The sequence below is a fragment of the Cornus florida genome, unplaced genomic scaffold (genome assembly GCF_030987335.1).
Source record: "Cornus florida cultivar Cherokee Brave unplaced genomic scaffold, ASM3098733v1 CherokeeBrave_3.0.0_Hap2_Chr10, whole genome shotgun sequence".
In the NCBI taxonomy this organism is placed as follows: Eukaryota; Viridiplantae; Streptophyta; class Magnoliopsida; order Cornales; family Cornaceae; genus Cornus; species Cornus florida.
In genome coordinates this window covers 36,432,333-36,504,421 of record NW_026775580.1, presented here as the reverse complement: position 1 = coordinate 36,504,421, position 72,089 = coordinate 36,432,333, and the positions used below count along the sequence as shown (strand labels likewise).

The 72,089-nt window shown below is 37.1% G+C and overlaps 2 protein-coding genes across 2 annotated transcripts; both read left to right on the top strand.

Moving 5' to 3' along the window:
• Positions 1 to 17,991: 17,991 nt before the first annotated feature.
• Positions 17,992 to 55,389, top strand: LOC132277489 (patatin-like protein 2). Its single transcript, XM_059779343.1, has 7 exons — positions 17,992 to 18,123; positions 18,330 to 18,511; positions 18,609 to 18,795; positions 18,922 to 19,083; positions 19,221 to 19,523; positions 19,652 to 19,824; positions 55,305 to 55,389. Exons 1-7 carry the CDS (start codon positions 17,992 to 17,994, stop codon positions 55,387 to 55,389), a joined length of 1,224 nt encoding a protein of 407 aa, XP_059635326.1.
• Positions 55,390 to 58,117: 2,728 nt separating this feature from the next.
• Positions 58,118 to 60,901, top strand: LOC132277488 (patatin-like protein 2). The gene is made up of 7 exons (XM_059779342.1): positions 58,118 to 58,146; positions 58,961 to 59,123; positions 59,405 to 59,586; positions 59,684 to 60,032; positions 60,132 to 60,434; positions 60,558 to 60,730; positions 60,829 to 60,901. Exons 1-7 carry the CDS (start codon positions 58,118 to 58,120, stop codon positions 60,899 to 60,901), a joined length of 1,272 nt encoding a protein of 423 aa, XP_059635325.1.
• Positions 60,902 to 72,089: the final 11,188 nt, after the last annotated feature.

Sequence of the window (72,089 nt, the reverse complement as noted above, 5' to 3'; positions counted from 1 at the left end):
TGGATGCGAACCAAAATTGCTTGTTGATTTGTATATAGGTGTAAACCAAAATTGCTTGTTGATCCGTATATTGGTGCGATCCAAAATTGCTTGTGGGTCTGTATATAGGTGCGAACCAAAATTGGGTCTCCTTCTCTAAAAAAAAAAGTTTAATCTGGGTTTGGTTATAGTGATTACGGAGAGAGTTATGAAAGTGAGTGAGTTTTAGAGAGAGAGAAGACCTAACAAAAAACCCAGAAAACCAAACTCAAGCAAAGCCCCAAACGATTCCGGTGGTCTAAAATTCATTGGCATCATCTTGTCTTCGTCCAAATAGAGAAAGAGAGCGGTACTAATAGAAAGTCCGGTGGTGGTGTTTTCCATTGTCGCCAGCGGGTTGTGTCTTCCATCATCATCGGTGGATGGGATGAGATAATGGGTGATGGTCGGGTGAGAATGGGTGATACAAGCTTGTGCGTACTCAAGTCACCCGAATCGCCTTTTGGAAAGCTGAGCGAGATAACCCTAAAATTTGTTGCAATTTTCTATTTATACCTGTTCTGAAATTGTTCCAAGTTTGAGCAATATGTTGCCCCCGCTACAGTGAAAAATGGGCCGGTCCATTTTTGGAACAATATCAAGCACCATTTTCTTATTTCAACTTTTGGCCCATATTTTGAAAGTTGCTCTGACGCTATTGAAAGCAACACAGGCCTCTCCAAACATGTTTTGGGCCTCAATAGTGGTACTGTAGCGGGCCTGGAACAAAAACACACAAAATGTTACAGATACTAAACATGCCCTAAGGGCCCGTTTAGTACACATTGTGTTCTAAGGCATTTTGTTTTAACCTAGAACAGAACAAGTGTTTTGTTATGACGTGTTCTGAGATGAGAACAAAACATGTTTGGCAACGAAAATTTGCAGAGAGATTTTTTTAACAGAAACATGGTAGAACATGTTTGGCAAGTATTTTGTTTCAAGAAATATGAGAACAATTTTTTTTTCGAATTTTTTCTTTTTTCTTTCCTGTAGCATGAGTTACACAATTGAAGCCACCATCACCAATAGATCACCATAATTGTAGCCACCATCACCAACTAGTTACAAATCACTATCTCCACAGCCTACATCAATCACCCAAACCATCCATCATTACCACCAATTCCCAAAACCCACTGCTACAACCAATTTCCACTCCTACCACCAATTCACAAAACTCACTGCCACCACCCATCACCATTTTTCCAACCACCACCCATCACCACTCTCAATTGCAAACCCAAATTTCCCACCAATCATACCCATCACACAAACAAAAGCATTCAAAACCCCAAGATTCAACACTGTTCTCTGGTCGTCTTCGCCGAAATTGGGTCACCGTCACCATTACCATCGCCGCCGGCCCTCTTTGCTTGATCATTGCTGTTGTCAGAGTTACTGGTCTTTGTCACTGACACCCGCAATTTTTGTTTGCCGAATTATTCTCTCTCTGGGGTTTCTTCAAAGATGAACTACACAGAGAGCTTCAGATCTTCAGAGATCGTCATCGATTTAAAGCCCGAGCTTATGTGTTCTTGAGTCGCCCGAATCGCCTTTTGAAAGCTGCGCGAGATAACCCTAAAATTTGAATCGCCTTTTTGGATTCTGCAATTGAATCGCCTTTTTGGTTTTTGCAATTTTCGTTCCAAGTTTGGGCAACTTGTTGCCCCCGCTACAGTGAAAAATAGGCCGGTCCATCATAAAACACCAATTTTGTGTTTCAGCTTTTTGGCCAAATTTTGGTTTTGTTTTGCTACTGTTGGCTATAAAACAAGTCCACACAAACATGAAGTGGCCCAAAAAATAATTACTAGCAGTTTTGGAACAAAACAAAACATTACAGAACACATACCAAACGAGTTCAAAGTGTTTAGACATGTGTTGTGGTGTGTTTAGTGTACGTACATGTGCATATGGTTATATAAAGGATAAAAAGGAGATATTTTCTTTTGGTGGACCGCACATGATATCAATTCAACTCATATATACCACATGGCTATTTTGTTTTTGGCCACAATCAGTTTCTCTCTCTCGCAGCTCTTCATTTTTTTTTTTCTTTAAGGTTTCAAATTTCTCTTCCATTAATTTTTCAGTCAATCGGTAGCATTTCTAGCCTTGGTTCCTGATGGAAAGTATTCCTCTCATCGTCCTCTATCACATAGTCAAAGGATTTAATTTTCGGAGGAACAATTAATATTTTACAAATTTTTGAAGTTTTTAGATATAAGGCTTCGAAGGGAGTTTTGGGACACTTCGAGTCGGATTCCGGAGCCGCGCCTTTGGACTAGTTTACTTTCCTCGTCGTCGCCTATGTTTTCACCGAATAGTTTTCCGTTCTTCCGCTATTGACCCGTGTTGACCGGTGTTGACTTTTCCGGCCGAGGATGCACCATTATGTTTTGACTTTAGTTGAATTCGTTTACTTTTTTTCTTCATAAGCATGCTTAAAATAATAAATTTCAGAATTTGACTGTTGATTATATGTTTATGTGTTTATGCGGCAAAGCATGTTCAAGATGATGTAAATTGTGTATATATATATATATATGCTTGGTTGCAAAGTTGTTTAAAGAGCACGCCTTACGTTTGAATGTCTCCTTGAGGTCATATATATATACATGATGATGATGATGAGTATGTATGGCTAAATTGATGAAGTTGAAAGCACGGATATGCAATTTCATTCATGCATGATTCTATTTATGGCATGGGCATGGTTTGGGAAAAGTGAGGTTGGAATGATTCTTTTTAAAGAAATATGTTTGGAAAGGATTGTGAGAAAAGGTTTTATAAATGGAACCAGGTTTCGCGAGCCTGGGGCTAACTTGACCTAGAGGGAGCGCGTGCCGGATTTGGACGTGAAAAAGTTTATACTAAGCCCGAAATGGTTGCCGTACTTGGAACCAGGGATAGCTATCAATCTCGCCTTGTTAAAGTCGGTTAGCAGTTTTCGATGTATGTTGTGTTGGGCCGGGACTGTGATTGGAAAGGCATTACATGTCATGGCATTTTGACATTTATGAAAATGATTGGTTATGAGATGATAGTCTTTTGAATTGAATGACGTGTATCGTGATTTTGGTAATTTCCCATGTATGATCCTGACTTTTCTTCCAGTTCTATGATTGTTGGCTCAAGGGAGTCTAAAACCGGTGTTTCAGGAATTACGTACTGAGCTATTGAGCTCACCTCTTATCTTAATATTTTCAGGAAACCGGAGGAGTATGAATGTATGACTCGCATTCACGGACTTAAACGACACTGTTATTCCACCTGTATTTGTGATCCTTCAGTGATGTTAGTAGTTCAATGTTTTATGACCCTTGGGATGATATGTATATAGTGCATTGATGTTGGAAATAACTTCTTGCCCTTAGATGACCTCAGGTTCGAGAAAGGACCCTGTTAGCGATTCGAACCCCCGAGTTTGGGTCGTTATAAATTTGGTATCAAAGCGTTAGGTTCGAATACCTTTTGGACGACGGGTAGTGGATTTTTCTTAGAGGGGTAAGAGGTTGACCTGCGTGTTTGTGTTTATATGTTTACTGTTTTATGAAGCATGCTTACTTGCTACTTGCTTATATGTTTACAGTTTTGAAAGACATATTTGTTTGCTAAATGTTCACATGCTTACGTGTTTAAATGCTAAAATATGTGTGTCACATGGCCATGTATGTGAAGTAATTATGTGATCTAATAATGTAAATGAAATATGAACGTAATTGAAAGCATGTTAATTGTGATAAAATGGTGAGTAATGAGTATAGGTTATGACATGTATGTTGTGCATGGTAATGTGATGGACAGTTGTGCAAGTATGTATTATATGGAAAGATGATGAGGATAAACTGATGTTTAATTTCATATAATGATTTAATAGACACGTTGTTTAAATGAATGTGATTGCACACAGTTGTGTCAATGTTTATGTTCCAATTATTATTATTATTATTATTATTATTATTATTATATAGGAGTATACGGTTGAGTATGGGATGGTTGCTAGTACAATATGTGAAACAAGAGTTACGCGGGGTGCGGAAACAGTTGATTTTAATTGTGATTAACTCCTTTAATGACCTAGATCTGATTATTAGGTCAACTTGCTTAATTTATGATTGATTAAATTGCATGATCGATTAAACATCCACAATCATAAATATAAATACTGAAAAGTAAAGAAGTTAAGTTTAGAAAGATTGCACCAGGGGTTTTAGCAAGGAAACCCCAGTTGATAAAATACGTCAACTGTTATGGGAAAAACCTCGTAGACTATACGGTCCAAAGTAAACCAATCCACTATATTTGAAACAAAGTATACCAAACTTTGACTCTGGCTCACACCCTATCGTTCTACACCACACCAGCCGCTGACGATCCTCTGGCTTTGCGACTCCCCATCCAACAGCAACTTGATCTCAGGCTTACACTTAATATTTGTAAAAGAGTAGCAGGTAGATCAAACAGCACTCCATGAATGCTCCAATCCTTTCAAAGTGTGATAGCGCTTACTTCTGTTCTTCAAGATCTGAACTCGATTGTAGAAGAATTAAATCCTGCTTCTCATCTGGAATATTTGAATCTTCAGTATAGCTCTGATTCTGATGAGATAGAGAACAACACCACTAAATCACTGATGAATATATGTGTATGCTCTCATAAATAAATTCAGAATAATCAAATTTGATTTTCTGAATTTTCTCTCTCTAGAAGGCTTTCTCAAAATATAGAATTGATTTTCCCTCAAGCCATCATCAACCAATGTATATGACAAGGTTTATATAGAGTTTTGAAAGTCCTAATCCCTCAGAAAATATGATAAATTTCATATATAGGACTTAGAAGGAAGCTGGGATAAAAAAGGAAACATCAGAAGAAGGAAACTGGAGACCTGATGCATCTAGGACTTCTTGAATCGGTTCATCCATCTTGAACTGGTTCAAGATGGACAGTAAGGAATCCCACGGATTCTTGAACCGATTCAGCCCTCTTGAACCGGTTCAAGATGGTCAGTCTTGAAATTTTAGCATTCTGATGTAGTTGAACCTGTTCGATAGATCTTGAACTAGTTCAAGATGGACAGAATGTAAAACCTTGTTCCGAACCTTTCAAAACCCTTCCTAAATGTTCTCACTACCTCTCAAAACTTCTTACAGCGTTGTTCTCATCATCTCGGAGTGTAGTATACCATGAACACTTGACCTTCTTCAAATCCGCATCCGATCTTTAATCTTTGAAATTTCGTACTGAAAAATTATAACTCGATCGGACTTGTTTTGATATCGAAATTAGCCAATTACAAAATATATCTTACACAGTAGAGTACATGTTACCGCATAAATGGTTGTGTGAGTTTTGACCCGAGTAGGCGAAGAGCTCGGTTGCTCCAGGGTTATTGGGTGCTAGTTCTAGCTTGTGGATTAAGCTATTCGGTGCGCGGTTATCTTAGTCCTTCCATTATTTTCATAGTGTAGTGCTTGAGGCATGACTTCCGAACGATTGCATATGGCGTAGTATAGTGTCCAGGGAAAGACGTATGAGTTTAATGAGTTAGTACATGGGTTTTGAGACTGGAAAGGTCAGGTGTACGGAGTGAGGGTTTCATGGGAAAAATGTATGACCTTAGGAGGTTAGTGGTTGTGACTTAGGTCACGGTTTGATATGAAGGTTCCTTTCGAATCGGTTTGTGAGAGGTGCGATAGGGATTGGCAGAGTTTTGAGCTTAGTTTAGGGATCATGCATATACATTTCGGGTGCACTGGTGCGTGTTAGTTATGATTGTTAAGGAGACTTGTTCGACTCTGTAAGTCCAAGGTGGTGTAGGCATTGACCGGAGTCATGCCAGTGCCGGGTGACTGACTATTAAATGTCGTTCATTCGTGGTTTTGTAATAGTACGTTTTAGATACTGGCTAGTCGAGGGCGATTCCCATTTCGGGAAGCTATGGGAGTGTGTTACGATTAATTGAGTCTCGGTGAGTTGATTGCACGGCTCGGTTGGTGAGCGAGGCTATAGGTTAGCACAGTTATCGAGAGAGTTTTAAATTGGTGGTCAGGTTTGGCGGTGTAGTTCAAGGTTACTCAATAAGGCAGGTAGTATGGGGTCATTTAAGTGCTTAGTCGTTTACGGATGAAGTGATAGATGATGGATACTGTATTACCGAATGGATTGTATTTTGGAAATTGAAAGTTGTGGACTGGGGTTGTATTTCATATTTTGTTTGGATTATCAAGAGGTGGTGCTTGTTGTTTGAGGATCCAAAGACAAAAATAGTTTATTAGAATGTTTGGGAAGAAAGTGATCTCGTAGGTTTAGCTGGTAGCCCATTTAACTTTTGTCGGCCCAAGTGTATTATGAGGAATAGTGAAAAAGAGGTAATGATGTTGAATCTAGGGCGTGACTTGTTTAGGCACGTAGATTGCCTTAGGAAGAAGGGTTCTACTCTAGTGGTAAGTAGTGGTTGTGGGAAGTATCTAGAGTGGGGCATACTCTCTTGTTGTGATGGTGTCATCCTAGGGATGCTTAAGGGGAGATCATTTGGCGGTAGCCTATTGAGTCGGTGGGATGTGAGTTTGAGTTGTCATTTGAGGATGATGGTAGTAGAGGTGTTATGGCGTGATGTTTCATACTGATGAGCAGAATATTTTAAGGTATGATTCAAGGGTGGATTAGAGAGTATAAGTTGTTTATCGTATGTTATCAGGTAGGTGATAGAGTTGTGTGCACAGTGTTCGATGGAGTGTCGCCTAGAAAGGTAAAGATGGAATGGGTGATCAAATGCCAGCATATAACACAGAGGTTGTCATTTGGGAGTGACTGGTTCCTGATGGAACGGGACGCGGTGTCCAAAAGCCTGTGATTGTTTCTAGTGTTGGTGTGCCGTGAATGTTGATGCTTTTGTCTGATGGTCGTATTGTGGGATATACCCTAATACTCGGTGAATGGGTAGTATAGATCTGACTTGTTTTGGTCAGCATAGGTTTTGCGGTGTAGCATATACGAGGTTCCGGTGTTGAAAGTGTATGACGATCCGTTAGTGGCGAGATCACTTAGATTTGAGTTTGTGGTTCCGTACGGATATCTAGTTGGTTCTTCTCCTTATGTGTAAGGAGTTTAGTTCATCTCAGGTGAGATTAGGTGTCCACAGTTGGACAATTGGTAAGCAGAGTGTAACAGGGTGTCAGGTGCATTCAGGTATGAGTCGTCAATCGCTTATGAATGCGAGGTTCGTTATTCCTTCTTTGTTCTGGTCTAAGGACGTCGTTTGTCATAAGTCTTGTTCTCCATTTAGGGGTTGTATGTGTCCGCGGGTGGACGAACCTATGTGTGGCTTGTTACACTATTAGATTTCACCAATAAAGGTTTGGTTGAATTGGTTGACTCACTCCCACGGAGGGAGGTGAAGTCTTTGGTTTTAGTAGTCTCATTCTAAGAGTGGTTTTGATCGGTGGCGTGTGAGGCACGAGTTGCTGAATTAGGACTGTATGTTTCCGATGTTTGGTACTAGTGGTGATGGCTAGGAGAGGTGTCGTGAACTGTAAGTTCAAGGATGATTAGGTGATATGATGTGATGTGAGTCATGTACTTGGGTGTTTTTATAGACATTTAAGTTGAGCAGTGTTTTGAGGACTAGTGTCAGTATCGTCTCAGGATTATATTATTTGAAATGTGAATGTATGATTCCTTTGAGGAATAATCGTAGTAATTGACTTTGGTTACGAGATTTCAGGCATGAGATGGCCTTATGAAGTATTTTAATGAGACAAGAATTGGATTGAATGATATCAATGATATCATGGAGTTAATCTCTAGTACAGGTTATTAGGAGCGGACTGGAAAGCTTTTAGGCTGGTCGATGATTGTGGTATTTGATGTCGTGTTGCTTTTGGCTCGTTACGAGTTGTATGACTGAGGCATAATTGAGATTCTTAGAGCTGGTATGTGACTGTATAATTGTTGAGGTTACGTAGAGCGATGAATTGATTAGTTAGTGGATCTCATGGTTGTTTTGTGGACTATGTGGGATTGTGTTTGAGGTTTGGACCTGAGGACAAGAACGACGTCTGCGTTGAGACCGGATCGATGATGAGAATGGTCTTACTCACCATTTCTCCTAAATCAGTCCCTTTTTAGCACGATGTCGGGTCAAAGGTTAATGATTGTTTTAATTTGTCAAGGACAATGAGAGCATGGTACTGTGTGTTGTGCCGGTGTGACAATATAGATTCAAATGATTTGTCTCGAGTTACGAGGTATGTAGGTAGGACCAAGTGTCCGATATAGGGTTGTGGTACTACCATTGATTATTGAAGATCCTATTTTGAGGATTTGTGTCCTGGGTACAGGATAATGCACTTTACTAATTTGGTGACTCATGTTTATGTAGTCGTTAGGAGATTCATTGTTTAGTCATCTTGAGGTTATTAAGTATAATGATTGCTGAATGGTGTGGTTGGTAGTCGCTTATACCGATATGTGATGGTGTAGCTACATATTGAGTAGCATGAGTAAGGTTGACAGGAATGTGTTTACTTGGAATGGGACTTAGTGATTGACGGACAAGATTCATTGTCTGGGGTTTTGTGTATCCTTTACAAGATGAGTCAAGATTGGACGTTGTCATGCTTAGTGGTTTTGTGATCATTCTTCTTTTAGGTTCCAAAGCCTTGCGTAGTAGTGTAGAGTGGATAGATGTTCGTTTTGAGTCGAGCATAGAATCCAGCGAAATTGTGTTATGATGTTGTGAGTGATGAGTACCCTTGTAGGGCAGTGAACATTGTGTTTTAGTGGCAATAGTGTGTGATCGCTTATCGACGTCTAGTGTCAAAGGCAACAAGGTTGATGAGCTCTTATTTTGCGATTTTGTGAGGTGTTTCTCAGGAAGATGTGTGGCTGTGGGCCTTTTTCTTTAAGGGGGGTAGATTTTGACGATGAAATCTTTTTAAGGAGGGTAGATTGTAATGTTACTGATTTTTCCTATTTTCTATTTTCTGGGATTTTTTAAATTTTCTGGATTATTTTATTCCTTGTCTCGTTTTGCGTACTGGACACCGTAGGGTGTGCCGGGTGAGTCCCGAGAGTTGGTTGGAACATTTCTTCGAGTTCAAGACTCTTAGAAATGCATTATATGCCATTTTGGCATTTTTCAGTTTTTCGAGCCGAGAGGTCTTGAGCAGGACCCACAACCGGTATTGTTATGCACGGGAATTATTTTTCGGGGCTGTTACTCTTTATACATTATTATTTGATGTATATTTATGTGAGTAAGTGTTTAAACATGTGTTGTGTTATGTTTAGTATACGAACATGTGTATATGGTTATATAAAGGATAAAAAGGAGATATTTCCTTTTGGTGGACCCCACATGATATCAATTCAATTCATATATACCACATTGCTTCTTCTTTTTTTCACAATCAACTTCTCTCTCTCGCAGCTCTCCCTCCCTCTCATATTTTCTTCATATTCTCTTTTCTTTAAGGCTTCAAATTTCTCTTCCATTTTTCGGCCAATCGGTCGGGTTTCCGGCCTTGGTTCCTTGATGAAAAGTGTTTCTCTCATCATCCTCTATCACATAATCTAAGGATTTAATTTTTGGAGGAGCGATAATTATTTTACGAAGTTTTGAAGTTTTTAGATCTAAGGCTTCGGAGGGGGTTTTAGGCCACTTCGAGTCGCATTTCGGAGCCGCGCCTTTGGAGCAATTTACTCTCCTCGTCGTCGGCTACGTTTCCACTAAACAGTTTTTCGTTCCACTGCCGTTGATCGGCGCTGACCGCCATTGACTAGTGTTGTCTTTTTCGGCCGGGGATGCATTTTGGCTACTTTTGAGGTAAGGATGCCTAAACCATTTTGTTTTGGCTTTAGTTGAGTTCGTTTACTTGATTTCTTGCTAAGCATGCTTAAAATGATAAATTTCGGAATTTGACTGTTGATTATGTATTTATGTGTTTATGCGGCAAAGCATATTCTATATATATGTGTGTGCTTGGTTGCAAAGTTGTTTAAAGAGTATGCCTTATGTTAGATAGTTTCCTTGAGCTCAAAGATATATATATACATGATGATGATGATGAGTATGTATGGCTAAATTGATGAAGTTGTAAGCACGTGTATGTCAATTTCATTCATGCATGATTCCATTCATGGCATGGGCATGGTTTGGGAAAAGTGAGGTTGAAATGATTCTTTTTAAAGAAATGTGTTTAGAAAGGATTACAAAAAAATGTTTTGTAAATGGAACCGGATTTCGCGAGCTCAGAGCTAACTCAACCTAGAGGAAGCGCGTGCCGGATTTGGACGTGAAAAAGTTAATACTAGGCCCAAAATGGTTGCCGGATTTGAAACTAGGGATAACTATCAATCTCACCTTGTTAAAGTCGATTAGCGGTTTTCGGCATGTCTTGTGTTAGGCTGGGACTGTGGTCGGAAAAGCATTGCATTTCATGACATTTTGACATTTATGAAAATGATTGGTTATGAGATGATAGTCTTTTGAATTAAATGACTTGTATTGTGATTTTCATAATTCCCCGTGTATAATCCCAACTTTTTCTTCCCGTTCTTTGGTTGTTGACTCAAGGAAGTCCAAAACCGATGTTTTAGGCATTACTTACTGAACTGTTGAGTTCACCCCTTAACTTAATATTTTCAGAAAACCGGAGGAATATGGATATATAACTCACATTCACGAACTTAAACGACGCTGTCATTCTAGCTGCATTTGTGATCCTTCAGTGACGTTAGTAGTTCAGAGTGTTGTGACCCTTGGGATGATATGGTGCATTGCCGTTGGAAATGACTTTTTGCCCTTTGATGACTTCGGGTTCAAATAAGAACTCGATTAGCGGTTCAAACCCGAGTCGGATTATTACAGGTTTTCAGTCAAATACCAACAACTACAACTTTTATAACGTCAATTTCAACCAGTGCAAAAGGAACCATGTCAAACTGGCACAACAATTTGTACGACTCCTGTTCAAGTACAAATCTTGGAAAGGTCTCCCATTATAGACATACACAATCGATCATTGACAACGTACGAATCTTGGAAAAGTGTTCCGAATAGACATACACACATGTAATCAAACATTGATGGCTTGGCAGTATCCAACTTTTCGCGCCAAATGTTTCCCTAACCACCTCATCTGCAGAACAGTCCCATGCAAAACTAATAAAGTGCACATTTCTTATTTATTACTACTATTTGTGAATGTGGTGTGATGTCTTTCTTAAAACAACATGTTTTTAATATCAAAAGGCAATTAATTAAAAAATAAAAAGCAAATTTTGGAATAGCCCATATGATATTATACTCATAAATTAATTCCTAACAGTCAACCAAACTTCCATTTCTCATCTTACTTTCCTATTCTTAATATCTAGCTTTTCAACAGCCTGCAATTCTTTCTGCAGAGCTTTTTGTAGTTTTGAATAAGACTACATTAAAATTACTCATAAGAAGAATTGGTTTAATTATTTTAACTGGAAATTAATTCATCTTGGTAATCTAAGAATTAACAAGCTAAGAATGATTTTTAATTTAGAATGAGAAACAAGTACAACTACCGCATGAAAAATGTCCACGACACACTTAAAACTGCAGGTGAAGAAGTTTCACTTGATCCATTTCCAACTTTTTTAGAAGATAGCATGCCGCCACTCTTATAACTGGAACCGAGATGCTCAAGCACTTCTTCCTAAGAGCAGCGTGTCTACAGATTCCACCATAGCGGCTTGCTTTTGTTTTCAGTGATGGTGCCTGATCAAGTCTACATGCTGCAAATTAACCATCCAATTTTACACTTCCGAAGAGATAAATATCTTAGAGAGCAACTCACTTCCGTAAGTTCGGATGTAAAATATTTTTCAGAAAATAATTTTTATTTTTATTTTTTTGTGTTTGGTTGCCGTAAAATATTAAAATCTAACAAAAATAACTTACTTATCAATTTTCGGCAAGTTATTGTACACACCCCACTCAATAGATGCTACCTTAACTTCGACCTAAACCTTTGTCAAACACCTAAAAGTAAAAATAAAAAATATATTTTACATCAAAAAGAAAAATATTTCATGTCGAAACAAACGGATGTGATATTTGTGGTGGTCAAAAAAATCAAATTTGTCATTCAGGAAACATCTATAGGGATGTTAAACTGTATTACAGATAGAGATATCCTGCAAAGTATGATCGAGTCCATAAATTTTTATGAAGGATAAAGCCTGTCTATTAACTTGTGGCCATTTAAAACCCTAGTTCACTGAATCCAGAATATCAAGTTGATAAAAATTAGAGTAAAGTCCACAAAGTATGCAATTCCACATCAAAATCACGAGTAAATGAAGGCAAAGGAAAGTTATGTAGCATGTATATACCATATCCCAATTATTAAGTTATCTAAAGACATAGTTGAATGGATTACCGATGTTTTCATTTGACACTACGCCGCCGTTCTCGAATGCAAATGATATGTTCGTAATTGGTAGAACTTCTCGAGGTTTTTGAATTAATTAAGTAGGCAGTACCCAGTAACCTCAATCTGCAGCAGACAAATTACACAAATTATAATTTGCCATTGAATGAGATTTGTCAGAGGACAATAAAAATTCATGAACTCCTTTGGATTATCTGACCAAAATAAATTATTCTATTTGGACCATTGTTGACTAATTATTCTTACCTACAAGTCTTACCTAAAATTCTCACATATAGTGCATATGGAAGAAACTCTCTGAATTATGAATACAAATCCAACTCTTGATTATACAAAAGTGTCAGATGTATTTCACACTTTTGTGTAATCAAAATTAGAAAGTAATTATGCTCCAAGTAAGGAGCATCCAAAAGGGAGCCCAAACAAAACAAGAAGAAGAAAACAACACATCAACAATACCATTATCTATAGCTGTTCCTGTTCCTCCATTCGAAGAGCCTCAGAAGATGAGCACTATCCACAAAGCAAGGCCAAAGCCAGTTCAAAAGATTATCAACGTACAACACTGATGATAAAACATAACATGAAAACTGATGCAAAGCTAAATCAAAAATTCGAGGAAAACCATAACACAGAACTGAAGGATTATAAGGGTAAATTGCATTGACCTCCCCTGAGGTTTCACCAACTTGTTTGCCAAATTACACTAACCTCCCCTATCAGAGTTGTCGAGTGGGACAGTGATAACAATCCTTGTGTAAATAAGTTTCTGTCCTTATAAATATATTGTAAAATATTGCAATAAGCATGTCTTTCAAAAACAATGTGAATAAAAAGAAATTAACAGCTGGGGGGAGATCAATGTATATTGTTTGTGTCTTCCTCAAAGAATTTTTTCTATTATTATTCTTTTCCCCCTGAAAGCCTTTTTCATTTGGTCACTCCATAAATATATGTGTGTGTGTGTGTGTGTACGCATCCCTAATGCTAGGGAAAGGCATGTTAGGCACCTTCATGGACGGAGCCAAGATTTTATTTCAGGAGGGGCACAATGCATTTGTTAAAAAAAAAAAAAAAAATTAATAAATATGACAAATAGGAAGTATAATTTTTTTAAATCAATAAGGCAAATAAGAAAAAAATAGTTATAAAATAATATGCTAAATAAATACTGTAAAAAGATATAGTTACAAATATAAGAATCAAAATATTAATTAATAATATTTTAATTATATACAATCACAAATGTCATTGATAAAAAGAAATAAGTTAAAAAAAAAATAGAAAATACACAATTATACATAAGTGAAAAAAGAATTTTTTTTAAAAATGAAACAAAAATTAGAAAAGGAAAAAAATATATTGTATACTTGAAAAAAAGGATATATGTAACTTTTTTTTTCAAAAGGAAATTAGAAAATTAGAAAATTTGAGGGGGGCACTATTTAAAATTACCATGTAAGTATATGTATATACCAAAAATATACACCTATGTATAGTAGGTTGGAGCAAAATGAGGGGGGCATGTTCCCCCTCTGGGCCTTAATTGGCTCCGTTCCTGCGCACCTCTAAAATTTTTTTACCTTTGCCTATTGTGATTGAGCATCATGGAGCAATATGTAAGAATATTCTGAATTAGCTTCCTTTTCCACAACTCAGTCTATATTGAAGTACAAATCTTGGAAATGTGTTCAGCATAGACCATACACAATCACTGATTGCTCGGTAACATCTAAAGTTTAGCTTGTCTTTGGCAAGTATTTTCATAACCACTTCATCTGCAGAACAGTCCCATGCAAGACTAATAATTATATTTATTATTTGTAAATGTGGTGATTGAAACTATATTTTTAAGTTTAAGTAGCCTCAATCCACAGTTCCTAATTCAGAAAAGGATACAAAAGACAATAAATAAAAAATAAAAAAGCAAATTATGGTATTATACTCATAGATCAATTCCTAACAGTCAACAAAGCATTCCATTTCTTATCTTACCTTGCCATCTTCATAACCAGATTTTCAACAGCCTATACATTGTAGTCTTAACTTCAACATATTGCTTCTTGAAACTCATTCATCAGAAAAATGGCATTCTTTTAAATGGAAATTCATCTTGGTAAATCTAAGAACTAAAAATATGAGATCACCTCAAAACTTACGGATTTTGAATCAAAAAGCACCACATGAACAAATGTCTACGACCTCCTTAGAACTGCAGGAGGTCAAAGAGGAGTCACAATTCATCTTCGTAATTTCCTGGCTTGTCATATAATTTCTTGCTTTTGTTTTCTCTCATGGTGACTCATCAAGTCTACTTGCTGCAGATTAACCTTCCAATTTAACAATTTCCAAGAGATAAATATCTTAGAGAGCAACATTAGTTGGTCATTTAGAGTATAAAATTTAGGACATATATATAGAATCAGATAGAACAGATTTCTCACTGTTAATTTTACATATGAGCAGACAGTAATCGATACAATGGAGAAACATTAAGAGCCATGCATCGAAGCATTCATTATGGATGCCATTGCTGCCTGGTAACGCAACATCCATTTTCTTTAAGATCGTGTCATTTATTTTGTTTGTTGATGATATTGTTCTATGTGGTGAGTGGTGGTCAGAAAAATCATATTTTGTCATTCATTATGGATGTTAAACTACAATAAAGACCGATATCCTGCAAAGTATGAATTCAGAAATTCTCATAAGGAAAAAGCCTGTATATTAACTTGTGACCTTTTAAAACCCCAAGTTCAATGAATCCAGAATATCATAAGCTAAGCAATTGCACACAAAAAGCTTGAGTAAATGAAGGCAAGCATAGCCCAATTATTTTAAGTTTTTGTTAGGCTCACTTCCTCAATGTGGCATGCATATCCCAATTATTAAGTTTATCTACACGCATAGTTGAATGGTTTACCAATGTTTTCATTTGACACAACGCCGCCTTTTTCAATTCACCTTTTTGAATTCACCGAATAGGCAGTACCCAGCATCCTCAACTTCTGCAACAGACAAATGACACAATTTATAATTAATATGCCATTGGATGAGGTTTATCAGAGGAAAATAAAAATTCATGAACCGCATTCGATTATCTGTACAAATTATTTATTCCATTTGGACCATTATTGCCTAATTATTCTTACCTACAATTCTCTCAAGTCTTACCTAAAATTCTCACACATAGTGCACAGGGCCCAGGGGACTGCTGCCAAAGCAGGAGACTGCTGTGGGAATGTGGAATCTTCTATTCATTTATGCTTTGATATAGGCTTGGTCAAATTTAATTTAAAGAAATTACAAGCTGCATGAATTTCGAAGCAGATGCATCGTTCATGATATCGTTGAATCTTGAAAAATAACAAGGGTAAGTTGCCTATAAATGTCCATCCTCATGAAAGTGTGTTTCTCATTGTCACAGAACTTCAGAACTCTCTCCAAGGCTATTAAAACTTCAAATTTCTTCTGCTATCCGAAACTTCAATCTCTCTGTCTCTCACCCTTTTAGTAACATGGAAGGAAAAAAGTCATTCCTGCAGCCCCCAACTTGATATCAAAGTGTGATATCAATGAATCTAGAATATCAAGTTGATATCAAAGTGTTCACACGGTTTTTGGTCTTACGCTGGTCGATGGACTTTTGCAGGCGTGCCAAAGTATTTGTATAAAACACTCAAAATTATGAATTGAACACCAGCCTATCCCTTTTCTGATGGCTAACTCCATGTAAATGTGTGAGAGAGAGAATAGTAAGAACTCCTAGCAAGGTTCTTTTTATGCCTTATTTGCAAGGACTTTTTTATAAAGGTATTAAAAGAAATAAAATACAAATTAAAGTAAATGAACTGGCTGAATTGAAATGAACTGAAAAGTAAATTGGCCGAATTGAATTAAACTTAATGTTTACAATGGAATGAACAGGCCAAATTCAAATGACAATAATCTGATCAAAGATTTGTTGTTGAATCCGTTGCATAAAACAAAGATTAAATTTGTAAATAGTATAATTAAGCATTGCAAAAGAAGAATAAGTTACTGAAACTTAGTTTCTTCGAATGAAATTTGCCATTTGGACAAAAGATTTGAAGATAAAATGACGTTGAGTCATTTGATGAATTTTTTATTCATGCTATTTTGTGGGTGGTGCTGGACAAATTGGAATAGGATTACAACTTTCCTATTTATAGAATTCTTTCTCAACTTATTTTCCTAACTCTTTGCTAGCAAATCTCTTCTTCTCCTTGATTTTCTTCTTTTCGTAATTCAAACTACGTTAAAACCCAATATATAACCCAATATATTTCTGCTTCTTTTCTCGTCTTGCTTCAATAGAAAATTCTTGCTAAAAGACCTTCCTTGATTTAGTCAATACCAGTTGCTCAAAATATTGCTGAAAAGTTGCTAATTTTTAGCAAATCCTTTCCTTAAGCTCGGCAGCCATATTTTCCTTAAATGGCCTAATAGCCATTTATAGCTTTTGAACTTATCCATGACTCATGCAACTGCCGCCTTTTTTTTTTGGAATTCCTTCTCCAATTCATTTTAGCTAAATCTCTAGTGTTTCTTTCCCAATTAAACAACCTATTTGAATTAAATCAAATATCAGTTGCCATATTTCAGCAACCACCTTGTTGATAAGGTGGCTGAATATATGTATTTCCCTAGATTTTCTCCTTTTGTTTCTCTATTGGCCGACTTCCCTAAAAACACACTAACACTTGTCGGCTTCTCACTGGTTCACGTCACCGCTGAGATGACTGCCAAGTTTTGGTGCCAACAAAGGGTAGTCTTATAAGACATATTTTAAGTTATTTTAGGCACATTTCTTCAATGTGTATCATATCCCAATTGTTAAGTCATCTACAAGCAAAGGTGAATGGTTTACCAATGTTTTCATTTGACACTACGCCGCCTTTTTCGAATGTAAATGATATGTTAACAGTTAATTAGTGGAACTTCCCCAGGTTTTTGAATTCGTTGAGTAGGAAGTACCGGCAACCTCAACTTCTGCACCAGACAAATTACACAATTTATAATTTTCCATTGGATGAGGTGTATCAGAGGGAAATAAAAATTCATGAACTCCTTTGTATTATCTAATCAATATAATTTATTCCATTTGGACCATTATTGCCTAATTATTACCTACAATTCTCTGAGTCATACCTAAAATTCTCACATATGTGACGTGGGGACCATCTTTTACTGCCAAAACAGGAGACTACCAAGACGACTACTGTTGAAATGTGAAATCTTATATTCATTTATGCTTTGAATGATACAGATTTGGTCAAATTACAGCCAAAAAAAGTACACGCTACATGAATTTTGAAGCAGCTGCATCGTTCATGACATTGTTGAATCTTGAAAAGAAAAATAAGGATAAGGAGCCTATAAATGTCCATCCTCATCAAAGAGTGTTTCTCATTGTCACAGAACTTCAAAACTCTCTCCAAGGCTATTAAAACTTCAGATTTCTTCTGCTATCCAAAACTTCAATCTCTCGGTCTCTTACCCTTTTAGTTACATGGCAGGACAAAAGCCAATCCTACAGCCTCCAACTTATGGAAACCTAATCACAGTTCTCAGCATTGATGGAGGTGGAATAAGAGGGATTATCCCAGGAACAATCCTCAGCTTTCTGGAGTCTGAGCTTCAGGTAGGGTACTATCTTCTGTACTTAAATATCAAAATATGGCATTTCCAAATGCATTTTTCAGTACATGCAAAGTCAAAAGAAATTTTTCTTTGCAGACTTCGCTCATACAAATACTCATGTCAATTTCATGCAAAGTACCTTGAATATTCATCTGAGTTAATGTTTATAATGCAAACTGATTTATATGCTTTTTTCATATGGTGCAGAAACTGGATGGTGAGGATGCAAGAATTGCAGACTACTTTGATGTGATTGCTGGGACAAGCACAGGTGGACTTGTGACTGCCATGCTTACTGCACCGAATGAAAAGAATCGTCCCTTGTTTGCGGCCAAGGATATCAAAGACTTCTACCTCGAAAGCTGCCCTAAAATCTTCCCTCAACTCTGGTAATTATTTATAACGAATTAAGTATATGCTAGTTAACTAGTTATGGTTTATTTTTTATGGTTGTTAACTAATGTGGTTGAACTTTTTGAACAACAGCTCTTCATTTCCTCGTGTAACGAAGATTATTAAAGCCCTGTCAGGACCAAAATATGATGGGAAGTACCTCCACAGCATCGTTAAGGAAAAACTAGGAAACACAAAACTACACCAGACATTGACTAATATTGCAATACCAACATTTGACATCAAGACACTCCAGCCAACAATCTTTTCCAGCTATGAGGTTAGTCCCTTTATAATTTGTTTTCACAACTTACAATTTCCATTCATTAAATCATTTATTGAAAGGCATTGTAATGGTTGGAGTTAGGAGTGTTTGCTTATTTTGTGCATTTCATGGTTTAATTAGGTGCACAACAAACCAAGCTTGGATGCCTCGCTCGCAGATATATGCATTGCAACCTCAGCAGCACCAACATACCTTCCAGCACATTACTTCGAAACTAAAGCTCCTGATGGAAAAGTGAGAGAATTTAACCTAATTGATGGTGGTGTTGCTGCAAACAATCCGGTATTTATTTATTTATTTTTTTTTTTTTTTGAAAGGTTATAATTTAATGTTTAATACAAACTTTTAAAAGAAAATTTCCTTATTTTTCCCTTTAGGTATGCGTTTAACTTCGTCTTATACTTCAAATAATATTTCAGACTCTGATAGCAATTGGTGAAGTAACAAAGCAGATCATGAGGGGAAATCCCGACTTTCTTGCTATTGAGAAAATGGACTATGGTCGTTTATTGGTTATTTCTCTCGGAACTGGCTCACCAAAAGCTGAGGAAAAATATAATGCAGATGAAGCAGCTAAGTGGGGTATGTTGGGGTGGTTAACAAGTGGTGGTTCCACCCCAATAGTTGATGTGTTTTCTCAAGCAAGTTCTGATATGGTGGATTTCCACCTTTCTGTGGTTTTTCACGCCTTGCACTCCGAGAAGAATTACCTCCGTATTCAAGTATGTGCATGTGCTAATAAACAGTGATTTAATATATATATATATATATATGTAACTGATTAATCTTCTTTTAACTCTATGTCAACCAACATTTATTATTGACTCTGTTGAACCAAATCAAATTGCAGGATAACTCACTAAACGGGATAGTATCTTCAGTTGATATAGCCACCAAGACTAACTTAGAAGATCTTGTGAAGGTTGGTGAAGGGTTGCTTAAGAAACCAGTTTCAAGGGTAAATTTGGAGAGTGGTTTTGTTATGCCTTCTGATCAAGAGACTAATGAAGAGGCTTTAAAAAGGTAGATCTTATTCTTATTGATTTTATATATAGTTTTGCTTGATTTTTCCTTTTAATAATTCTAACAAAATTCTGGTATCACAGGTTTGCAAAATTACTCTCCGAAGAGAAACATCTTCGCAATGCTAGATCCCCACATGGCCACGCCCCAAGTTATAAGTGACTTTAAGCAAAGATATAGAGTTTCTTGAGGTTGTGTTTTTCAGAAGGTTATGCAAGTTGAAGCCATTTCTCCACATTCATTCTTTTTTAACAAGGTCTGTTGGGATACATATTGTCAATGATATTTTCCTTTTTATTTTCTAGGTAAGTACATGTTGTCAATGTAGTTTTTCTATATTCTTTGAATTAATGTATTCAAGAAGTTGTAGATTCACCAAGCAATAAAAACTGTGGAGGATTTGAGACGTGTGAACTTTATTTGATTACCTTTTGAGACATATGCACTCTATCTGACATGCAACAAACTCTTTGAATTATTAATACTCAACTCTTAAATTCATTATCACGTTGTAATATGATAGCCCTATAGACCTAGAACGCTGGCTGTAGTCTCTTGATGTCGAATGTCAGTATTGCAATATTAGTCAATGTATATGGCAATTGCTACACGAACACGTAGCAATTCAAGAACATGGTTAAAGAAGTGTTCATTAAAGAAATTAGGTTAATTAAAGTAGATTACTAGCAATCAATCAAGCTTCAACCTTTCAACACAATCACGAGTAAATATGGTGTTACATATATATATATAGGGCTAAGTATATAAAACACCCCTAAGGTTTACTTTTTAAACAAATAACACCCCTTTCTTTTACTTTGGATATATAACTCCCTTAGAAATTTAAAAAAGTGTTGCAAACTAGGACTTTTCGGCAATCTACCATTAGAAAAGTACCGTTAACAAATTAACAAATTTAGGCAATCATTGATCACTTGGCGACGTCTAACTTTTTGCTCATCTTTGCCAAATATTTTCCTAACCACCTCATCTGCATGCTGAACAGTTCCATGCAAGACTAATAAAAGTTACATTATATATATATATTTTATCAGTGGATGTGGTCGATGTGAAGATTGGAACAACCAAGGGCAGATCCAGGAATTTTTAATGGGGTGGCTAATATTTCTTTGAGTGGGCTAACACTAGTAATTTTTTTTTTTGAGCTGGGCTAAAATTGGGTATAGTAAAAAAATAATAATAATAATAATTTGGGTGGGCTTGGGTGGGCTCAAGCCCACCCCTAGATCCGCAAGTGGGAACAACAATTTTTAATTATTTGTATCCTCTATCCTTGGTTCCTAATTAAAAAGAGGATGATTGAGAATGCTGACATCATTGAAGCTTCCCACATTGCAAACAAACTGCAAAAGGCAATAGATAAATAAATAAATAATGCAAATTTTGGAGTAGCCCTCATGTTATTATACTCATAAATTAATTCCTAACAGTCAACCAAGGTCTCCATTTGTCATCTTACATTCCTATTCTTAATAACTAGTTTTTCAACTGCCTGTAATTATCTTTCTGCGACATTAATTAATTCCTCATTTGTTAGAGTATGAAACCTGGGACATAATATATAACTAGAACAACATAGAGCAATTTCTTCACCGTCAGTTTTACATATGATTAGTCATTATTCGTAACAATTGAGACATATTTAAAGCCACATGGAACCATGCAAAAAGCTCTGATGGGCACATTTTATCAGCCTAAATTTATCAGCGCCTCTAAGATATATGAAGTTAACAGATTATATATGTTCTCTTGGAAGGGATGTTGTGATTGTTTGCTAATACCATTTTCTCTCCAACTTCATATGTGAAGTAGTTCAGTTGATTGTTGATTATGCTGTTGCTCACCATGCTTAAAGGTGGCTATATATATATATATATATATCTGTAATATACTTTAACATCCTTATAAATGTTTTATTTATTTATTTGGTTTAGGAACATCCCAATAAATGTTTCACAAATTGATTTTGATTCTTTTGACCACTAGCCACCTTTAAGCATGGTGAGCAACAGCATAATCAACAATCAACTGAACTACTTCACATATGAAGTTGGAGAGAAAATGGTATTAGCAAACAATCACAACATCCCTTCCAAGAGAACATATATAATCTGTTAACTTCATATATCTTAGAGGCACTGATAAATTTAGGCTGATAAAATGTGCTCTGATATATGAAGTTAACAGATTATATATGTTCTCTTGGAAGGGATGTTGTGATTGTTTGCTAATACCATTTTCTCTCCAACTTCATATGTGAAGTAGTTCAGTTGATTGTTGATTATGCTGTTGCTCACCATGCTTAAAGGTGGCTAGTGGTCAAAAGAATCAAAATCAATTTGTGAAACATTTATTGGGATGTTCCTAAACCAAATAAATAAATAAAACATTTATAAGGATGTTAAAGTATATTACAGATATATATATATATATATATATGTCCTTCAAAATACAAATGAATCCATAAATTCTCCTAAAGTTTAAAGTCTTCCTTTTAACTTGTGACCACCTAAAACCCATGTTCAATGGATTCAGAGTAGTATTATATAAATCCATAAATTATCAGAATGATAAAGTGCGTTTTTTTATTTTTTATTATTTTTACATTTTTTCCTTGAATATATATGTTTCTAACTTGCATTATATTTGAAAATTTTCAGACTTTGATTGCAATCGGTGAAGTAAAAGGCAGATCATGCAGGGAAATCCCGACTTCCTTGCTATTTCGAAAATGGACCATGTGTTAACACCTAAAATATAATATGAAGTAATCATGCCACGTGGTCAAAAATCCCAAGGTCTGAACTCTAGGTCAGCCCATGATCATCGGGGCAAAAATATTAATTTCTAATCACGGTGATCAGAATTAAGGTCAGAAATAAAGAAGAATGGAATACTTAGGCCGTTAGGACTGAGAAAAAGTATTGAGCTCATAAACAACCATGGTCATAATCAGGAATCTCAACCGAGACTCTCAGTCACTATGGTCATGATCAGAAGTCTCGGCCATTATCTCTCAGTGTCACTATGGTCATGATCAAGACTCTCAGTCACCATGGTCATGATCAAGAGTCTCAACCAAGACTCTCAGTCACTATGGTCATCATCAGGAGTCATAACCAACTATGGTCATGATTAAGAGTCTCAACCAACCAAGACTCTCAGTCAGTATGGTCATGACCAAGACTCTTAGTCAGTATGGTCATGATCAGGAGTCTCGACCATTATCTCTCAGTCATTATGACCTAAGAAAGTTTCTCAACCAACCAGGGTCGAGAGTCTCGACCAGTGATCGAGAGTATGCCTAATTGATGGATAAGCTCAGACGAGGATGGATCGAATATCTCTTCAGGCCATAGTCACTTGAAAAGTGTTTGCTGTGATTCAAATGAGGACCAACTATGAATCCCAATGTCTCAAGAACCCAACAAGTCAAGTTTGGAAACTTAAAGAAAGCTTGAAATAGAAAAATACAACCTGACCATGTCAAAGGTCCAGAGATTCAGAACTACAAATGGAAGGTTCTCACCTAAATCTGATAAAGAAAGTCAGAATTGTTAGTAATCAGATGATCCCATAGCCAATGTACAAATCAAGCCACGCATGATAGGTGTAGAGAGCTAAAAATAGTCTGAAGACCAAAATCATCAAGCATGAAAGAAGATGCACCATTTAGTCAAAAATATTATGCCAGACACATTTGTATCTGCCCATGGAGAGATGTGCAAGCCAGCCAACCTGACCAATTCAACAAGATGGTTAGGAAAAGTCGTTTTCAACTTGCAACCATTTAATATCTGGTCCAGCACCATTTCTAAAGTTCAAGCCTTTAGCATTCATATCAGTTAACACTTGGCTTTTATTTCATCAAGTTCAGTTATCACTATCAATTTAGTACTTAGTTCATCTTTCAGCATTCAATACTTTAGTTTCCATTTCAATCACGAGTTTATAATTCATTCATCATTGTAATCAATACAAAGTTCAAAAAAGAAAGGTTTGCAGATTCAGGTATTTTTATTGCTCAATTAATTTGCTTCGAATTAATATCTATCTTAAATGCTTAAAATCCTTTCTTAAAGGCAATAACAACCTTAAGGAGAGGGTAATTCCTACTCTCCAACTTTCGCCTAAATCACATTAGGTCGGTAACCCGACCTGATAGGAATAGTTTGGCAAGAAATATTCGAGTCCATCGGGACACTGACACACCCACGATTTATGTCAGCCATTCATTGGCTAGTGACCTCAAACCACTTTGTGAGCCAAACAACTTTGGCACGCCCTGTGGGACAAGTGTTTTATTTGTGAATGGTCATCGAGACTAGGTCACATACTCAAACTTCAGCTAAACAAGTTAACCCTTAAAGGGGGATTAGGAAGAAAATCAGCCTTCTCCTATAATGCAAGATGCCGGGTTTGAGCATGAGAAGGGTGATGAGCGCTGAAAAGTGCGTGTTTTAACCCCTTAAGCTTGAGCATTCTAGGACCTTTATCTATCTTATTTCCTCGTTTTATTCTAATTTCGTGTTATTAACCTTTTCAGGTGCTTATCCCAAAAATAAGTCAATTCAGCCAAATAAGAGCATTAAATAAGTTAACTCAAGCTGAATGGAGGAAAGGAGCAAAGTGGAAGCTAAATGAAGCAAAGTGTGGAAATTCAGCATGTTCGATCAATCTCAGCATTTCTTCGATCGATCGAAAGTTTATCGATGTAAACAATTCAAGATAGATCCAAGCCTTTGTCCTTATCCAAAAAGAATCCAACAAGTTTGATCGATCCAACATTTCCCAGATCGATCGAAATAATTCTATCTTATCCACACCTACCACCCCACCTACCACTTTTGTCTCGTTTCCAAAATATCCCAAAATATCTCAGAGATTTGTCTTTATTCAAAAAGGCGCGGCTAAGGATGATCGATCTCTGCAGCATTCGATAGATTTCAGCCAAGTTCGATCGATCTCAACACAATTTGATCGATTGAACTTCCTCAAGTCCGAAAAAAAGACAAATTCCAACTCATTAAAAGTTGGCTCATGGTGCAATCATTGGAGGGACCTTGATGCACGAATCCAGACCATTGGTGTGACATTTGACCTACCTATATAAGGATTGAGAGCCATTTTTAGAGCATATGTTATTCATAATTCATCATATCTCATATCTTGTAGAGGAGGCTAGAGATTAGAGAGCTTTACACATTTTTGGGGAGTTCTTCCATTCTTCTAGAGTTTCCATCAAGAAGGAGGTCATTCCTAACATGAAGATAGCCCTTGAGGGTTGGATGACTACTTCAATGAGTGGCTAGACATCTACTTGGGGCTAGAGTAGCCCCTAAGTTTGCTTCCTAGACTTAATTCTTTGTATATTTTTGGGGATTCATTTGTAACAAATGATGGAAGAACTGTCCAGTTTTGGGAGGATCCATGGTGTGATGATAGGCCTTTGGCCCTATTGTTTCCCAGGCTTTTCAGGATTGCTATTGACAAACATGCAATGGTTGCTGACTACTATCGCCTTGATGGTGGAAGGTTGTCTTGGGATGTGCGTTTCTGGTGAGCTTTTCAGGATTGGGAGCTGGATGATGCTGGGTATTTGGCTCTCCTTGACGGACAGGAAGTGGAGGGGTCTGGGGCAGATTCCTTGATTTGGGTGCCTTCTTCTCAGGGAATGTTCCAGGTCCGATCCTTTTTTGTGTGCCTTTCTGGTTTTCATGGTACCTCATTCCCATGGAAGACGATGTGGAGGTCTAAGGCGCCTCTTAGGGTGGCCTTTTTTGTGTGGACTGCAGCTTGGAGTAAGATTTTGACTTTGGACAATTTGAGGAAGCGAAGGCATATCACTGTTAATAGGTGTTGTCTTTGCAAGATTAATGGGGAGTCGGTGGATCATCTTTTGTTGCACTGTCCTGTGGCTCATGATTGTTGGAGTTTGATGTTTGGCCTGTTTGGTATTCATTGGGTCATGCCTCGGTCTTCTTGGGAGTTGTTAGATATGTGGAGGGGCCAATGGGTGGGGGCTCAGGTCAGAGTTTTTTGGAGGGTGATCCCTTTTTATTTTTGGTGGAGGCTTTGGAGAGAGCGTAATGGAAGATCTTTTGAGGGAAAGGAATCCTCCATTGGAGTGTTAAAATTTTCTATCATTTGTAATTTGTTTTGTTGGGGTCAGGGGAGAGACTACTCCTCTCTTGAGGAGATTGTTGATTTTATGAGCTCTTTGAATTCATAGGCTCCGTTTTGTCTTTCTATAGTTTGGGACACGTTCCCCTTTTAAACGCTTGTAATTCAATTTACTTATCAAAAAAAATAAATAAATAAATGTTTTAATCTTGGATTTATATATATATCTTGTGGTTTCTACTTGATGTGTATGAATTAATACTTTCAATTGATTATCTACTTCTAACCATATGTCTATGTATGCTAGAATGGATGATTCATGTGTTTTTCTCTAGATTTAGTTGAGTTTATACATATCTATGTGTATGGATGAAGTTAATCTAGAGACGGTCAAAACATAGAGCTTAATTGAACACTCTTGCAATTTATTTGATGGTTCACACTTATTTCTTGATGGATTGTACCACACCTTTAGCTTACTTAGTTTAATTTCATGTCTTTAGTATAGATGTAGTGTAGTTTCTTTAAATTCATAGATAGGTGGACAATCTACTCTTGTTCCTTGGTGTTCCATACTTATGAATGCATTAGGTGTATGTTTCTAGATAGTTGTGTATGCATAAATTGTGGTTTCATTGAATGGATTTTGGTCTCATTTGATAGGTTGTGTTCTCTATTTGATTTGCTTGATAATATATGCTTATTTGCCATCCATGCCTAATTTCAATTAACGTCACACAGACACAAGTTACAAGTCAATTTCACCATTAATATACAATTGCTAGTTTCTAGTGAAGTCAAGCTTAATAGTGAGCTCTAGTACCCCAAGTCCTTCCCTCTATATCTTTCTCTATTTTATTAATCATTGAATTTTGTTTGCTTTAATTTCATTTGCATAATAGCCTAATCAATCAATCCAACCAACCTTTGATCACTCGACCTACTAACCCTATATATTGTTTCCATTGCAAAGGCACCCACAATCCCTTGGGACGATCCCTACTCACCCTAGCTATATTTTTAGTTAGAGGTAGTAGTGGCTTTTATAAATTTAAAACTTGGCCACATTGGACACTCACACTCTTAGTTCATATCTTTGCAAACTTTTGGTGCAATGCGACGGCAACCACCAGAGGGACATCAAGCCAGCCACCAAGTGACGGCCGAAAGTGTCAGCAATATGGTGACACGATTTGAAAGTAAAGTGGAGACTTCCCAACACCAAGTTGCTTGGGAAATCAACAAAAATATGGAAACGCTGGTGGCTTCAACCCATATAACTAATACTCAGCTCCAACAACTGAATGAGATGGTTAATGCCTTAGTGACTCATATTAATAGGTAGGTTATTGTTCAGCCGCCTAGGTTAGAAAACCAAAATGATAGACAAGGGGAATAATTTCTTCCTCAACAAGTTGGTCAACTAGAAAGAGGTGCCCAACCACCTCCCGTGGTTAATGGTCCTCGACCAGTAGCACCGGTTCCACCACCAGTCCATCCAAGAGAGTCAGGAGTGATTGGTCACCAGCAACCAAGATGGAGAAATCATGACTAACCTAATGGTCAACCTCCCCATCTTCAACCTCAAGTCTTGCCACCTCAGGCTGCGAACCTAGGGGGCAAGAGGGACATAATCCTTGGCTCAATGCTTTTTTTCAAAACCAAGCCCCGCCTATGGTTATGACTAAGGAGCAATTAGTTGAGGTCATACAAGAATAATATGGACCGGCTTTGAAAAGGGCCACTTGACCTACGTTTAGGCACCCATTTCCTAATTGGATAGATCTTCCCCAGAATTTTTGGGTGCCGAACTTTGCAACCTTTTCAGGAAAAGGAAACTAATCAACTCTTAAGCATATTGGCCGTTTCACGTTAAAATGTGGGCCGCTTAGTAACAATGATTAGTATAAAATGAAGCTGTTCTTCGACACTTTCACTAAGACTGCCTTCATGTGGTATCTAAACTTGCCACAAAATTCCATCCATACTTGGCAACAAATGCAGGATGTTTTCCATTATCAGTTCTATAAAACAAAACCAGAGGTCTCTATGTCTAACCTATCTAGGATCCATCAGTTGCCAAATAAGGATATTGAGACATTTTTTGCTAGGTTTAAGAAGGCACAAAATAGGTGCCAACTCACTCTACCTGAGAAAGATTTTGTCAACTTTGCTCTTAGCGGCTTAGAATTCGAACTACAAAAAAAGTTCAAGGATACTCATTTTGGAGATTTATTCCAATTAGCCGATAGGGTCACCAAGTATGAAAAAAATCCTACGAGAGGAAAAACTCCTCTCAGGGGACCTATTAGAAGGATCCTAATTACGAAATACACATGGTTGACACAATATACGATGACCTAAAAGGTCGATGCTGTTGAAATTATATCAAAAAAGCCGTATGTTTGTAAAGCTTTAGCTAAGCCTATAGAGACCGTTAGTGGTGTTCAACCCTCATCATCTTCAGCCAAAAGGAATATCTTTGAGGTTGGCAAGCAATATGCTTTTGATATAAGCAAAGTAAAGCAGAACAAATCTTTGACCACCTTTTATCTAATAAAATTATCAAAGTCACCGGTGTGCATAAAATCCCCTCGGTTGATGAGATCAAAGGTCGAGAGTATTGCAAATATCATAACTCTTGGAATCATACAACTAACAATTGTGTTGTCTTTCATAATGTGATTCAGGCACAGATCGAGAAGGGAGGTGATGGGCGTTGACAGTGATCCATTCCTTGGTCAGCAGTAACATGGTTGAGATCTCAATGGTCAGTAAGCCACGAAGAATGATTGATTTTGAGGATAGTTTGGCCAACAGAGAAAGCAAGGCCGAAGGAAAGAAGCTAATGGTTGAGAAAACTCCAAGGTCCAAAGATGACTTGGAAAAAGAGTTAAAGGAAGCTCAACTAACACTGATCAAGCAGGGATTATACCCCAAGTGCAAGACAGACGTTGGAAGGAACTAAGAGAGATTCCATGGCAACACTCGGGGACGTCCTGGAAATTTACGTCATGGAAACAGGCCTATATCACCCTCGTCTAGGGTGCCTGTGACTAGCCAATTAACATGGCCTGACAGGAGGTCTAATGCCAAAAAACATCATAAGCAAAGGCAGGAAGTGAACCACAACAGTCATACAAGGAACCCCAAGTCATACTGTTTGGAGGCCTAAAGAGCCTAACTCAAATGTGACTTGCCAGGCTGGGACATCAGTTAACCGTCCAAGCCATAGGCAAAGGATGGTCAAGCCACCATCCACTGACAAAGGTCAATGGTCAAGGTTAAGTCATCCAAAGTTCTCTGGGGTCAGGGATATCCCGCTAGCATTCATGTCTCGTACTCAGATGAGACGTTGGCAGCGGATGAAAACTGAGTTAAGAAGAATGGAAGAAAAATACTTCGTTCCATAGCTAGAGAATGTGACTTTGGTTAGGAGAGAACCTGCTAAGCATGATTCGGAAGATGATCCGAAAGGAAAACCTAAGGAAGATAATGCAGTTGGGAAGGGAGGCGCAGAAGAGAAATGTGCATCTTCATCCATAAAAGAAGCTGATGACGAATCATACTTTGGTGATGATGAACCCAACCTGGATGCCAAGATGATGGTTCAAAAGGTATCAAGTTTGGTTCTTTTGAAGAAGTTGTAAATTGTAACATGGTTTTTACTTTACCTCATATTTTTAGGCTAAGCCTAATCAACCGTCCACCATGGAAAGGGACGTTGAAGTGATCGAGTATGAAGGTCAAGAAGTTCCAGAGATTATCGAAAATCCATCCAAGTCGATCCCTCAAGATAAGAAACAGAAAGTCACTGTAATAAGAGCTAAACCACATAGTGATGAGTTGGTGGCTATTTGGAGGAATCAGGCAGCCAGGGTAATTTTCGAGAAGCCTCCTGCAGTAATGTCCCAACATTTGAAACCACTCTACATCAGGGTTTTCCTAGAAGGGATGCTGGTGTCATGAGCATTGATAGATAATCATTTCACGATCAATATCCTTCCGATGAACACCATGAGGTTGTTGCAAAAAATGGAAGACGACTTGATTCCCACTGACTTAACAGTCAGTAATTTCACTGGGGCAGAGCTACGACCAAAGGTGTGGTCACCCTAGAGATGACAGTGGGATAATGTAAGACTATGATGGCATATTTCCTGGTCGACGCAGGGGCGGCATACAACGCCTTAATTAGGCATGACTGGTTACACCCGCATTTTTGCGTTCCTTCTACCCTCCACCAGTTCATGATGTTCTGGGATGGAGATGAGATCTAGGTCATATGGGGAGATAACAAACCTTTTAAAGCTCGGGTCCATGTGGCTAACGTTATTTTGTATGAGGAAGAAATGGGACATATGAGGCTCATTGGGTGCGACAAGTATGGCAAGCCTAAAAAGACGGCAATGCGAAAGAGTCTAACTGACGAGAGATTTATCTGAATTATTCAAGGAACTATCAAGGCCAAGTGTTATCCACGAGCCAAGGCCAATAGTAGAGATCGACAAACAAGTTGTTGATGGATCAAACCCAAAAGGACAAGGAGAAGATGCTAGCATTTAAAGCTAGCACGGCATGGCTGAGAGCATATCTCGCCGAAAAACGGGCAATGTTGTGGAGTGATATGTTGGCCAATATGGCCGAAATCATAAAAGAAGATGAGTCAGGATATTATCGAGATACTATTTAATTAGACGAGTTAAATGCAGCTCCAACCAAGTAATGTTACTCAATTTTGTATTTTTTTCATTTTTCATGAATTTTTCAATTTTTTAGGATTTTTCTTTTTTGCACCTCGTTTTGTGCACCGGACACCATGGGGTGCGCCGAGTGTTTCAAAGTGTTGATTGGGATGTTTCCTTGAGTTTAGGACTCTTGGAAATGTATAAATTGCCATTTTGGCATTTTTCTATTTTTCAGGCAGAAAGGTCCCAAGCGGGAGGCGGGACCCGCTACTGGGGTTGTTGAGCACCGGGGTTGTGTCATGAGTCCATTGCATTTCATGCATTGTTTTATTGCGCATTTTATTTTATTCTATGATTTTATGTGGTGGTGAATTGGTTATTGCATATATATATAAGTAATAATGTTAAAAGATTATATTTGGTATGTGGGACCCACTGGTATATTAAGTCATTTGTAATGACTAATGGTCATCTGACCATTCTCTCTCTCTGCGTAACTACTCTCTCTCTCTCTCTCTCTCTCTCTCTCTCTCCCCCCCCCCCCCCCCCGGCTGCATCAGTTTTTTCTTTTTCTTTTTCTTTTTCCATCTAATTCAAGCTTTGACCTCTCTTTCACCACTTCGAATTAGACTTTGCCATTGAAGGCAAAGTTGACGAATCACTATTTGGGGCATTTTCAGAAATTCACAATTGGGTGAAATTTAGGTTTTTTCTTCTAATTGAGGTAGAAGTGTTCTAACCCATAATTTCTTTAACACTTGTGAATTTTTCCCCTTAAATTTGTTTATAAGCATCTTTAATTTGATTATTTGACCTGTGGTGTTTAGGGTTTTATATGATAATGTGAATTATGCGAATAGTTCGCTCAATTACATGTTCCTTGAGTTGATGTGATGGAAATATATTCAATTTATGCCTTGATTTGTTCAATATGTTTAAATTGTTTATTTAAGCATGAGGTATGTTTACATTGTTGAGAATTCTTAATTTACATGAGATTTTATTGTTAATATTGAAATTGTGTAGCATGGAACATTTATGCATTCCGGAAAGGAAAAAGGAAAAAGTGTTTTTGAAAAGCAAAATAAATTGTATTGGGAGAAAAAGTTTTCGAAAAGTGTTTGCAAAAATCCGGACGCCTTGTGGTCTGTAGCGTTAGTGTGGTCTAGAGGGGACTAGGGAGAGACCCTAGTGTGGTTGAGGTACTTAGGCCGGATACGACGCCTTGGAGTTGCCTTATGGTCGTGGATAGTTAGCCAATCCTCCTCTCGTGACGCCTTGGAGTTGCCTTCAATCGGATTGCACTAACGATTTAGAAAGGTGAAACGGTATTTTTTCGAAAATGGGGAGCGACATTTCATGGCATGACATATTGATATGTTCTCAAATGTGACGCATTTTAGCACCTAAGCTATGGTATTTTAGTCTATTCATTTATCTTACTTTCATGTCTTAGTACTTATTTGTGTTTTTGCCTATTTCAGGTCAATAAAGTTCAAACAGGCTAATAAGAGCCATTTAGCTCAATTTTCGAGCTAAGGAGCAAAGTTTGAAAGAGTCAAGAAAATTGCACCAGAGGAACTTTGATCGATCGAAGTTCCTCCCGATTGATCGAAATTGGCTACAATCGATCGAAATGAGGCAGTGCCAGCTCAGCAAAGTGGATAAGGCCCAGAAGATATTTTTGATAACACGTCAGCTTCGATCGATCGAAGCAAGTGTTGGATCGATCGAAGTCCTCTTCGATCGATCGAACTGACTACTGGCAGTGAGCTGTTTAATTCCTGAGTGCACCGGACTCTACCTAAGTGATAGTCAAGGCATGGTGCTTAATTGACTACTCTTGTGATTTATTTGATGGTTCATACTTATTTCTTGATGGATTGTGCCACAACCTTAGTTTAATTAGCTTAATTGTAGTGTAATTGCTTTAAATTCTTAGATAGGTGGACAATCCATTCTTATTGTTTGGTGTTCCACACTTATGAATGCAAAAAGTACATTTCTCTAGATATTTATGTGTGCACTAATTGTGGTTTAATTGAATGGTTAATAGTCTCATTTGATAGTTTGTGCTACTCACTAGATTGATTAGACAATCTATACTTATTTGTCATCCATGCTTAGTTTTAAATTGGTGACACATACACTCACAAGTTACAACTTGAATTTCCCCATTAATTTACAATTGCTAGTGTTTGATGAAGTGAAGTTTAGTGGTGAACTCTAAGCCCCAAGACCTTTCTCTTTTATTACTTTCTCTACTTTCTAGATTGTTATTTAATTTCATTGCTTTAAGTGAACTATTAGTTAATTAATCAAATCAAACTATCTTTTGATCATTCAACCTACTAATCCATCATAGATTCCAAGAATGCCGCTCCTTTCCCTTGGGACGATCCTTACTCACTCTAACTACATTAATAGTTAGTAGTGGTAGTGGCATTCTATAAATTCAAACTTGGCCACATCTCACACTTCATTTCACACACCACATCTTTTGTGCAATTTGGTGCTCTCCACGACACATACCACATATCATTGGCATATATTACACACTTGGTAGTCGGATGACTTGTGTCTGTATTTGTTGATATTATTACTGTTTTACTTGCTTCCCGAGGCATAATCCCATTCACTTGTATTCTATTCCTTATGTGGGTTCACGGAATCATAAGAGGTGTGTCTTAGACACTTTCTACTGAGCGGTTGGCTCACCCCATTATTTTAATATTTTCAAGACACAGGAAAGAGGTGGCAAGTAACGATCCACCACAAGTTTAGACGGGACTGGAGATCTATATTTTGCTATCTTTTGTAATTGAACTTTAATGTTATGTAAATATAATCGTGACTACTTTATAAAACTTTAGTTTAATTTGTATAATGGTGTAAGTTATGGACTTTTAATTTTAGCTATATTTCATGGACTGTAACTTGATGTAATTAAAGTGTGTTCGTTGTAAAGGATTATAGGACTAGGTAGTGGACTGGTGTTTCTATGTTTGGATGAGATGGAGAAACAGGATTCTTTTTATATATATATATGTTGATTTTGAGAATGTTGTTTATTATTTGCATTGTGCATTGGGACATGATAGATTAGTTTTAAGGCCAACTGAGGTCATTGCATTTTATATATATTTCAGCAGGTCGTACTAGGACTTTTTCTACAGAGGTCATGCCCTTTTTTTTTATTATTTTTTTTGGGTACCGTCAACCGGTACCTTTTAGGGTCGTTACAAATTTGGTATCAGAGCAACAGTTTGAATACCAATAGGACGACAGGTAGAGGCCTACCTAGGATTGCATAGAAAGTTGAATTGCATGTTTATATGCTTATGTGTTAATGTGTTTAATTGTTTGAAAAACATGTCTAACGATTTAATTGTTTAACTGCTTATGTGATTACGTACTAAGTGTTTAAAGTTGATGTATATTATTATCATGATCATGTTCATCATTGGTTGGGTATTCCGGGAGTATGGAAAATGTTTAAGTGTCATCGTTTCATGTCAAGTCATTCGTGTGAGGACTTCGTTCTCGTGTATATTTTAGTGTCATCGTTTTTGACTCATTTCCTTTGTCTTATTGCGTCATGCCACCAAGAAGGGATCCAGGGAGAGTTCCAGCTCCAATCCCATGGAGAGGGATTAGGAGCAGGTTGAAGAGGATGTTTTGTTAAATGATTTGGTCCTACCCAGAAGGGGACAAGTGAGGAGGACTGTTGAGCCGCCTACTCAAGTGGGCGAGATGGGGTGTTCATTGGAAAGGTATGACCTTAAGAGGATGGTGTTTGTGACTTAGGTCACGGTATGGTGTGCAGGTTCTTTTCGAACCGGTTTGTGATAGGTGTGATGGATGTTGCTAGAGTCACGAGTGTAGTCTATAAGTTGTCAACGTATATTCCGGGTATTCTAGTACGGTCCACGGAAAGTGTGGTGGTTCTGACTGTTGGGGGGATTTGTTAGACTCTGTAAGTCTAGGATGGCGTGGGCACTAACTGGAGTCATGCCAGTGCTGGTGATAGACTGCTAGAGGTGGTTCATTTTGTGGTCTTGTAAGAATCTATTTTAGGGACTGGTTTGTTGAAGAGTGATTCCCATTTTGGATAGCTACAGGAGTGTGTTGCGGGTAATTGACTCTCGATGAGTTGATTGCATGGCTCGGTGGATGAGCGGGGTTATAGATTGTCACAATTGTCGAGAGAGTCTCGAGGTGGGGTATAGCAGTCAGTTTTAGCCGTGCAGTGCAGGATTGCTCGATAAGGCAGGAAGTATATGGTCATTGAAGTGTTTAGTCATTTGCGGATTAAATGATAGGTGGTAGGTACTATGTTATCAAATAGATTGTGTTTTGGAAATGGAAAGCTATAGACGGGAGTTGTATTTTAACTTATGTCTAGAGCGTCAAGAGGTGGTACTTGTTTAAGGATCAGAAGAGATAGACTGTTGATTAGAATGTTTGGGATAAGACTGATCTTATAGGTTTAGCTGGCAGCCCCATTTGACTTTTGTAGGGGCTAAGGTGTTCTGAGGAACAGTGAAGAGCAGAGGCATTGATGTTGAGCTTAGGGCGTGAAGTCTTTTTAACTAGGTGCGTATATTGTCTTGGGAAGAGTGATAGGAGTAATTGATTAAGTGTTAGTGACTAATTGTGTTGTAAATGGTTTGAGGATACAGTTAGATGTTGAGTATTATGGTTTTGTGCTCATTTTTCCTTTGGGATTTGTCGGCAGGGCATGGCATTACCGTGTGGAGATTCTTTTCTAGTGGTAAGTAGTGGCCGTTGTGGGGAGTATCGAGAGTAATGTGTATTCTCTTGTTATGATGGTATTATCTTAAAGATGTTTGAGGAAGAATCCCTTGGTAGTTACTTGATGGTCCGATGGGATGATAGGTTTGAACTGTAGTTTGGAATAAGTGGCAATACAGGTGTTCTGGTGAGATGTTTAGTGTTGATGAGCGAGACGGTTTAAGGTATGGTCCGAGGATGGATTGGGGGATTGTGAATGTTTGTTTTGTGTTGTCAGATAGGTGATGGGATTGTGCGCCATTTGAGGCGATTGTGGACAATTTCGTCTCCAGAGCCAGTAAGGGCGATGTTGCCATATAGGCACCTTTTACTTTTGACGAGTCGGTGGGTTGCTATGACTGAGGTCACGGGTCTTGTGTGCACGGTGTTCAACTAGAAAGGTAGAGATGGAATGGGTGATCTAATGTCATCGTATAGCATAGAGGTTATCATTTGGGAGTGATGTGTTCTAGATGGAACGGGACGTGAAGTCCAACGTACTTTGATCGTTCATAGTGTTAGTACTATGTGAATAATTGGTGCTCTTATCTGATTGGTTTTGGTTAGCATGAGTGTTACGGAATAGCATATGCAAGGTTCCGGTGTTGATAGTGTATGACGGTCCATTAGAGGCGAAGTCGCCAAGATTTGTGTTCATAGTTCCGTGCGGGTATCCAATTAGTTCACCCCCTTGTGCGTAAGGAGTTCATTTTATCTCGTGTGAGATTGGGTGTCCACGGTTGGACAATTGGTAAGTAGAGTGTGATAGGGTGTCGGGTGCATTTAGGTGCGAGTTGTCAGTCTCTTGTGAGAGCGGGGTTCGTTACCCTTTCCGTTTGTTCTAATCCAGACAAGGATGTCATTTGTTATAAGTCTTGTTCTCCATTTAGGAGTTGTGCGCGTCCACAGATGGATGGACCTATGTGTGGTTGTTATGCTGTTAGAGTTCATCAGTAAAGGTTTGGTTGAATGGGTCGACTCACTCCCACGGAGGGAGGTGAAGTCTTTGGTTTTGGTGGTGCTTGTTTTGAGAGTGGTCTTGACTAGTGGTGTGCGAGGCACGAGTTGCTGAATAGAGATTATGTGTTTCTGGTGTCTGGTGCTAGCAGTGATGGCTGGGGTTGTGTCGTGAACTATAAGTTCGGGGATGGTTAAATGATGTGATTTGAGTCATGTATTCGAAAGTTTTTATAGATGTCTGATTTGAGCAATGTCTTGAGGACAAGTGTCGATGTCGCCTTAGAACTACGTGATTAGAGAAAGTGAGTGTGGGATTCCGTTGAGGAATAATGGGAATGATTGACTTTAGTTTTGAGATTTCAAGCATGAGATAGTCATATTGTGTGTTTGACGAGGTAAGAATTAAATCGAATGATGTTATGAAGTTGTCAAACTGGTATGGGTGTTGTGAGAGATTGGAGAGCTTTTATATGGGTCAATGATTGTCATATTTTGTGTCGTATTGCTTTTAGCTTGTTATGGTTATGTGATTGAGGTGTGATTGGGATTTTTAGAGCAGGTATGTGACTGTATAATTGTTAAGGATTATGTGGAATGATGGATTATTAGTGAGTGGATCTCATGGTTGTTTTGTAGACTGTGTGAGATTTTTGAGGTTTAAACCTAAGGATAGGAACGACGTTTGTGTTGAGACCGGATCAATGATGAGAATAGCCTGGCCAACCATTTCTCCTAAATCAGTCCCTCTGTAGCACGATGTCAGGTCAAAAGTCAATGATTATTTCGATTTGCTAGGGACAATGAGAGCATGGTATTGTGTGTTATGTCAGCGTGACAGTGTGGATTCGGGTGGTTAGTCTTGGGTGACAAGGTGTGTTAGGTAGGACCAAGTGTCCAATAAAGGTTTGTGGTGCGACCACTTGATTATCGAGGATCTTGTTTTGAGGATTCGTGTCTTGGACACAGAATAGTGCGCTTTACTGATTTGGTGACTCATGATTGTGCAATTGTTGGAAGATTCGTTGTTTAGTCATTTTGAGGTTGTTAAGTATGATGTTTGCCGTATAGTGTGGTTGTTAGTCGATGGTGTGGATATGTGATCGTATAGCTATGTGTTAGATAGCGAGTGTTTGGTCTGACACGAATGTGTAGATTTGAGTTGAGCTTGACTGTAAGAAGAACAGGGTTCCTTGTCTGGGGTTTTGTGTGTCCTTTAAAGGATGAGTTGAGATCGGATGTTGTCATGTTCAGGGGTCTTGTAACCGTTCTTCTTTCAGGCTTCGAATGCCTTGCGTGGCAGTGTAGAGTGGACCGATATCCGTTTTGAGTTAGGTGTGGAATCCAACGGGTTTTGTGTTATTATGTTGTGAGTGATGAGTACCCTCATAGGGTGGTGAGCATTGTGTTTTAGTGGCAATGGTGTGTGATTGCTTATTAATGTCCGGTATCAAAGGCAATAAGGTTGATGAGCTTATAGTCCTGCAATTTGGTGAGGTGTTTCTCGGGAAGGTGTGTGGCTGTGGGCCTCCTTCTTTAAGGAGGGCAGATTTCGAGGACGAAATCTCTTTAAGGAGGGTAAATTGTAATGTTACTCATTTTTGTATTTTTCCATTTTCCGTGAATTTTTTTTATTTTTTAGGATTTTTCTTTTTCGCGCCTCGTTTTGCGTGCCAGACACCGTGGGGTGTACTGGGTGTGTCAGTGTTGATTAGGATGTTTTGTTAATTTCAGGACTCTTGAAAATGTATTAGTTGACATTTCGGCATTTTTCTATTTTTCGGGCCAAAAGGTCCCAGGCGGGACCCGCTGCTGGGGTTGTTCAGCACGGGGGTTGGGTCATGAGTCCATTGCATTTCATGCATTGTTTTATCGTGTATTTTATTTGATTGTATGATTTTATGTGGTGTTGAATTGGTATTGCATAAATATATATATAAGCATTAATGTTAAAAGATTATATTTGGCATGTGGGACCCACTAATAAATTTAGTCATTTGTAACGACTAATGGTTATGTGACCATTCTCTCTCTCTCTCTGCGTAATTTTTCTCTCTCTCTCCCTATGTATCAGTTCTTTTTTTTTCTTTTTCTTTTTCCATCCAATTCAAGCTTTGATCTCTCTCTCACCACTTAGAATTAGACTTTGTCACTGAAGGCAAAGTCAACGAGCACATTGAGGCCTACGTTTTGATAAAAGCAAATCACTATTTGGGGCATTTTCAGAAATTCGAAATTGGGTGCAATTTGGGGTTTTTTCTTCTAATTGAGGTAGGGGTGTTCTAACCCACAATTTCTTTAACCCTTGTGAATTTTCCCCCTTAAATTTGCTTATAAGCATGTTTAATTTGATTATTTGACCTATGGTGTTTAGGGTTTTATATGATAATGTGAATTATGTAAATAGTTGGCTCAATTACATGTTCTTTAGTTGATGTGATGAAAATATATTCAATTAATGCCTTGATTTGTTCAATATGTTTAAATTGTTTATTGAAGCATGAGGTATGTGTATATTGTTGAGAATTATTGATTTACATGAGATTTCATTGTTAATATTGAAATTGTGTAGTATAGAACATTCATGCATTCCATTGGGAAAGGAAAAAAGGAAAAGTGTTTTTGAAAAGCAAAAGAAATTGTTTTGGGGAAAAAAGTTTTCGAAAAGTGTTTGCGAAAGCCCGGATGCCTAGGAGTCACCTAGTGGTCCGCGATGTTAGTGTGGTCTAGAGGGGACTAAGGAGAGACCCTAGCATGGTTAAGCTACCTAGGCCGGATACGACGCCTTGGAGTTGCCTTGTGGTCGTGAATAGTTAGCCAATCCTCTTCTCGTAATGGTTTGGAGTCGCCTTGGGTTGGATTGCACTAACGGTTTGGAAAGGTGAAACGGTATTGTTTCGAAAATGGGGAGCAACATTCCATTTCATGGCATATCATTGGCATATATTGCACACTTGGTAGTCAGATGACTTGTGTATGTATTTGTTGATATTATTACTGTTTTACTTGCTTCCCGAGACACGATCCCGTTCACTTATATTCTATTCCTTATGTGGATTCACAGGATCATAAGAGGTATGTCTTAGACACTTCCTACTGAGCGGTTGGCTCACCCCATTATTTTAATATTTTCAAGACACGAGAAAGAGGTGGTGGACAACGATCCACCACAATTTTAGACGGGATTGGAGATCTATATTTTGCTATCTTTTGTAATTGAACTTTAATGTTATGTAAATATAATCTTGACTATTTTGTAAAACTTTAGTTTAATTTATATAATGTTGTAAGTTATGGACTTTTAATTTTAGCTATATTTCATGGACTGTAACTTGATGTAATTAAAGTGTGTTCCTTGTAAAGGATTATGGAACTAGGTAGTGGACTGGTGTTTCTATGTTTGGATGAAATGGAGGAACGGGACTCTTTTTATATGTATGTGTTGATTTTGGAAATGTTGTATATTATTTCCATTGTGCGTTGGGACAGGATAGATTAGTTTTAAGGTCAAGTGAGGCCATTACATTTTATATATATTTCAGCAGGTCGTAGTAGGACTTTTTCTGCAGAGGTCATGCTGAAATTTTTTTATTTATTTTTTGGTACCGTCGACCGGTATCTTTTAGGGTCGTTATAAGCCAAGCTAGAGGACCTAAAGGCAGATGTCCAGGATCCCTTGTTGGAGATTAATTTGGGATCAAAAAAAGAACCTTGGCCAACCTACATAAGTGACCTTCTAGAACCTGACTCTAATGCTGAGCTGATCTTATTGCTCAAAGAATATAAAGATTGTTTTGCTTGGAATTACACCGAAATGCCGGGATTACCAAGGTAACTTGTCGAGCATCAACTGCCTATAAAACAAGGTGTTAAACCTTTCAAGCAAGCGCCCACACGTATGTCAATAGAAGTAACCATGAAGGTGAAAGAAGAGATTGAAAGGTTGCTAAAGGCAGGACTCATCTGAACCACGAGGTATTGAGATTGGCTATCCAATATTGCTCCCGTGGTGAAAAAGAATGGGAAGATAAGGGTATGCGTAGATTTCAGGAATTTAAATTCAGCTACCCCAAAAAATGAGTATCCAATGCCAATGGCCGATCAATTGATTAATGCGGCCACCAAGAATGAAATTCTGTCATTCATGGATGGTCACTTATGATATAATCAGATATTCATAGCAGAAGATGATGTTAACAAGACGGCATTTAGATGTCCAGGATCCATAGGCACTTTCGAATGGGTAGTAATGCCCTTTGGTTTAAAGAATGTCGGGACCACCTATCAACGAGCTATGAATGCAATCTTCCATGACATGATTGGGAAATTTATGGAAGTGTACATTGATGACGTGGTGGTGAAATCAATGACAATGGCAAAGCATCTGGCAGACTTGAGGAGATTATTCGAGAGAATGAAAGCTCATGGCTTGAAGATGAACCCACTTAAATGTGTTTTTGGACTGACAGCAGGGGCAGATATATATATGTGTGTGTGTGTGTGTGTGTGTGTGTATACAATATATAAACATTGCCTATAACATCACCCACCAACTGTCAGGCATACCATCTTTAGTCAATGGCTCAAGCATCGATATCTTATCTTGACGGCTGGTTTAGGAGCTCAATGTGCCTTTACTTGCTATTGCACTGGTGTACTTGGCACTTGGTTATTATAAACAATTGGAGCGTAGCTATTTTTATTAAGAAGTCAACTGATTGCCACCTTACTGACATACCACTTTCTATAGGCAATACATCAAAGCCTATAGCTTCAAAGCTCAATGATGCTCAGCTTGGATCTCCCACGTGACTGCATATTTGGCTGTCGATCACCACTTCAACTACCTCAATCTATCACCTCACTATCATGAACTTATTTTGATGAGTTATAAACTCATTCTTTATAAACCATCTCCTCTAAACTAACTTCATAGCATATAGAAAACATTTAACTCTAGAAAGATTAGTTATCTTTCTTCTTGAATTCTCGGTTCATCTCGGAGCTTCTTGGTTCACATACTTGTTCGTGAAAACTGAAGGCCCAACAATCTTTAAGGTGGATGCAAACAAACCCATCATTAAAGAAACTGCTCCTTTGATCTTGAATAACCCTTGGTCTGTTGTTTCCTTGTTTTTTTTTATCACCCAAGAAATCCAAAAAGCTAAAGCACGAACAGAGAGTGCCACCACCATGAGAATAAGAACGTTGAAAATGACGACCACTGGTATGTGTATCTCTTTTTGGTCACTTACAGATATATGTGTATATACAAAAATATATCTATATATGCAACCATGAGTATACACATATATATTTAATCTATATTTTATAACATTGGTTAAAGCATATTCCAACACCTACCATGCACACTATCCCTTAATTAATGGGTACCAACCAATGGCATCTAAATGTTTTATCTTGACAGCTAGGCCGGGTGCTCGGCCTTGGCTTGACTTGGACACATGACCATTATAATAAAATTAGTGTGTTTATTCTCATTTGTAAGCTTTCTTACTGACATGTCCTTTATCTGATTAAACAATTATTACTTAACTGCCTGCTTACCATCACGAACCACCAAGAGATGCGTAGAGCTCACTCTTGAAACACCTATTCCTAACGAGACTTCATTGTAAAGTGGAAAGCTCTATTTCAGAATTGTGGCTTCTCACCACTTTTGGCGTTTTTCGGTAGTGAGGTCAAAACTTAGCTCCTTATTCATCCTTCTTGCTAGTTCTTCTTTCATTTTGCTCAATCCAGTGTAGTAAATGGGTGTCACAAAAATTGTGACAGTTGCTGTTGAGAATACATCATCCCCGGCAGTAACAAAGCTTCCAATCACGTTAGGGTCATTCATAAGCTTATTAAAGAGGTTATCGATACAGACATTTACAGCACTAGCGATGTGTTGGCCAGTAACCTACGCTTTGACTCTTCTCCTAGATTCGGCCTTACTTTAGCTTTCACAGATTGTCCACCAACTTCACTTCTCCCCTACTCTCCTTTAGTTAAGGAGCAACTCCCATTTCAACGCAAGTTTTCCAATCCCATGGACTTCTCCAACCTCTTCAAAAATTGCCCGAACCCTCAGAGTGACTGGACTGATTGGGGCGATCAGGTTAAACCTCACTACAAAGCACTATGGAAGGAGGTCGGCATTTATGATGCCATCCTTCTTTCAAAAAACAAATCTCTATAAATAAGGAAGCTCTTGCCTCATTGCTCTTTTTCTGGTCGAGCTCTACCAATGCCTTCCATCTTCGGTGTGGTATGATTGGTCTAACGGTGCAGGATATTTGTTTCCTTACAGGGCTTAGGCCTCATGGTAAAGAAATAAATTCACTTCTTACTATTCCTCAAGTAATCTATGACTATCCGAAGAAACCTGAGGCTTCTAAGCGTATCACAACACATGGCCTTTTTATTAAAGCCAGCAAGCATAATGGAGCTTCGGTTTCTACCGCTGAGCATATCTCTTTCTTGGTGTACTGGTTGAATAAGTTTCTATTTTGTGTCTTTTCTCTCACAATCACCAAAGACTTTACTCAAGACTTTACTCAATTGGCACTTATCCTTCATTCAGATGAGAAACTTGCCCTTGCTCCTTTCTTGCTTTCTTATCTCTATCGTAGTATCGGGAAGTATGTAACTTCCAATATTAAAACTTGTTCCGGCCCATTTTGGCTATTACAACTTTGGGAGTACGCCTATTTCCCTAAACTTTATCCGCTCTCGATTTGTCGACCACTGTTCCTGTCCCTAGCCATCCTTATACATGTCTTCAGCCAAGAAAAAGATCATTCAAGACCATGTTCTCCTTTTATAAACTTCCTGCATACCAAGCCCCTAATCTTTTCTTACCATTCTTGCCTCGACCGAGGCAACCTTTGTGGCTTTCCTATCCTCCTAACTAGGCTCCACCAGGTTGCCAAGAGAAACATGAACAAGCATGGGCTAGCTTCTTGATTGCTTGGAACATCTCTTATGGATGTTCAAAACTAGGTTATCAAAATAGCAAGTGTGGAGTTGAGTACTACAATCCCCCACAATTTGCCAGGAAATTTGGTCTCACCTAACTCGTTCCACTTCCACCTTTCCGATCTTTCAATACTTCTTTCTTGGAACGAGTAGTCTTCATCTCAGAAGAAACGGTGAAGAAAGTATTCACTCGGTTTACCCGTCTCTGTGATAAATTCTCTTTGTAACCATTCCCTAACAATCCTAATACTTCTCCATCCTTTGACTACTGGTGGGGGAACCATATTGTGGAAGTTATGGTAGAGGATTCACGTACCATAGTAGATAGGATTGCCTCCAATTTTATCAAGCCCCAAGGAGTCTCGACCAACCCAAAGCCATCAAAAGGAATCAATGTGGCTAATCCTGGTTCTCCCAGCAAGACGAAAAAAATTAAAATGTCCAAAGAAGGTACATATTCATACCTACATATATATAAATGCCAAGTTTACGCCTTAGATCATAAAGACATGTTTTCCTTTATGCAGCTATTGCCTTCCATGATCCATTAGGTGTTTTTGATCATGAGGTGGGAGCACCTAAGGCTGGCGAAGAAGATGTAATGCCCCCCAAGAGACCTAAGGTTTTCTTTATGAATTCTTCAAAGCATAATTTCTTAAAATTTTAGCTTACTTCTATATGCCAAATATATATTTGTCTTTTCAAACTCAATTGTATTTCAAATGACCAAGGTAGGGAAAGGAAAAAAAATAGTTTACCTCAATCAAGACCAACACTCCTTACTTATTGATCGACGACAAGGAGGAAGATCATGACCCCTTGATACCATCGACTTTCTCGGTCGAGACAAATCTCTCTATCAGTCGTGAGGTAACGAGACTTCAATTTTACTTCTAGCATCATTGTACCTTGTTAATTCTAATGGTATCTTTATGGGAAGGTTTCTTCACACTCGGCTAGGTCATTGTCGAGAGATAGGATCAATACTTGTGATGACATTACGAATGCCAAGTACCCTCACACCAGTGGTATCGAGTGTCAACAAGCCACGACTCAATCAAACACTGTCCTCCATCAGTTTGATGGGGCTGAGGTAATATTCAAGATACTCTTTCAATACATCTCTCGTATATCTTCATCAATGTTAGGCACTCATAAACATTCTTCTCTTGCAGGTTGCCCCGGGTACTCGACCAAGAGTTCCAAGCCTTTACCTTTGGCCACGTGACTCAGCCTTCATCAGTTGGTGTGAGTATTTACGATTTATTCTCTCATTCACGTCTTGACTTACTTTACTAATTCCTTTCCTTCGCAGGCTTGCTCAAGTTCTCAGTTCCAACCGCCCCTCCGAAATTATGGCATGATTGATGATCTTGATGCCTACTTCTCCCAAGTAGGCTAGGTTCAATCTCGATCCCTTGACGAGTGAGCCAGTTATTGTGCCTACGCCTCCTAGTCACTTGCCAGATATTAAAGAAGCAAAAAAATTACTAGTTGTCATAGTGTCCCGAGACCTCTCTTACATGCCAAGTTTGGCTGTTGATGTGACCGATGCCATGTCTGTGCTAGTAGACCATCATGACTTAAGTCAAGAACAAATAAATCATCTCCAATCTGTCCGAAGCCGATTTTCGACCCTTGTTTCTGATTTTCAACTTTCCTCGCAGAAGGCTAGTGAGCTATCATCCACGATCAATGGGAAGCTGCAAGAGCAACAATCTCTGACTAAATAGGTGAAGAAAAACATTTCCAACTTTCGTACCTTACAATCGGCTCATGTTAAGGGAACCAAAGAACAGCAGAAACTCAATGGGAGATGGAACGTCTCTAGCTGGAACTAACTAAGACTACCAGATCAAGAGAGGAGCTCAGTGCTCAAATGAAGGAAATATATTAAAAGAACGTGGAAATCGACCAGCATAAAGTATTGGTCTCAGAAGAAATTCCTCGACTGAGGATTGAGAAGGCCAAGGAAGATGAAAAGGTGGCCATGTCTAAGAAGGAGTGGGATGAGCTTAGGAGTCACTTTGTTTATCTGCAGAGAAAATGATATGTAATGACTTTTATAAACTTTTGTACTTAATGGAACAATGAATGAAATGTATGCCTCAATGGCTTTTTGGTTCTTTAATCATCTTTGGCTTCATTAATTCTCCATCATCTCCCACATTGTAGGATAATAAGTTTTTAAGTACTGACCATTAATTGGCCGAGGATGTATCTCCCCATCAAGATCTTGCAAATGATAGGCACCTCCTTTTGAGACTTTGTAAACCATAAATGGACCATCCCAATTTGGCGACCATTTTCCATATTTTCGGTCGTTTATACCTATTGGGAGGACAATCTTCCAAACCAAGTCACCTTCCTCAAAGGTTTTGGCTCTAACACGCTTGTTATATGCCTTTGCTACTCGCCTCTTTTGAACTTGTATGTGGTCGAAAGCCCTTAACCTCACTTCGTCCAGGTCTTCCAATTCGATTAGCATATATTCATTATATTCCGCAGGAGTCAAATTGTTTTGCAATGCGAATCTCATTGACCGCACAGTAACTTCCATGGGCAAAACTACATCATGACCATAGGTGAGCATGAATGGAGTTACACCTATGCTTGATCGTTGAGAAGTCCTGTAAGCCCAAAGTGCCTCTGATAGCAGCTTATGTCACACCCTAAGGTTATCTTCCACCATTTTTTCGATGATGCCTTTCACCGTGTTATTAGACGACTCAGCTTGACAATTTCCTTGTGCAAAGTGTGGGGTTGAGTTTAGGAGCTTAATCCCACACTCTGTTGCAAATCTCTGTACTTCTTTAGTAACACAGGCCGAACCTCGATCAATTGTGATTAATTCCGGGATCCCAAATCTATGAATAATATGTTGCTTGATAAACCGAATCACATCGTCCTGGTGCACTGACCTCATGGGCATCGCCTCAACCCATTTGGTAAAGTAACCAAAAAGAGATACAGATACCAGTGGTCGCCGTTTTCGGCTTTCTTATTCTCACAGTGATGGCACCCTCTATTCGTGTTTTAGCTTCTTGGATTTCTCAGGTGAAAGAAAAAACAAGGAAACAACAGACCATGGGTTATTCAAAATCAAAGGAGTAGTTTCTCTAATGATGGGTTTGTTTGCATCCACCTTAAAGATTGTTGGGCCTTTAATTTTCACGAACAAGTATGTGAACCAAGAAGCTCCAAGACGAACTGAGAATTCAAGAAGAAAGATAAGTAATCTTTCTGGAGTTAAATGTTTTCTATATGCTATGAAGTTCGTTTGGCAGAGATGGTTTATAAAGAATGAGTTTATAACTCATCAAAATAAGTTCATGATGCTGAGGTGATAGATGGAGGTAGTTGAAGTGGTGATTAACAGCCAAATGTGCAATCACGTGGGAGATCCAAGCTGAGCATCATTGGGCTTTGAAGCTATAGGCTTTGATGTACTGCCTATAGAAAGTGATCCATCAGTAAGGTGGCAATCAGTTGGCTTCTTAATAAAAATAGCTACGCTTAATTGTTTATAATAACCAAGTGCCAAATACACCAGTGCAATAGCAAGTAAAGGCACGTTGAGCTCCCAACCCAGCCGTCAAGATAAGACATCGATGCTTGAGCCATTGACTAAATATGGTATACCTGACAATTGGTGGGTGATGTTATAGGCAATGTTCATCAAGAAGCCCACTAGTGCCGACGCAGTTTTCATCAAGCAATTTGTTTGCAGCAGTTGGGGATGGAATAGAGGACACTAGGGAGCTTATGGGAGACAATACTTGTAAATAATTCAACAAGGCCGACACTCTCTTCATGATCGACGCCTTTCAAGGGACGAATAATTGTAGTCCTTTGTAGTATAAAAGCAATTGGACCCATTTCTTAATTAATTACGCTTTTGGAGCAATTGACAGTTTAATATATCTATTCCATGATAAGAATAAAGAGTTTACAGTTTTCTTAATCAGGCGTACTAGATTTTCTCATGGTAAAGTGTAGAAAAAGAATCAGATAATTGCAAAGGGAGGTAACAATTAAAAGGTTTCTTCTGATGCTGAATAATTCCCAACTAGTCATAATATAAAGAAGGTGTTGAAAAAGAAAGATTCGATGGTAATACTACCAAATATTAGGAGTTTTATTAGCTGTAAATATTTGCTGAAAATAGAATATTGGTCAATTTTGTAAATTAGGAAATTAGTTAGGCTAGCTAGCTATTGTAATCAGTTTCCTGATTTTGTGCTTGTATTCTCTCCTTTTCTTTTTTGCACAATTTCTTCGCTGATCAGCCATGTTTGACGTTTCCTCCGTGTTAACCCCGCCTGTCACAACCCAGCCAACCAATACTACAACTCAAGCCCCCAATACCGATTCTCACTCGGTTAAGATCACCACTATTCATCTTAATGGTGACAACTATTTATAGTGGTCCCAGTCCATTCGGATGTACATCAAAGGGTAAGGAAAGATCGGGTACCTGACGGGAGACAAGAAGGCACCAGCATTGGAGGACCCAACGTACGTAACCTAGGATGCAGAAAATTTAATGGTGATGACTTGGCTCGTGAACTCTATGGAAAAGGATATTAACTCCAACTATATGTGCTACCCCACGGCCAAGAAGCTCTGGGACAACATGAATCAGACGTACTTTGATTTGGGAAATCAGTCTCAGGTCTACGAATTCACTTTGAAACTTGGTGAGATTTGGTAAGGAGAAGACTCACTCACCAAATATTTCAATTCATTGAAGCGCCTTTGGCAAGACACGGATATGTTCATTGATTATGAATGGGAATCCACTGAAGATGCCAATCACTACAAACGGACCATGGATTCTCATCGCATTTACAAATTCCTTGCTGGGGTCAACGTGAAATTTGATGAAGTACGGGGACGGATCATTGGCAGGACTCCACTTCCTCCAATTGGTGAGGTATTTGCTGAGGTTCGAAAAGAAGAGAGCCGCAGACATGTAATGTTAGGGAAGAAGACTACCAGCGGGCCTGTTGAGAATTGGAAGAGTAGCAAGCCTGGTGACAGAAATAGCCATGCGGTTCCTACTACCAACGAAGCTAAGACAAGTCTCTTCAGCAAAGAACAGATGGATCACCTTCTGAAGCTACTGAAATCTAATTTCTCATCTAGTATTCCTAGTGTTTCTCTTGTACAAACAGGTTGTTTAAATTCTGCTCCATAGATCATTAATTCTGGAGCCTCTGATCATATGGCCAGCCTTTCCAATCTTTTTAGCACTTACTCACCATGTTCTAGCGTTGAAAAAATTAGAATTACATATAGTAGTTTCTCACCTATTGCAGGAAAAGGTTTGATAAAATTATCCGAGAATATAAATCTTAAATTTGTTCTCCATGTTCCTAAACTAGCCTATAACTTTTTGTCTGTGAGTAAACTAACCAAAGAATCTAATTGTCGTGTAATTTTCTGTGATTCTTACTGTGAATTTCAGAACCGAAGCTCGGAAAGAAGATTGGCAATGCTAAGATAATAGATAGACTTTACTACTTTGATGGTAACTTCTCCAGTAATAAAAAGGCTCAGGGCCTTAGTAGTGTTAGTTCTAATTCTGTTTATGAACAAATAATGCTTTGGCATTTAAGACTAGGACATGCTAGCTTTCCATATCTTAAACATTTGTTTCCTACTTTATTTAAGGGTTTGGATTGTTCATCTTTCTATTGTGAAAGTTGTTGCTTATCTAAGAGTCATCGTACTACTTATTTGTCAAAACCTTATACTTCTTCAAAACCATTTTATTTAATACATAGTAATGTTTGGGGACTTTCAAGAGTCACTACTATCTCTAAAAAAAATGGTTTGTTACCTTTATAAATGATCATACCCGTTTATGTTGGGTTTATTTGATGAATAAAAAGTCAAGTTGACAAACTTTTTATGAATTTTTACACAATGGTTGAAACTCAATTTCAAGAAAAAATTAGCATTTTTCACACCGATAATGGAGCCGAGTATTTTAATGAAATTTTGGGGAGTTTTTTGAAAGAAAAGGGTATCCATCATCAGTCTACTTGTGTGGATACCCCTCAACAAAATGGAATTGCTGAAAGAAAAAATAAACATTTACTTAAAGTGGCTCGTGTTATAATGTTTTCAATAAATGTTCCAAAATATCTTTGGGGGGAAGCTGTTTTAACAGTTTCGTATTTGATTAATAGAATACCTACGCGTGTTTTAAAATATAGCACACCATTAGAATGTTTCAAAAGAATTTTTCCCTTATCGAGGATATACTCAGATTTACCTCTAAAGGTTTTTGGCTGCATAGCTTTTATTCATATACCCAATAATAGGACCAAACTTGATCCTCGAGCTTAAAAATGTGTTTTCATAGGGTATGCTTCTAATAAAAAGGGATATAAGTGCTATAATCCCCAAACAAGAAATTGATAATATCACAAACCCACACACATATATCCATGAATAGGGTTAAGAGGTGGATGTCTCTTTCTTTGAAAATAAATCCTTCTTTCACAAAAATTCTCTTTAGGGGGAGAATAAGGTGATGGAAGAAAATTTTTGGGATTTATCTCCTACCCCTTTACCAAATGTGATTTTGACTACTTCACCTCATTCTTCTCATCCTACTGTTATTCCCGAGATTCAAAGTTAGGAACAATGTGATAAAACTAATGAGAACAATGAAGGGAATCCTAGTCATATAGTGCCAAACATTACTGTATCTGAAACAGGGGGAGAATCACTACAACCGGGCACAAAAGTTCCCAATACTGAGCCTCTGGTTTATACTCGGAGAAGACCTCATCAATAGAGTCAAAGTCAGCCTATTCCTCTTGGAAATGATCAATCTCGACCTCCGAAAATTGGACCTCCAGATATCACAGGTAGTTCTGTCCCTAACTTATCTTCAGTTTCTGTTGCTTTTCCTAACCAAGAACCATTAGACCTTGATATTCCTATAGCTGTTAGGAAAGGTACTTAAACTTGCACCAAATATCCAAAATATCCCATTGCCAAATACCTTTCTTATGAAAAACTCTTTCATACTTATAGGGTTTTTACCTCAAAAATCTCACACTTGTTTATCCCGAGAAACATTCAGGAAGCTTTTGATGATCCAAATTGGAAGTTAGTAGTGATAGAAGAGATGAATGCTCTTAGAAGAAGTGGTACTTGGGAGATAGTTGATTTACCTAAGGAGAAAAGAACAGTAGCTGCAAGTGGATCTTTACTGTGAAATGTAAAGCTGATGGTAGCATAGAGAGGTATAAGGCAAGACTAGTAGCAAACGGGGTTCACCCAGACCTATGGAATTGATTATCAGGAAACCTTTGCTCCTGTAGCCAAGATAAACTCAATCAGAATCTTGTTATCTTTGGCTGTGAATTTCAACTAGCCATTACACCAGTTAGATGTAAAAAATGCCTTTTTTAAATTGAGATCTTGAGAAAGAGGTCTTTTGAGGAAAAATTGGGACCTAATAAAGTCTGTAGACTGAAAAAATCTTTATATGGTCTCAAACAGTCCCCTAAAGCTTGGTTTAACAGATTTGGGAGAGCTATGAAGAGTAGTGGCTACTGTCAAAGCCAAGCTAACCATACCATATTCTACAAACATAGTAGAGAAGCCAAGGTTGCAGTCTTAATTGTCTATGTGGATGATATAGTCTTGACAGGTGATGACTATGAAGAATTGGAGAGACAAAAAAAAAGACTTGCAGCTGACTTCGAGATCAAGGATTTGGGTGCATTAAAATACTTTCTTGGAATGGAGTTTGCTAGATCTAAAGAAGGTATATTTGTGAATCAACGTAAATATGTTCTTGATTTATTTAGTGGGACAGGTCTACTAGGATGTAAACCAGCCAAGACACCCATTGAGCCTAACCTTAAGCTGCAGCCTTCTAAAGCTGAAGAAGTTCTGCATAGAGAGCAGTATCAAAGACTTGTTGAAAGACTGATCTACTTGTCACATACACGTCCAGATATAGCTTTTACAATCAACATGATTAGCCAGTTCATGCATTCACCTGGACGAGAACACTTTGATGCAGTCTACAGAATTCTCAGATACCTAAAGGGGACTCTTGGAAGAGGTCTATTGTTCAAAAACCGTGGGCATTTGTAAGTTGAAGCTTATACTGATGTGGATTAGGCTGAGAGTGCTCTTGATAGACGGTCAACTTCTAGCTACTGCACCTTTGTTAGAGGTAACCTTGTCACCTGGCGGAGTAAAAAACAGAATGTGGTAGCAAGAAGCAGCGCAAAGGCCGAGTTTAGATCAGTTGCTCATGGAATTTGTGAGGTGTTGTGGATTAAGAGACTATTAGAAGAATTAAAGGTCTCTAATCCGTTGCCTATGAAAGTGTACTGTGACAATAAAGTTGCTATTTCGATCGCTCACAATCCAGTGCTTCATGACAGAACAAAGCACGTGGAGGTAGAAAAATACTTCATCAAAGAAAAGCTCGAAAATGGATTGATCTGTATGCCGTACATTCCTACTACCGAGCAAGTTGCAGATGTGCTTACAAAGGAACTTCCTACAAGACAGTTCAATACACTAATTGAGCTGGCTATGAAGGATATCTTCAAACCAGCTTCAGGGGGAATGTTGAAAAAGAAAGATTCGATAGTAATACTACCATATATTAGGAGTTTTTTTAGCTTTAAATATTTGCTAAAAATATAATATTGGTCAATGCTGTAAATTAGGAAATTAGTTAGGTCATCTAGCTATTGTAATCAGTTTCCTGATTTTGTGCTTGTATTCTCTCTTACAAGGAGAATTCGTATAAACTTGTGAGAATTTAGAGCTAATACAGAAAAAGTTCAATCCATATTTTTTCCCTTTTAAGTTTAGAGAAGGATTGGAGCCTACGTGTTTGCTTTTACTCTTCATGTTCTTGGGTAATTGTAATAACAAACTCATCACCAGAGAGTTGCCCATGCATGCAGTTTGCAAAGCTCGCCAATGTCACAAGTGGGTCAATGTGAAGCTCACCCAAAACCAAAAACTGTCGGTTATGGATGATGGATGATGGATAACGGTGTGAGCACCATCTTCGGCAGTAACACCGCTGATGAGGATGACAGCATTATGCTTGCAATGGAGACTTGCATGTTTCTTCAGGCGACGAATCTAACCCACAGGTCTGAACCTTAAAGTCAGGGAAGACCGTGGGCTTCACTTCGTCGGTGTTTCTGTTGGCATTGCTCTTACTCTGAGACTAAGACATCATCAGCACCAACACGGCCATCTCATCTGCACATCATCATCAAGCTGCTACATAGCTCCCTTCTCTCTCTCTTGCTTTAAATGGGTTTCTCTATTTCTCTCTCTAAAAGTGTTCTATAGATGCTCTTGTGTTTTGGTTTGGTGTGTTTTTTGAAGCATGAACAAGTTGGAAGCTTCAAAGTGGCCAAAGTACAAGTCGCTTAATGCAAATAAGGGCTTGGTACAAGTGAGTTATGCAAGCAACAAATAGGTACAAGTCACTTAATGCAAGCAACAAATAGGTACAAGTCACTTAATGCAGATAAGGGCTTGGTACAAGTAAGTAATGCAGGTCGATCATAAGCTCCAAGCCTAAGGGCAAACTGTTGATGCAAATTAGAGACTTCAAGATATGCATATTTCTGGAAAGCCACCAAAGTATGGGTTGGTTCGAAATTGGATAAGTGTCAAGGCTAAAAATCAGTCATACATGAGATACAACAGGCTGAACATAGAAATTGGCCTAAATAAATACAACTCTACAAAATTTCGGCATGAAGCCATTTTCATAGAGTTGGGGGGCAGTTGTTAACACCTAAAATATAATCCAAAGTAATCGTGCCATGTGGTAAAAAATCCCGAGGTCTGAACTCTAGGTCGGCCCATAATTATTGGTCCGAAAAGATTAATTTCTAATCACGGTGATCAGAATTAAGGTCAAAAATTAAGAAGAATGGAATTCTTAGGCCGTTAGGACTGAGATAAAGTATTGAGCTCATAACCAACCATGGTCATGATTAGGAATCTCAACCAAGACTCTCAGTAACTATGGTTATGATTAGGAGTCTCGACCATTATCTCTCAGTGTCACTATGGTCATGATCAAGATTCTCAGTCACCATAGTCATGATAAGGAGTCGCAACCAAGACTCTCAGTCACTATAGTCATCATCAGGAGTCATAGCCAACTATGGTCATGATTGAAAGTCTCAACCACGACTCTCAGTTAGTATGGTCACGACCAAGACTCTCAGTCAGTATGGTTATGATCAGGAGTCTCGGCCATTATCTCTCAGTCATTATGACCTAAGAAAGTTTCTCGACCAACCAGGGTCGAGAGTTTTGACCAGTGGTCGAGAGTCTTGGCCAGTGATCGAGAGCACGCCTAATTGATGGACAAGCTCATACTAGGATGGATCGAATATCTCTTCGGGCCATAGTCACTTGAAAAGTGTTTGGTGTGACTCAAATGAGGACCAGCTGTGAATCCCAATGTCTCAAGAACCCAACAAATCAGGTCTGGAAACTTAAAGAAAGGTTGAAATAGAAAAATACAACCTGATGATGTCAAAGGTCCAGAGATTCAAAACTATAGATGGAAGGTTCTCACTTACACCTGATGAAGAAAGTCAGAATTGTTAGTAATCAGATGATCCCATAGCCAATATATAGATTAAGCCAGGCATGACAGGTGCAGAGAGCTGAAAATAGCTTGAAGACCAAAATCATCAAGCATGAAAGAAGATGCATCATTTAGTCAAAAATACTATGCCAGACACATTTGTATCTGCCCATGGAGAGATATGCAAGCCAGCCAACCTGACCAGCTTAGCAAGATGGTTAAGAGAAGTTGTTTTCAACTTGTAACCATTTAATTTCTAGAACAACGGATTGAAAGGGACAACACCAGGTTGAAGCCTCTATAAATACCTACTCAAGTCTCATAAGGAAGAGGTCCAGCACCATTTCTAAAGTTCAAGCCTTTAACATTCATATCACTAAACACTTAGCTTTTATTTCATCAAGTTTAGTTATCACTATCAGTTTAGTACTTAGTTCATCTTTCAGCATTCAATACTTTAGTTTCCATTTCAATCAAGAATTTGTAATTCATTCCTCATTGTAATCAATCCAAAGTTCAATGAAGAAAGGTTTGCAGATTCAGGTATATTTATTGCTCAATTAATTTGCTTCTAATTGATATCTATCTTAAATGTTTAAAGTCCTTTCTTAAAGGCAATAGCAATCTTAAGGAGAGGGTCATTCCTACTCTCCAACTTTCGCTAAAAATATTCGAGTCCATCAGGACTATGGCACGCCCGCGTTTCAAGTCAGCCATTCATTGGCCAGTGACCTCAGACCACTTTGTGAGCCAAACAGTATGGTCATTTATTGGTTATATCCCTTGGAACTGGCTCGGCAAAGGCTGTGGAAAAATGTGATGCAGATGACATTGGGGTGGTTAACCAGTGGTGGCTCCAGCCCATTAGTTGATGTGTTTTCTCAAGCAAGTGTTGATTTGGTCGATTTCCATCTCTCTGTTGTTTTTCAAGCCTTTCACTCTGAAAAGAATTACTTGCGTATTCAAGTACGTGTTCATGCTCATAAACAATATGATTTACTATACAATATTGTTGAATTAACTTTTTTAATTTTTTCATTCTATGTCAACCAAGCATTTCCATTGACTCTGTTGAACCAAAAAATTTCAGGATGACTCACTAAATGAGATAGCATCTTCAGTTGATATAGCTACCAAAAATAATTTAGAAGTTCTTCTGAAGGTTGGGGAAGGATTGCTAAAAAAACCAGTTAGGCTATCAGAAGGTATTAATTTATCTTAATTTACTGACTCTACACATAGTTTGGTTCATTTATTTATTTATCTTCGATTATTCTAACAAACTTTTTGTCTCACAGATTTGCTAAATTACTCTCTGAAGAGAAGCACCTTCGCAATGCTAGATCACCACATGGGCGAGCTGCAAGTTCCAAAAGACTTTAATATAAGTTAGGGTTCAAATGTTGTAGTTTCTAATTTTTAGAGGCTGTGCAAGTTATACAGGCATGCCTTTTTATTTATTTGGTTCCTTTTTTTTTTCCTTTCTATTATCGTCCTGGTGGGATATAATGTTGACAAGTAATGTAACCATTCTTTATACTTCCGATTGTTGTATTCAATGCATTGTAAAATTTTTAAAGAATTTTCGGTGATTGATCCAGAATGCAGTCATCTTTTATGCCATCCAAATCAGATACAGCAAGTTAAAAATAGAGGTAAATAAAGGAGAATTTAATTTTGGAGAACCTATATTGTTATATAATCTGAGAGTAGTGTTTGCCATCTTTCTACCTTGAATATTGGGTGTGCACAAACAATTTGTAAAGCTAAAAGATAAAATTTGGAGTAGTTCTGATGTTGTTATACTCTTTGTTATAGTGGTCGTTAATTGTCAACTCAGATTGAAAATCTAAATGGATGCTGCCAATTCACATTTCATCATTCCGACTTTATACTTCCTACCAGTCAACCAAGACTTGGAGTACTTGTCTCACATACCTGTCAACCATAAGGTATATAATCACATGGTTTTTTGTGAGTTAGACTCCAACACATGGTCCCTCAAACTCCTTCACATTTAAATGATACTGTACTTCATAGGTGTAATTTACGGGTGATAGCACACATCGAAGGTTTACGTTGCAGCCATAAGCCTAAAGGGACGGTGTTTGGAAGGGTTTCCTGTTCCAAAAAAAAAATCTAGAATTGCCCCCAAAATTCAAGAAAATAATTAAAATCAGAATCGAATAGAAAATACATAGAAAGCATCCAATAAACACTTAAAAGTGCATTAAAAATTTTAGGTTTCCACATATTCAATAAATTTTTTGGGGATTTCTTATTTAAGTAAGTTGCAACGGATAGTTACACTTATACTATACATTGAAGAGGATTAAACTTAGTCTTGTTCCTATAAATATTTAACCAAAGAAAATTTGCAGAGAAATTCAATGCCCAAAATAATCAATAATTATAATAATAATTATTATTATAGGTAATGAAAAATAACAATGAGATTAGAAACTTATCGACCAATTTTGAGACTGAGGCATGCCTTCAACGATGCCCTAGGGCAAACTCGTCCCCCACACTTCTTTGGAGTAATTCTACAAGGATTGTAGATGTCTATCACAAAATTAATAGCATTCAATTGTCATAAGACAACACTCCAATATGATGATTAATATTATATAGATATGAAGGAAGAAGAATGGAAGATTCTAGAAGCCAAATAATATACTCCGTGCCATAAAAAATGTCCACCTTTCCAAGAAAAACATCCAAGGAATACTTACAGCATAGGAGAAACAGGAGTCACAGATCCATTTCCACAGGATTAGTAAATTTTTTAGGATGTCTCGTTAATTTCTTGCACTTCCTTTTCCTTATGGTGACTGATCAAGTTTAGAAACCATCCAATTCCAATTTAACACTTTCCAGAAGATAAGTATCTTAGGGAGAAATATTGGTCACTATGGTTATGAAACTTAGTACATAAAAGTGGAATCAGATAATATAATTTTTTTACTGTCAAATTTAGATCTGATCAATCGCTAATCGCTGCAACATGCAACTGTTGCCTGAAACGCCACATCAATTTTCTCTAAGATCATGTCATCAACATCTACCTTTTCGCTTGTCTTAGCCAAATATTTACCTAACCACTTCAATCTGAAGAACAGTCCCATGCAAGACTAAGAAAGTGTACATTTTGTAGTATTTATTAGTTCGAAATGTGGTGATGTGATGATTGAAACAACATTTTTTAAATACTTGTAGCCTCTATCCATATTTCCTAATTTAAAAAGAGAATAACTGAGAATGCTGACATCTTTGAAGCTTCACACCTTGCAAACAGAGTGCAAAAGGCAATAAATAAGAAACAAAAAGCATACTTTAGAGTAGCCCTTGGTCAATTCCTAACAGTCAACCAAGGCTTCCAAGCCTTCCATTTTTCGTCTTACCTTCTCATTCTTCACAACTAAGAATTAAAAATCTGAGATCACATCAAAACATATGGAATTTAGAATCAAGAATCATCTACGTCATACTTAAAACTGAAGGAGAAAGAGGAGTCGCAGATCCATTTCCACAGAATTAGTAATTTTTAATTTCCTAGTTTGGCATATAATTTCTTGTTATTGTAATCTCTTAAGGTGACTGATCAAGTCTACTTCTGCAGAACAATCCAATTTCACATTTTCCAGGAGAAAAATATTTAGAGAGCAACAGTAATTGGTCATTTAGAGTATGAAACTTAATGAGGACATATATATAACTAGAATAATCAGATAAAACAGGTTCTTCACTGTCAATTTTACGTATGATCAGTAACTAATCATTAAAATGAAGACGCATTTAGAGCCACATGGAACCATCCAAGCACCTCTGATGGGCACATTACATCAGTCTGCTAGTACCATGCACATCCATTTCCTTTCAACTTTCATCTATGACATAGCACAATAATTACCGTTGTTTAATTGTTGCTCACCATGCTTATGGTGGGTAGTGGTCAAAAGAATCAAAATCAATTTTGAAAAATTTACACAAATGTTAAAACCATATTACAGATGTAAATATCCTGCACTGTTTATATGAATCCATAAATTCTCTTAAAAAGTAAAGTCTGTCTTGTAAATTGTGGCCTCCTAATAAAACCCCAAGTTCAATGGATTCAAAGCATAAAATTGATGTTAGGTAAGAGTCCACAAGCTATGCAATTGCAAAAGAAAAGCATATTTAAGTGATTTTATGTGCATGTTCTCAATACTATACCATGTCCAACATTGTAACACTTTCACAACTTTGAAGAGGTCTGGAGGAATGGTTGAATGGTTTACCATTGTTGATTCTTACTAACGCGTGAATTGCAGAGTTCCTCTCACCAATTTTCATGGCTGATTCTTCCTTTTCAATTGATTCGGCGCAGCTTTCCTCGAATGCAAATGATACATGTGTTAAGAATTCAAGTAGCTAGTAGGCAGCACCAGCAACCTCAAAAAATCAATTTATGCACCAGACAGTAACACATTGAAGTTGACAGTCAACAATTTATTGGCCATTGGATGAGGTTGTATAATTTGTTTGAGGAAAATAACCAATTCATGAGCACCATTGGATTGTCTGGGAAAATAGTTTATTTTAATTGGACCATTCTTACGTACAATTCCCAGATAAGTCTTACCTAAGATTCTCATATATAGTACATAGGGGACCATCTTTTGCAGCTGCCAAAGCAAAAGATAACCTAGAGGACTAGTTTTGGAATGTCGAATTTTCAGCTGATTCATGCTTAATTTGTATCGTCAAAGCATGAAGAAAGTTCGGAGGTGTACGAATTTCAAAGCAGATGCATCGTTCATGAAATCGTCGAATCTCAAGGAATAAGAAGGGTAGGATAAGGATTCTATAAATATCGATCCTCTTCGAAAAATGCTTCTCAAGATCAAAAAACCTTCAAGGCTCTCTCCAAGGCTATTTAAAACTTCAAATTTCTTCGGCTATCTAAAAGTTCAATCTCTCTCTCTCACCCTTTTCGTAACATCGAAGGACAAAAGTTATTCCTACAGCCCCCAACTTATGGAAACTTAATCACAGTTCTCAGCATTGATGGAGGTGGAATGAGAGGCATTATCCCCGGAACAATCCTCAGCTTTCTGGAGTCGGAGCTACAGGTAGAGTACCATCTTCTGTACTTAAATGTCAAAATATGGTTTTTTAAATGTGTTTTTTCAATACTTATATAAAGTCAAAAGAAGTTTTAATCTTTCAGACTTTCATTAAGCAAATTTTCATGCCAATTTCATGCAAAAGTACGTCATAAACTTCTACTTTCTAAAATAGAACACTCCAACATTCACTTGAATTAATGTTTTGCAATGCCTAGTTCATGCAATTAAAATGCTAACCTCTTTGAAGTGCAAACTGACCTATATGCTTTTTTCATATGGTGCAGAAGCTGGATGGTGAGGATGCAAGAATTGCAGGCTACTTTGATGTGATTGCAGGGACAAGCACAGGTGGGCTTGTGACTGCCATGCTTACTGCACCGAATGAAAAGAACCGTCCTTTGTTCACAGCCAAGGATATCAAAGACTTCTACCTCGAAAACTGCCCTAAAATCTTTCCTCAAGTCTGGTAATTATTTATAACGAATTAATTATATGCTAATTAACTAATTCTGACTGACTTTTTATGGTTCTTAACTAATATGGTTGAACTTCTTGAACAACAGCTCTCCATTTCCTCATGTAACGAAGATAATTAAAGCCCTATCGGGACCAAAATACGATGGGAAGTACCACCACAGCATTGTTAAGGAAAAACTAGGAAACACAAAACTACACCAGACATTGACTAATGTCGCAATACCAACGTTCGACATCAAGAGACTCCAGCCAACAATTTTTTCCACCTATGACGTGAACAACCACCCAAGCTTGGACGCCTCACTCTCAGATATATGCATTGCAACTTCAGCAGCACCAACATACCTTCCAGCACATCATTTTGAAACAAAGGACCCCGTTGGAAAAGTGAGAGAATTTAACCTAATTGATGGTGGAGTGGCTGCAAATAATCCGGTATCTATCAATTTGATTTATTGTACCTGTACCTCTTCACAACATTTTTTTCCTTGGATATATATGTTTCTAACTGGCATTATATTTGAAATCTTTCAGACTTTGATTGCAATCGGTGAAGTAACAAAGCAGATCATGCAGGAAAATCCCGACTTCCTTGCTATTTCAAAAATGGACTATGGTCGTTTATTGGTTATATCCCTTGGAACTGGCTCGGCAAAGGCTGAGGAAAAATATGATGCAGATGAAGCAGCTAAGTGGGGTACGCTGGGGTGGTTAACCAGTGCTGGTTCCACCCCATTAGTTGATGTGTTTTCTCAAGCAAGTGCTGATTTGGTCGATTTCCATCTCTCGGTTGTTTTTCAAGCCTTTCACTCCGAAAATAATTACCTGCGTATTCAAGTACGTGTTCGTGCTCATAAACAAAATGATTTACTATACAACATTGTTGATTAACTTTTTTATTTCTTTAATTCTATGTCAACAAAGCATTTCCATTGACTCTGTTGGATCAATAAATTGTAGGATGACTCACTAAATGGGATAGTATCTTCGGTCGATATAGCTACCAAAAATAATTTAGAGGATCTTGTGAAGGTTGGGGAAGGATTGCTAAAAAAACCAGTTTCAAGGGTAAATCTGGAGACAGGCATTGTTGAGCCAACTAATGAAGAAACTAATGAAGAGGCTATCAGGAGGTATTAAGATAACTTAATTTACTGATTCTACATATAGTTTGCTTTATTTATTTATTTATTTATTTTTGATAATTCTAACAAACATTTTTGTCCCACAGATTTGCAAAATTACTCTCCGAAGAGAAGCACCTTCGCAATGCTAGATCACCACTTGGACGCGCTGCAAGTTAATTTTAATGTTGTAGTTTCTAATTGTTAGAGGTTACACACACACACACAAATGCCTTACGATTTATTTTATTCATTTTTTAGTATTGTGGTCTTCGTGGAATAAAATGTGGCCAACCAATGTAGTCATTCATTATTCTTTCCAATGATGTATTCAATAAATGGTACGATTTTATAATTTTTGGTGATTCAAAAGACTTTTTGAAATATTGATACCAAAAATCCTCAATTCATACCAATCTACCTTTACCCTAGTGGGTTTGGGTCTATATTATTACATGATACTTTTATATATATATATATATATATATATACTCAAAGGATGCTGCCAAATCACATTTCGTGGTTCGGATACTATACTTCCTACCAGTCAACCATATTATGTAACTAGTTTTCTACCGTCTTGTAAATACCATCCATTCAAATTGCTTTTATTGGGTTAGACTCCAAAACACGGTCCCTCAAGCTACTTCACATTTGGTTATTCAAATTATCAGCTAAAATTAAATCTACAATCGCCCACAAAATTCATGGAAATAAAATCAGAAATGAACAGAAACAATGCACATGGAAAACATCCCACAAATAAACGAAAGAAAAATTACGGTTTCCATGTAAATAAGTATTTGTGTAACGCATTAAACACAAAAGTCATAATCCCAAGAACTAGAACTTCATGGTTTTAAGAGATGTGTAATTCATAAATTAAATTAAATTAAATATAAATACCTTGATATATAACAGCAGCAAATCCTTGTAGAATTGAGATGAACATGAACATTCCAAAACAACATAGAAGACGTCTCTCTTAAACGTATTTTGTTTAGTTTAGGGCAGAGCCAGGATTTCAGTTTAATGGGAAATTAAAAATATATATAAATAAGAAGTGAAAAAAAAAATTAATAATAATAATAATAATAATAATGAAAAATAACAGACTACCATAAAAAATTAGAGTTTAATAATTTAAGAAAGAAAATTTAAAGGCTTGTTTATATAAAAAGAAGATAGGAGAAAAGAAAAGATAAAATTAGTTATAAACAAAAAAAAAAATAAAGCAATAACCTCTATTTATGTTTGGATAAATTATGGAGGAAACGAAACCAAAGGATATTATTTTTATACGAAATAATAATAAAAAATGATAACAATCAAATGACTATAATATATTTTTCTAAAATACTATGAAGTGTCCTACCATATTTATTTTTTGAAAGTAGTTTTGAAATTATGAAAGGATTACTTATTTACACTATCTAAATCTTCTCATTTTTATCCCTCTAAATCTCTTCCAATCCTTTCTTTTCTCACAACAACCCAACCAAACTTCACATTTTCTTTCATTTTCTTTTCTGTTTTTTTTTTTTTTCTTTTCTTATCCTTCCAAATCATCCAATCCAAACGGAGCCTAACTTTTTCTTTTTTTTTTCCTAAGTAATTTAAAGAGTAAAAGAGAAAAGAACAAGAATGTTAAATGAGATAATTTTATGAGTACGTTATATAAAAATTTTCATACATATATATATATATATGTATGTAAAAAAAAAAAAAAATAAATAAATAAATAAAAATCATACATATTATAAAGGGCGGGGCAAGGTCACACTAAGCGGAAAATTATTAGATAGTTCTGAACGATTAATATTTTGTGGATCAGTTTAATTGAAACTGTCTGGTTGAGAAAATGGCCTCAAAATAAATTTCAACATTAGTTTTCATTGGAATAGTCTGTCAAGTGTCAAATGGTCTATGATCATCTAATAATTTCTCGAGGCCCAGGAAAAGTGCCTTCGGGCATATATTGGCTCCACCCTTGTGGACACGGATACGAGTATGATATGATACAGGTATGAGAATACAAAATTTTAAAAAAATAAGACAAAGATACACCAAGGATGTGGCAATAAAATAAAAAAATAATGTTTTATTATATAAATAAGGGTAAAATACAACAACACCCCCTGAGGTTTGCCCAAAGGCCTGCTAGATACAACTTACCTTATTTTGGGACAATGAAACCCCTTATGAAATTTGCATGCCAAACAGAGCCGTAAAACATGTGAAAAGTCAACATTACCATTCACTATTTTATTAATTTTAATTATACAATATCAAAATAATTAAATGACCAAATTACCCTCAGTACCCAATCAATCCTACAACCAGATTCTGGCCACCGCCACCATACCAAACTCTACAACAACCAACACATAATCGCCCCCACAACCACCACCATCCCCGCCCCCAAACCACTGCCACCATCTCCACCCCAACAACCACCCCTGCGTATTCCGACATGATCTAACACCGATACCACCACCATCCCTGTTAACTACTAATTGACTCTAGAGGGAGGGTGAATGGAGTCAATGGCCAATTTTTACAATTTATAAAAATTATTTACAACTAACTATCATGCAATAATCAATTGAAATATTTAAGCAATATATAGCACAAGTATAAAAGAGATAGAGATAGAAAATTAGAGTAGATAAGATGTACAATTTCAGCTCTCAACTAGAGTAGATAAAAATATAAATGAAACTCAAGTTCTAAGATGATGTGAGAGAATGTAGTGATATAAAGGAATGCTCAAGGGAAAGTATTTATGGCTCTTGAATGCTCTTCTTGAATGCTCTTTCAAGTCATGTGTATATTCAACAGACCAACCATCTATATTTACAGAGATATGAAGCTCAATATAGCTGTTAAAGATGGTTGGAGATTATTAAATGCAAATGTTCCCGTTGGAATTCAAATCCCCAGAAGGAGCCGGCTTTGTGCAAAAGTGGAGGCGGCTCCATTACATTCAAGAAGTGGCTCTACTCATAGTGGAGGTGGCTTTACTTCTAGTAGAGGCGGCTCTTCTTCTGAAAAATTGTTTCTCGAGCCAAAATTAGCTACTGGACTGAAAGGAGCATGCTCTACTTTGAATGGAGTCGGCTCCATTGTTGTGCAAAAGCCAAAATTAGCTACTGGACAAAAAGGAGCATGCTCTACTTTGAATGGAGTCGGCTCCATTGTTGTGCAAAAGCCAAAATTAGCTACTAGATAGAGAAAAGCATGCTCTACTTTGAATGGAGGCGGCTCCATTGTTGTGCAAGATTAAAAATGAATTTAACTAAGTCCTATGCACTTCCTATTATGTGTAGCTTGAGTAAGAATGCATATATGAAGTTCATAACTAAATTTTAGGCATTTAAAAACTGAATTAGAATGAATATGCATGATTCTATCCTTTTGAGCTTCAAAATATATTCAAATATATTTTGATATTAAGTTTTAAGCTCTCACCATCCTATTTACCATTTTATTCATTCTTTGACCATGATCGTTTAGACTTGATGAAAACTTGCTTTCTTTCTTTGAAATGCTTGAATGATCTTTGAAGTCCGAGTTTTTCTTTGTTTGGATATGCCTTTGATTTCTTGCAACTTTTAAGGTTTCCTTGAATCCATTGCTTGAAATGCTTGGAATAAACTTTACACCTTCAACATTGAGGATTGAATATTGATCATCTATACATCACTCAATGAAAATATTAGTACTTAAACACCATTAATGGTTTGTAATCATCAAAACATTAGATTGACCTTTAGATAAAATTCTTAAAGCCAACAATCTCCCCTTTTTTGATGATGACAAAACATTGATGTGTTTATTGTCAAGTGAAATAACATTTGAAAGAATGTTTCCTTTATCGATATGCATATCTTGAATATTATAACATACTTGATTTTACAACAAATATTTTAGACATTTAAGTGCATTTAAACTTCACGGCATTTTTATAAGTCTCCCCCTATCAATATGCGTCTATCAAAATATATATATTTGAAGAACAACATATGCATAAACAAACATAATGAACCACACATCATATACACTCATATTTCTCCCCCTTTGTCATCTCAAAAAGGCGAGAGGACAATTTATTTGCTTGCCATTTCATGAAATAATAGAGCATATATAGAAGAGAAATGACAGATAAGGCAAATTAAGAGATATTAAAAGCAAATTTTTCATTTTATAGATGGCATATTTCAATACATTAGGAGAATGTTGACAACAAATGCCATTTGATAGACAAAATCATAGTTCAAAATAAGTACTTCAAAAGGAAATGACAAAAATAAATAAAACACAGCTAAAAAGATGTTTTTCTAAAGTAAATATAGAAAATGAGCGCACAAAACAGTTTTTAAAGGGGGTGCTACTGTCCTAAGGAGGAGGAGGATCATATGCTCATTGCATTTCTCGGAGATTATCATGAATATCTCCAATGGCAGTGATAACATTATTAATTTGTTCTTGTTGACTTGCAAGAGTGGCTTGATTTTGACGAGAAACATCAAGGATTTCCAATAAAAGATTACAATTGGAACTTTCATCAAGCCCGACATCCGTTTGCTCATCATTGTCAACGTCATCGTCACTTTCATTTTCTTCTTCCTCATCGACAACATCATCAATCTCTTCTCCTTTAGCCCTAACCTCTTCCATCCTTCTTTGCCTAGGATAATACCACACATTGTTTCAGTCTTTTTTTAGCCCCATCATCTTAAGATTTGTGGCGTCCAGTATATCTCTCGGGCCTTGTGCGGCTGATTCGCCGTCGTTAAGTGGAATGTTCTTATTCATGAAAATATGAGTGAGAATCTTGGCATAGTAGAGGAGAACCATTTTCTTTTTCTTGCATGCATACAAGTGATGAAAGATGATGTACACCAACTCAAAGACCTCTCCATTCAAGACACACCAAATCAAAAAGATTTCCATGTGAGAGACTTTGGAGCGACTGCCAGATTTCAAAAGAATGGAGTATGTGATGACTTTTTGGATTAGGCGAGCTTCCATAGTCAATTTCTTGGCTTTGACCTCTTTTGTGTTAGTAGTGCGGGAATTAAAGCTCATTTGTTGAATTGCTACTAGTTTGTCAAAACCTTCCCCATTATACCATTTTTGGGGTGAGTAAAATTGAATTCCTCCCATAAGATGAAGAATTCGAGCAATGCTAGTAACATCAAGGTGGAATTCTACTCCAGCCACATAATACTGTAATTTCTCTACACCGGGCATTTTTTCAAGGTGTGTGCAAAATAATTTCACAAGTTTGGGATAATACTTGTCGTCTATCCCAACAAATGCACCAAGGCCAATAGCATCAAATAGTTTGTAGGTGTTGATGTTTAGGTCACAGATTGTGTGTGACAGAACTTTCCCTTTGGCCATTTTCCTATGAAGAAATTTTTTCTCATACAACCTCTTACATGTAGGATTTCTATACAACATGGTTGCAGATATTTGAATGGGTCTTGGAGGAAGATTTGGTTCACTAGGGTCGGATTCATAATCTTGGGTACGTTGTGCACGAGAACGATGAGAACCTATGAGAAGAGGAAGCCATGGATTCTAAAGTATAAGAATTTTGAATACACAAAGAACACTCAAAATAGAAACCCAATGGAAACACAATGAAAGTCCCAAATCCTAAATCAATTTTGACTAAAGATTCACTGTGGCAATCCCAAATATTTGTGCAAATGAAAAGACCTAATTCAATTTGCACATCAAGCCATAATTTTGAGTGCAACGAAAAATCATACTTGAAATCCCTAAAAACAATTGTTGTGCGACAAGGTCTAGGGTTTGGAATTATGATAAATTCAGCCTAAAAATGGAAAACTAATAGAACCATACAATATACTGCCCAAATGATTCATAGAAAACACATGCTTAGACTATTTTAAGATAAGTTCAAAGACAAAGGGGATTTGATAATGCAATGCATGCAATAGAGCTCCAAAATTCATTCTATATATAGTGGATTAAGAGGATGAACGAATTAATGAAAGAAGGAATAGAGGGGATGAATCTTACCTGGGGAGATGAGTGTTGACTTTTGAGAGAGATTCAGTGCATGGATGGGTTGGGTGAAATTAACAGTGGAGGTGCCCAAACATATGGATGAAGTCGCCGTAGGGTTTTACTCTCTGAAAATTCAACTGATATGCCTCAAATGAGAGATGCCGAGAGTATAAAGGGGATATTCAGGTTGGGAGCCGGCTCTCATTTTCCATGGAAACGGCTCTACCTCTTATAGAGCCGTTTTTTATCCTATATTAAAGAGATCCCAAAAGCACAGACATTAAAAACATATATGGAACCGACTTTTCCTTTTGTGGAGTCGGCTCCATTGTTTTGCTAAAGAGATCCCAAGAATGATTATGTCCAAAACAGGTGGGGAGCCAGCTTTCCTTTGTATGGAGTCGGCTCGTCCTTAAGATCCTGAGAACATGTTCTTTTTAACAAACATGGAGCCTGCTCTCCCTTGTGTGGAGTCGGTTCTCTCTCTTTACAGAGTCGGCTCTTCTTTGAATGGAGGCGGCTCTGTTGCTACTTACTTCACTGCATTATATCGTCTTCTGAGGACATTCCAATTTCCCTTCTAAGCAAGCAAAATCTATCCTCTTGGAGTGGTTTTGTGAAGATATTAGCCAATTGTTTTTCGGTATTGACAAATATAAGTTCAATGTCGCCCTTATAAACATGATCCATAAGAAAATGGTACTGAATTTCTATATGCTTTGTTCTTGAGTGCTGAATAGGATTTTTAGAAATGCATATTGCACTTGTATTATCGTACATAATAGGAATATGATTGAAATAGAGTCCAAAATCCTCAAGTTGTTGCTTAATGTAAAACGTTTAAGCGCAACAATTACCGGCCACAATATACTTGGCTTCCGCCGTTGATAGAGCTACGGAATTTTGTTTCTTATAAGACTAAGACACTAATGATTGTCCAATGAAGTGATAAGTCCCGCTAGTACTTTTTCCAATCAACTTTGCATCCTCCAAAATCAGCGTCCGAGTAACCAACAATGTCAAATGATGTATGCCTAGGATACCAAAGTCCTAAGAATGTGGTATAACTTAAATAACGAAAGATACGTTTAACGACACATAGATGAGATTCTTTAAGACAAGATTGAAAACAAGCACATAAGCATACACTAAACATAATATCCGGTCTACTTGCAGTTAAATATAAGAGACTACCAATCATACCTCTATATTTTTTAATATCCACATTAATGCCCTTTTCATCTTTGTCAAGTTTTAAAGATGAGCTCATTGGACTATTGGCATGTTTGACTTCCTCTAAGCCAAATTTATTTAGCAAGTCTTTAACATACTTAGATTGGCAAACAAAAATGTCATCAAGTATTTGTTTGATTTGCAACCCTAAGAAGAAGGTAAGTTCACTCATCATGCTCATTTCAAATTCATTTTGCATGCTTGAGGCAAACTTTTCACATAGCACACTATTGGTTGATCCAAAGATAATATCATCAACATAAATTTGAATGACCAATAAGTTACTATCAATGGTTTTAATAAAAAGAGTATTGTCAATTTTTCCTCTAATAAAATCATTAATAAGTAAAAAACCATTTAGTCTTTCATACCAAGCTCTTGAAGCTTGTTTCAAATCATACAATGCTTTTGACAATTTGTAAACATGGTTTGGACTATTATAACTTTCAAAGCCCGGTGGTTGTTCTACATACACTTCTTCTTCAATGAAACTATTTAAGAAATCACTTTTTACATAACTTAAAGTTCTTATAGGATGCAAATGTAAGGAGCATTCTTATAGCTTCAAGTCTAGCTATGGAGGCAAAGGTTTCCTCATAATCAATTCCTTCTTTTTTATTATAACCTTGAGTAACAAACCTTGCCTTATTTCTCATAATTATTCCCGATTTATCTTTTTTATTCCTAAATACCCACTTTGTGCCAATGATGGTTTTATCTTTAGGTCTTGGAACCAATTACCAAACTTCATTTCTTTCAAATTGGTTAAATTCTTCGGCCAAGAGCCAAGATTCATCATTTTCGGCTTCATGAATATTTTTTTGTTCAAGTTGGGAAACAAAAGCCACATAATTGCAAATATTACTAATTTGAGATCTAATCCTTACTCCTTTGGATGGATCGCCAATAATTTAATTTATTGGATGATTAGGTACTTGTTTCCAAGCCTTAGGAAATGTGTCCTTATGGGAGTGATTTTCTTTTGGATTATCTTTGGAGAGATCTTCAAAAGATGGATCATTTAAATTAAGATTTTCAATATTCTTTTCAATCTCAATCACATCTTCATTATCATCCAATGAACATCTAAGAGGGGGCAATGGTGATTCATTAAATACAACATATATAGATTCCATAACCACTAGTGTTCTTTTGTTAAACACTCTAAATGCTTTGCTACGAGAAGAATATCCTAGGAAAATGCCTTTGTTTAATTTAAGTTCAAATTTTCTTAGATTATCTTTGTCATTTAATTCGAAACATTTACACCCAAAAACTTTAAAGTAACCAATGTTTGGCTTCCTTTTATTCCAAAGTTTATAAGGAGTCTTATTAAGGAGTTTTCTACTGATAACTCTATTTATGACATAGCATGAGATACTAACGGCTTCGGCCCATAGAGTTTTAGGAGATTTATGTTCATTCAACACAGTCCCAGCCATTTCTTGTAGAGACCTATTCTTCCTTTCAACAACTCCATTTTGTTGAGGAGTTCTCGGAGACGAAAGATTATGATTGTATCCATTTTCATCATAAAATCTTTCTACATCTTGATTTTCAAACTCTCTTCCTCTATCACTTCTAATGGTCTTAATCTTACACTCTTTTTCGTTCTTGACTCTCTTACAAAATTTAGCAAAAATTGTATGAGCCTTATTTTTGTGTGTAAGGAAAAATACCCAAGTGAATCTAGAATAATCATCAACAATGACAAATGTATAGAGTTTTCCACTAAGAGTAGCAATTCTCTCTGGACCAAATAAGTCCATATGAATAATTCAAGTGATCTTGTAGTCGTTATGTCCTTTTTTTCCTTTTAAATGATGACTTGATTTGCTTGCTTATTTGGCATGCACTCCAAGTTTTATCTTTAGAAAAATTAGTCTTTGGAAGGCCTTTGACTAATTCATTTTTAAATAGTTTTGAAATCAAATCCATGCTAGCATAACCTAACCTTCTATACCACAACCAACTTTTTTCATTTGAAGATACAAGGCACTTGACATCTTGATCATGTAATTCACACAAAAGCAAAGTATACACATTACCATTCCTAAGAGCATGAAATATTTCATTATTATCCTTTTTGACAATGCATTTATCCGATTTAAACAACACATCATATCCTTTATGACATAGTTGACTAATATTAAACAAGTTATGTTTTAAGCCTTTAACAAGTAAAACGTCATCAATAGATAAGGAAGAGGAGATACCAATAGTTCCAATGCCAATGACCTTGCCTTTTGAATTGTCACCGAACGTAACACTTCCTCCTTTATAAGGTTTGATGAAAAGAAATTTTGATTGATCTCCCGTCATATGTCTTGAGCATCCACTATCAAGGAACCATTTGTCCTTGGATGAATATGGAATCTTCAAGCAAACCTACAAAAGGAATTTGAGTAATCTTCTTTTGGTACCCACATGTTCTTGGATCCATGAGAGTTAGGAAGAGGCATATATATCCTTTTAATAGCCCAAATTTCTTTTGTCATACATGGCCTAATAGGACAATGATTGATCTTATGTCTTAACTTTTTACAATAATTGCATTTGGACTTAAAGAGGAATTTTTAACAAAATAATTGTTCAAAGGTTTTCTTTTTTTCAATAAACAAGAATCTTTGTTGTGAGATTCATATCTAAGCCCATCCTTAGCATAAGCATTTCTTTGCTTTCCAAGCATGAGGCTCAAATTCTCTCTACCTTTTGTGAATTTGGCTAAAATCTCAATTTGACCCTCAATAATGACTTTTAATGATTTATTTTCATAAATTAAGGTAATTGAGGCCGATTCTTTAGCTAATTCTTTTTCTTTTTTCAAAGCTTTATTTTCAAGTTAAGATTTTTCAAGGTTTTGAGAGATGATAAATTTTTCTCTTCAAAGATTAGCACATTTTTTAACCATTTTGCCTAATTCATCATGCAATTCTTTAAAAAGCATCTAGCAAATAGTTATATGCATCAACTAATTCATCATAAGTAATTTGCAAATCAAATGAGTCATGATTAGAGTTTACTTCATCTTCATCAGCTATGAGACAAAGATTGACCAATTCATTGAGTTCATCGTCACTTTTGGATCCATATGAATCATCATCCTCCTATGTAGCTCGCATGGTTTTGCCTTTCTTTTTCCTTTCCTTTTCATTTTTGTAAGCATAGCAATCGAATTTGAAATGTCCCGATTTTCCACAATGAAAACAAGTAGGTGCTTCTCTTTTTCCTTACTTACTTGATGAACCATTTTTTTTGAAGTTGTTACTCTTTTGGTACTTCTTCATTTGAAGGACTCTTCTCATAGTTTTGGTAATGAGAGCAATTTCTCCTTCTTCTTCATCATTAGGAGCTTTATCAATTACGACTTATTTAGTAGTAGCTTAAAGAGTTAGATCCTTATTTTGAGTTTCTTTGTCTTCATCTCTATCATTGATTTCTAGCTCATAAGCCATCAATGAACCAATGAGTTCATCTATGGGGAGTGTGTTGAGAACCTTGGCCTCTTGGATAGCGGTCTTCTTGGCTTCCCAATTTTTAGTCAAGGACCTAAGAATTTTTCTCACATTGTCGAACGATGTATACAACCTTCCAAGAGCCTTCAAAGAATTCACAATGTTAGTAAAACAAGAGTACATTTCACTAATAGTTTATTTTTTGTTCATGGTAAAAAATTCATATTTATGGACGAGCATATTCATTTTAGATTCGTCAACATGACTAGTACCTACATAGGTAACTTCAAGTTTATCCCAAATTTCTTTGGCCGTTTCTCAATCCAAAACTCTATTGAATTCGTCTTTGCTTAAGGCACAATAAAGATTAGTGATAGCTTTGACATTGCATTATACAAGTCTACGGTCATTGAGAGTTGATTCAATATCGGTTGTTGGAACTTTTTTACCATCTACCATTTTGGTTGGACCATGGTCTCTTTGTTCGGTGGCTTTCCAAACATCTATATCTAGGCCTCTTAAGAATGCTCTCATTTTGATTCTCCAATAGTTGTAGTCATTTCCGTCAAACCAATGAGGTCTATTGTTAGATTGACCTTCTTGATGAAAATTTGTATTAATCATGATCATTCTCT

Bases quoted from the DNA above. Each gene is read 5' to 3' on its own strand.
- LOC132277489 (XM_059779343.1), top strand. From the start codon at position 17,992: ATGGCAGGACAAAAGCCAATCCTACAGCCTCCAACTTATGGAAACCTA. The intron at 18,512-18,608 runs GTAATTATTTAT...TTTGAACAACAG, and splicing joins AAAATCTTCCCTCAACTCTG to CTCTTCATTTCCTCGTGTAA. The intron at 19,524-19,651 runs GTATGTGCATGT...ATCAAATTGCAG, and splicing joins AGAATTACCTCCGTATTCAA to GATAACTCACTAAACGGGAT.
- LOC132277488 (XM_059779342.1), top strand. From the start codon at position 58,118: ATGGATTCAAAGCATAAAATTGATGTTAG. The intron at 58,147-58,960 runs GTAAGAGTCCAC...GCTATCTAAAAG, and splicing joins AAGCATAAAATTGATGTTAG to TTCAATCTCTCTCTCTCACC. The intron at 60,731-60,828 runs GTATTAAGATAA...TTTGTCCCACAG, and splicing joins AATGAAGAGGCTATCAGGAG to ATTTGCAAAATTACTCTCCG.